The 60,559-nt window shown below is 35.5% G+C and overlaps 3 protein-coding genes across 3 annotated transcripts; 1 reads left to right on the forward strand and 2 right to left on the reverse strand.

Annotated features, from left to right (window-relative positions):
• The first annotated feature begins 8,418 nt into the window (after positions 1-8,418).
• Positions 8,419-17,445, forward strand: LOC100372535 (aminopeptidase N-like). Its single transcript, XM_085497327.1, has 17 exons — positions 8,419-8,780; positions 9,752-10,040; positions 10,396-10,516; positions 10,626-10,780; positions 10,870-10,983; positions 11,075-11,215; positions 11,302-11,433; positions 11,512-11,714; positions 12,070-12,158; positions 12,267-12,400; positions 12,772-12,975; positions 13,123-13,199; positions 13,303-13,413; positions 13,505-13,666; positions 16,009-16,143; positions 16,593-16,665; positions 17,293-17,445. Exons 1-17 carry the CDS (start codon positions 8,551-8,553, stop codon positions 17,443-17,445), a joined length of 2,523 nt encoding a protein of 840 aa, XP_085353453.1. The 5' UTR covers positions 8,419-8,550.
• A 3,447-nt stretch (positions 17,446-20,892) lies between these two features.
• LOC102801370 (putative aminopeptidase-2) lies at positions 20,893-39,299 on the reverse strand. Its single transcript, XM_006820913.3, has 34 exons — positions 38,734-39,299; positions 37,718-38,006; positions 37,434-37,554; positions 36,042-36,199; positions 35,840-35,953; positions 35,610-35,738; positions 35,357-35,488; positions 35,042-35,244; positions 34,547-34,635; positions 34,076-34,209; positions 32,373-32,576; positions 32,139-32,215; positions 31,849-31,959; positions 31,588-31,749; positions 31,349-31,483; positions 31,121-31,193; positions 30,509-30,625; positions 28,214-28,824; positions 26,786-27,074; positions 26,562-26,682; positions 25,629-25,786; positions 25,434-25,547; positions 25,211-25,336; positions 24,979-25,110; positions 24,678-24,880; positions 23,900-23,988; positions 23,380-23,513; positions 22,608-22,811; positions 22,376-22,452; positions 22,109-22,219; positions 21,845-22,006; positions 21,613-21,747; positions 21,266-21,338; positions 20,893-21,094 (listed from the first exon to the last, which is right to left on the reverse strand). Exons 1-34 carry the CDS (start codon positions 39,297-39,299, stop codon positions 20,957-20,959), a joined length of 5,691 nt encoding a protein of 1,896 aa, XP_006820976.2. The 3' UTR covers positions 20,893-20,956.
• A 6,386-nt stretch (positions 39,300-45,685) lies between these two features.
• LOC102801607 (aminopeptidase N-like) lies at positions 45,686-52,852 on the reverse strand. The gene is made up of 17 exons (XM_006820915.3): positions 52,272-52,852; positions 50,741-51,029; positions 50,342-50,462; positions 50,076-50,233; positions 49,870-49,983; positions 49,641-49,775; positions 49,405-49,536; positions 48,955-49,157; positions 48,591-48,679; positions 48,186-48,319; positions 47,893-48,096; positions 47,690-47,766; positions 47,425-47,535; positions 47,137-47,298; positions 46,849-46,983; positions 46,042-46,114; positions 45,686-45,871 (listed from the first exon to the last, which is right to left on the reverse strand). Exons 1-17 carry the CDS (start codon positions 52,850-52,852, stop codon positions 45,728-45,730), a joined length of 2,862 nt encoding a protein of 953 aa, XP_006820978.2. The 3' UTR covers positions 45,686-45,727.
• Between the last annotated feature and the right edge of the window lie 7,707 nt (positions 52,853-60,559).

The raw sequence follows: 60,559 nt of genomic DNA on the forward strand, positions 1-60,559 counted from the left end.
CTTGTTAAAATCAACCAGAAAGACAATACTACAGTTACACAACCATATCATTCAAGACTGTTGAGACTCCGCTTCAATACAAATACTGACAAAATCCTGGCTTTAGTTGGTTCCAGAAATTTATTATATTAATCCACCAGAGCCTAAACAGTTTATGAACAGTACAAATAGTTACCCATGTAATAACTGCACAGCATTATTATGAAAAGTACGATAATCAACACAATATATATATAATATAGGGAAAAAAGTATATTCGCTAGATTTTATTTTCACTGAATCATTTCTTCAGCGAAAATAGCAAAAATCAATTCCAAGCGAAAATTAAGTATTCTATAGTATATTGTATACTGGATCATTATAACATTATGACTTATTTTGATTATAGACATTCCTCAAGTATTTACAGAAGTGTATACATTACTATGTGTAATAGAGCAAATACAGTATTTTATACAGAATCATTAAAGTATGACTTGTTTTGAACATAACCACATACATGTCATGTCATGTCACATGTCATACATGGCGCATACACTATTATATAAATAGTGTGTTTCTAGTAACACTGACACAACATGGAGTAGGTAGGTATTACTTATATATTTTTTATTTCAAATAATGGATTGACCATTAGAAAGTCAAAGGAAGATGACGAAATGTAGAAAAAAATCTACAGGTTAAAAGTTACAGAATCAAAGAAAGTCTAAAACGAACTCTGTTATATTAAGAGTATTTAAGGTAAATAAAATAAGGTACATTTAAATTCACTTTAAAATTAGACCAATAAACACTCACATACACATTAATTGTAAAGAAGTCTAACAAGAACTCTGTTGTATTGAGAGTATTTAAGGTAAATAAAATAGGGTATGTGTAAATTCACTTTAAAATTAGACCCATAAACACTCACATACACATTAATTGTAAAGATTCTCATTATTTGCTCCGCACACAGGAGGCAAATAAATATTTAAAAAAAAATTCTACTCACACTTGAAAGAAAAAAAGCAAATTTGAGTAACACTGAAATAGTCAAACAAATATCAAAATGAGAAACTGTGAGTTCATATTCTTGAGCACGCTTACCCCATTTTCCTATTAATAATGCATAATATACCATAAAAACTATGAGTATGTCTGCAACTAAAGCACTAAATTATAAAAAGTGTGTCATAGTCCATTTCAAATTAGTAATAGAGATTCCCTGGTTCCTGGTGTCCCCTGTGAATGGCAGTAGAATGCAGGTCGTTGAGTCTTCATATGATGCGCTCTTTCAGCATTGGTGGAGAAAGGACACCGATCTTCATCATCAACATTGTGTACAATATAAGCTTGCCCGATCAACGTCTATAGCTCTCAGTTACATCATTTTGATGCATTTAAAGTAAACAATGAACTTATATTATTGTATAGAAAACAAGAGTACCTAGTATTTTTAATGTCCATCTTTGGTGTCAGAATGTTATTTTTTGGCAGACTTGAACACTGTCTACAAAGTTCCATCTTTAAAATTATTATTTTGTGTTCAATAATTGTTTTTTACTTTACCACCACAAAACTGAAAACAAGAAAACAATCTTTTTTAAAAATTTAATTGATAAAAAATTACAAATTTAAAAAAAAACAATTCCCCTGAGTAATAAACTGTGCCTTATGAAGTACTACTAGCAGAGTAAATGGCGTCTTTTATCACAATGGTTAGACAGTTTTACTGGTAGTGTGATAGGTATTTTTGATGGTTAAAAACCTTTCACTTAGGTAACCGGGATTCGGTCGTTTCCACGCTAGGCTGACAAAAGACACACACAAGCTTCATTCATGTTCCAAACGATTCTCTGCCAAGTCCCTGGTTTTCACCCGAGACAGCATTAAATCACTCTTTATTTCTTGTCACTCCTTAACCAATTACAATCAGTATAAGGGACTCCAAGGCCTTGCCTTCAAACAAACAACCAATCACATGAAAGTTTTTCACATCATAATCAATTAATTACTCGTCAAGCTATCTAGAAAAACACTACTATATATTGTCAACACTAACTAATATTTATGGGGTAATAGTCTTGCACTAACATTCCACAAAGATACCACCTTAGTTAGAATCGCAAACAAAATTGGTTTAGGATTACAGCTACTGTATTGTATCTTAAAAACTGCAGGCTCATAAGATGTTTTTGGTTGATTTCGACTAGCTCGCCATCTGGCCTTGTCATTAACCTTTATCAGTATATGTCATGGCAACCACTGTCAAACTGACTGAAATATAAATCATGACAGTAGTATGAATGTTACCGGGTATGCTCATTTTTATTCACTTTGCCGTAGAGTCAAAATCTCTCCAATCCAAGTCAGTGCAACCAGTCTTTATAAAGTTTGCCACTACATCACTTCGGGAACGGAATCTCTTGTTCTGAGGACTGAAATAATAAGGTTGTTATAAATAAATGTTTCAGATATACTAATAATTTTCCATGAACAAAGAAAGCTGTCACTCAAACAGAACATCCTACTGCGTGTGATAAGATTAAATCATTATTACTATATCAAAAGGAAATCGACGGAGATGGGTGATGGTAATAAGAAGGATGACCCTCAGATATGTAAATTAGTGGTCACAAAACTGCAGTAAAATATTGTCTATATCATTACATAGCTTGGAGAATAATGGCATGCACACAAATAGAGCAAAGTGGTACAACGTCAGATGATTTCATGCTTCAAAAACAAAGATGAGCAGTGGGTCTTCAATAAAAATAATATATCCACATAGAGGAAATACTTTCAAATATCACCAGCTCCAAGCATGATCATGTATGATTTAATTTAAACCCACAAATTTAGTAAAATCTCAATGAAATCTCAAATTTTCATAAGTATGAATTTGACCTTCACGTTCCAGCTCTTCATTCTGCCTATCAAAAGACTCTTTGGAAATGGTCAACCAGCAATGTCTGGTGACAACTAGCCCAAACATTTGTGGAGCATCTTTTGATTGGTTGTTTTAATCTGATGAAGTGACATGTAACATGATTTCCCAGGAAATTTAAATTTGATTTAAAGTGAACTTGATTTTGAGAACACTACAGGCTGAATGAAAATATAATAGCATTATTTCTATTATTCTTACATGTACCTGACTATACAACTTTGGCTAAAACTTGGGTACTCAACCTTCAAAATGGAGCATAAATTTTACCCATGAGCACATTTTGTAAGTACTTGTAATATCAAGAAATTATACCCTAAACAATGGTCATGTGATGTATATGAATCAATTGATTTATTGGATGCGATGAATGACAAAATTGAGAAAAAATTTGAGGTATTTTGTATAATTTTTTTTTTTATCTTTCTTTGGAAGTATGCAAGATATTCAAACAACTTATACCCCTAAATGCAAAACATGCCCGGCTAAAGGCTTTCAAGGTTGCGTACCCGACTTTGAGTAAAGTGCAGAAAGTACCAGGATGTGTAACCTACGAGTTATACAGTTATTCTAATTTTTGCATTAGAAGGCATGTGTGTTGTTTCATAACAGACATATTGTTTATGTTGTTGGCATGCATTGAGTGGTAGACCAATGAAGAGAGCAGTGGCTGATGCGACAGTGCGGGCATATAAAATGTTTAAAACACTTTGATAAGAGCTGAACAAAATGTCCACCACATGTGGTGCTTAACTTAGTTACCATTCGCTACACATCTCGTGAGTGATTTCCCACTCTATACTTGCCAACAAAATAAATGCTATAGCAGGGATTTTTGTTTAAAAAGGGAACAGGGGCGCAGCACCCTCATGGCCATGCGCCCCCTTACCCTAGGGAGCAGATCCTCTGGCAACCATACAATTCTGATTGACCAGCGATAACATGTGGCCACCGTCTTTAAGTGTCACCTGTCTGATAGTAATTTTAGCCCCAAGGAAGCCATAGAATGATCCATTTTGATTTAGAATTATTAAAAACTCCACACCGTGGTAGGGAGAACCCTATCTCCCCCACTTGGTGGCGCCGTAGAATTGCAGTGCTCCCTCTTGCAGTTTTTTCCCAAGAAAAACCCCTGCTATAGTGTTCATAGTTGTATCATTGGATGCTGAGATACAGGTGACTTTGACTTACTTGTATATTACGACATCATGTCTACTATTCTGTCTTCGTGTAACACATCTCCTCCATCCCATTGGCAGTCTGGGATCATTCCACATTGAACACCTGTATTGATTTTACAATTTTCAATATTTACAAGAGAAGCAGCACATTGAATAGTATCAATTTCTTTATGATCATTTGTTATATGTTTCGATTTCTTTCTTTTTCTTGCTCAATGTGTCAGCTTTTTTTTAAACCTGGTGTAAAATGTTTCTCTTCAATGCTTTTTTCATATTTCTCTATTTCCTCCACATTATCATCACTATAAGTCTCAAAAAATGCTGCAAACATGCTGTTAGATTTATTATTTATTTTCTCACTTGCCAGGTCAGATTTTCTTCTTCTTCATAATCATAAGATAAGGTGATGCAGTATTCATCCATTTTAATTGTTTTAATCCCGCTTCAATATGATTACCAACATCGAACACAGAAGATGATAACCTTCCAGGATTCAACTGTGGATGAATCCTGTATGCCTATTTCTTAATACGAGACCCATATATCTCGCGTGGCGCGACGACTACTGCCCTTTAATGAATTTAGTTGGCCCTTGTAGGCTTGAATTCCATGAATATTAGCCCATGAATATAGTCCTGTAGGTTGGCCTCCTTCCGCTGATCATTCGGCCCCCTGATCAGCGAACCTATAGGACTGTACTCAGGCCTAGTATTAAGTTAATTAGATCACGTACCTCTACTAATACGTCTCTCAGCAAGAGTGGTCAGCCTCAAGCTGTCAGTCTCTCTTTTGTATTGGCAAGATTTGGTAATCAGGTGAGTACCGTATATAATTTTTTTCTATGTTCTGAAAAACTGTTATATTTACAGTAAAAAAATGTAATGTTTTTCATCACCCACGTCATTAGAGTCACACTTGTTACATACCCTGTCAACTTTATTCATTCCCATGTGGCGGCCTGTTTCAATTGGCAAGAAGTGGACTGAAATACGGAATTTGGTTAGTGCTACTCTGTGTTTTTTTGTTTTTGTTTTTATACCATCCATTTCGAATTTATAATTATTTTTGAATGTTTTATATGTACTTAGTTTATTATGACCAGTTTTGTTCAACTGACTTTCTACGTTTGTTGAGTAGATTTGGTTAAACCTATTTTTTTTAAACAAATTGCAAAAATTGCCTGACTAGTATCTGTGTTTGACATATTTCTAATTTGTAGAAGTTTTTGAACAAACTTATCCCAAGGATCATATTTAAGCCCACTATTTTCTTTAAAGTTTACGCAAGTCCATTAAGGCCATGACAAAAAATATTAAATCTCGAAATTTTGACTTTCAAACTCGAAATTTCGACTTTCAATCTTGAAATTCTGACTTTCAATCTCGAAATTTTGACTTTCAATCTCGGAATTTTGACTTTCAATTCCGAAATTTTGACTTTTAATTTTGACTTTCATAATGCTGAAATTTCTACTTTTAACGACTGAACGTGGCGAATTGCATCATTCAGAGATAACTGCGATCAAATAGAGAATAAAGGTTAGATTTGTTGTTCATTTTATTAAATATTGAACACTCCCAATTAAGTGTGTTCTACATCAGCGTACTCCAATTTTTCTATAAGTCTAAGTGGTCCACAAGTGACAACATATATTTAATTCCGTCATCGCGGCAAAACTCTATTATTTCACGGCAAAACTTTATTATTTGACGGCAAAAAAAAAATTACTTCACAGCAAAACACTATTACTTCACGGCAAAACTTTATTTTTTCATGGTAAAACTTTATTATTTGACGGCAAATCTCCACAATTTGACGTTAAAACTGTAATTAGTTGCGGCAGAGCTCTATTACTTTGCAACGAAACTCTATCACTTGTAGCGGCAAAACTCTCCGCGTCACGGCAAAACTCTCCGCGTCACGGCAAAACTCTCCGCGTCACGGCAAAACTCTCCGCGTCACGGCAAAACTCTCCATTTCCCACGGCGGAAGTTGCCATGATATCCCAAAATTCACACTTCTTGAAGCCACTTTTTAATCAAACGCAAGACTGCTCAATGTCGACAAGGCTTAGTGAACGCTGTCTGCTGTAAATTCGTATCGGTTTGATTGAAAAATTACTTCAAAAAGTGGGAATTATGGGATATCATTGCAACTTACGCTGTGGAAAATAGACGCGGAAAGTTTTGCCTTAAGTTTTGTTGCGAAGTAATCCTAATAGAGCTTTGCCGCAACTAATTAAAGTTTTGCCATGAAATAATGAAGTTTTGCTGTAAAATAATAGAGTTTTACAGTGATGAATTAAATATATGTCACTTGTGGACCCCCGTAGTAAGGGGCTTATAGGGTACGCTGATGTAGAACACACTTAATTGGGAGTGTTCACTATTCAATAAAATGAATAACAAATATAATATGTGATGCAATTCGCCACGTTCAATCGTTCAAAAGTAGAAATTTCGTCATTATGAAAGTCAAGATTAAAAGTCGAAATTTCGAGATTAAAGTCGAAATTTTGAGATTGGAAGTGGAAATTTAGAGATTTAAAGTCAAAATTTCGAGATCTAATATTTTTTGTCATGGCCTTAATCAGCTTCCGTACGTGGGGAGCACGTGTATACAATAGTATTTGAAAACGCTAACTATGTACAAAAAGTAGCGAACACACATAAACACAAACAGAGACCCGACCTTTGACCCTCGTCATACGGACGTCTCAGTACAGGTATAGTACAGCACATGATAACACGACTCTGTCACCGATTCACCGACTCTGTACTTTTGCCGCCAATCACTTTGCTGGTGTGTACTCTTGATTATCGCTCATCATGGTAGCAAAGAGACTCGTAAACACCTGGCAAGGTCGTTATCTACGCTCATCTAAGTAAGACACACACCGTGTGTTTACACACACTATCACTATTGACGAACTTTCACGTCAACTCTAAATAGTTGCATTTTGTTGTAAGGTCATTTGACAAAGTCAGTAGAAATAGATTATTGGAATAATGTTAAGATAACGCATACACCAGTGCTTTAGTTCAGTGGAGGAAAGCAATAATTACTTTATTCTTTAATTATTTTATTTTTATTATTATTTTATTTTATTTGTATTACTATTATTTGTGTATTCATTTGCTTATTTTCATTTGGCAGGCAATTTTTCAATATATAAATTATTTGGACCATGGATGAAATAAAAATGAAATTGTTTTAAAATGGTACGACAGTAGCAGCCCCCATTTTTAAACTGAGCCCAAAACATGACAGAGTCCTGCATTCGGTATTGCTTTGGATCCCGCCGAGTGCTGGACGTAGGGGGGGGGGGGCGCACAGACGGTGTTGATGGGCGGACCTTGTCCCCCGTGGGATAGAGGCCTAAGTCCTTAGCGTAGGTCAATTTTAAGCTCAACGTTTTCCACTGGAACGGTGTTTGAGACCAGAGCCAGCAGAGTCTGGAGTCAAATCTCGTATCTGTATAAATAACGTATGGCATTCGCCGTGAGGTTGCTCTGCTTGACGGAGACAATGGAACTCACCTGATGTGTTCAGTTATTGTATAAATGTGCGAACGGCCCTGAAGTACATAAGAGGGAAGTTGCACGGGCTTATCACAGAGGAACCAATATGTTGGATACGGTGATTTAACCCTGTCGCTTGAACGACATAAATTTATGATGCTAATATTCGAAATATTCGAAACGTGATTTCTATTATGCAGCTACCCCATAAATTAAAATATAATATTTCTCATTAATTATTACTTTTATGTACTAAGATGATCCATACATGACTGGTGTGTATTGTGTAACAACGTCACCGTGACAATAGACACGGATAAACCGTTTCCACGTGGCATTGCTTTTTGAACAGTTTGTGCATCCATAATCACAAAATAACAAAAAAGAGTTAAATTGTAACAGCCTTTCCGATTGACTTTTCGGTTTTCTGATAATAATAACCCAGCCAACCACTCAATGACACGTCACTGCTTTTCTCTCTATAAATATTTCTCGCGACAGTTCATTTGTAATTTCTTACAAAACCAGTTGCATCCCAGTGAAACGTGCATGCATGATGACACCTATTACATTAGGCTATCTTGGCAAAGCGAAGAATAAACACGGGTGTACTATAACACTCAAAACGTTGATTTTTCTGTTTCTAACATATTATATCCAAGAAAGTAACTGCGGCTATGTTAACAGTTTTGATGTCGATGTTAAAATGCAGGGAACACTGGAAGAAGAAGTACATATCGAAGACGAAGATTCTGGTGGTCGTCTGCCAAGGACTCACGAGCCGTATCATTACAGAGTGTGGCTTCAACCGTATTTCACGGAGGCAAAAGACGGACACAAGTTCCTTGACTTAGATGGAAAAGTTGACATTTATTTCAAATGTCTTGAAGATACTGACCGAGTTACTGTTCACCAGCGAATGACGATTCTAAAATACGAACTTTACGACATCAGCGATGCAGTAGAAAAACAGATTCCCATCGCCGGCAACAGTACAATTACCGAATATGATTGGTTTGTCATAAACACGGTTGATCTTCTGGAGTCTGGTACCAGTTACCGTCTCTCTATGGAATATGTGGGCACCGTGAATAATACAGACGACCGAGGGTTTTACTATGGCAATTATGTGGAAGACGGCCAAAATAAGTAAGTGTCTAAAACGATTTCGAATTGCGATTTATTTTAACAATTTTTAGTTTATAATCCATGCCTTATTGATGCAGCATGTACATTGGTAGTATTGATGGAATCGATGGTATGGATGGCTCCTAACATTCCTGAATCGAATGTGGGTGTACTGGCGGCAATCAATGCTTTATGGAGTAAAAAGTACGCGATCACAAATCACGTCACCGGTGTGTTTTTAAATTGACGAAAAGGAAACATGGGATAAACATAATAGCAAATGCGTGACCCTGCAATATCAATTTCTATTCCCGAACTATTTAATAAATCCTATATACTAAGGCCACTCACGTGATATTCTCTATTTTCGAACTTGTATATAACTTGCCCCTGATATTGTCAATTGCTTTGTCTATTACACGCAGCTATTATATTTGATGTGACCAGTTGGCAATGGGAAATTGTTTATAGTTGTCTTCAAAATTTGTGTCGTTTTTGAAAATAAAACTGTATTCAAAGAATAAATAGAAAGTAATTGGTACAGTATTAAACATGTTAAAACGACATTTACAACTTGTAATGTAGTTAGATTTAAACAATATTGTGAAACACGGGGAATCAGTTTGATGAAATCAAAAAAGGAGTTGTTTAGGAATTGACATCTTGTATTTCAATATTCCTAAATACAAATGGGCCGTTTTCTTATAACGTATATCGCACAGGCTGTGCAGTTCCCAAGAATGAGTGATATAAACTATCTTTAAAGAGGTAAACACACATTGCACAGTGATAATTATAAATTGTACCTTAGGTTTAAGGGTCAAAGGGTCAACTCTTAGCCAGTTCAGTTGAGTACGTTGTATTGTCGATCTCGGTGAACAACATTTATTTCATTTGAACGTTTAAACTTACGTCATTGACAAGAAAAAGTAATTATTATGGTTGTAAAGTAATTGAGAAATATTCTGATACCAGTTTTGATTTATTTGCAGAACATTCGTTGCTACCCAGTTTGAATCTGTCAGAGCACGCCGCGCGTTCCCCTGCTTTGATGAACCAGATTTCAAAGCAACATTTGATACCATATTAGTTTACAGACCAGAATACGTAGCACTGTCCAACATGGAAACCGTGAGGAATGACACCTACTATGATCCAAACACCGATGATGTGTGGAACGTCACTTATTTTAATACAACCGTCAAAATGTCCACTTATCTGAATGCCTACACCATTGGCGACTGGGCGTGTATAGAAAGCACTTCACGTACGGGAATAAAGGTAAGCAGTGTATACAGACATTAGGTATGATCCAAGTGCAAAGACCGGTATTGTGACCTGTTGAGATCATGCTCGTGTAAATCGTTACCTCAAATAATATTTGCACAATTAACAAGCTTGAAGAGACCTCTATTTTCAATATTTTACTCCGAAACTACCTCACCTTTTTACGATGAAATTTACAATATATAAATGATGCCATATGTCTGAAAACAATGCAGTTGAAATTCATAAAAAAACTGTTTTAAAGTATTTGAAAATGTACAAGAATAACAACAATGGGTACTATTTTGGTATAAAATGATTTTTGAAACACGATTGAGATGAAACTTGTTCTAATACATATTTATTTTAGTTCCGTATATGGAGTCAGCCGTCTTTGCTTTATCAGGCGGAATACGCACTGGAAGTAGGAATGATACAACTTAGTAACTTTGAAGATCTTTGGGGTATGAGTTATGCCCTGAGGAAAATGGGTAAGCAATTGGATGAAAAAAAAAAAAAACTTGAACAACATAAATAATAATCCTAAAAATATACGGATATGCTCATTTTGACGGATATGCCTGTCTATGTCTCTATAAGATATGTCTGCATTGCCAATATTCGGACCTGGAGCTATGGAAAACTGGGGTTTAATTCTCTACAGAGAAGTGTATTTATTATACAATGAAGAAGAGCATTCACCATCAAGACAGAAAGCAGTAGCACAGGTTATCGGTCATGAAACCATACACCAGGTAATATATACCACTTTTAATCCAATTAAGTTACAATGTATGAAACATGTAATAGTTATCAACTCATTGCTGTATTTCTTTTGTTTCAGTGGTTTGGAAATGTAGTTACAATGGATTGGTGGAGCCATCTTTGGCTTAATGAAGGATTCGCTTCTTATTTCGAATATTATGGAGCAAATTGGGTGGAGCCTGGATTCCAATATGTAAGTTTCTCCGTGATGTTTCAGAAACTTATTATATATTCTGAGAACTTAAGCCAATATTTATAATTGTTCATAATCCCTTGTGTTGCAGTATGAACAATTCTTCCAGGAGGGGGAACAATATAGCACTTTCAACAAGGACCAACAAGGCGACTCACACCCACTGATAATGGACATTTCTACTGATGAGTCGGAAATAACGAGTTTCTTTGACACTATCACCTATAGCAAGGTGAGAATTTACCATTGTCTAGTTTAAATATATCCACTATTGGGAAAATATAATATAACTGAAGTGAAAATTCGTTCTGTCTACAGGGATCATCTATAATTATGCTAATGAGAGGATTTATGGGAGAAGATCTGTTGTTTAAAGGTTTTCGTAATTATCTCAATTGGTTTGCCTACGACAACGCCGTATCTGATGATTTGTGGAGAGTTTTAACAGAGGTAAGTTACCATAGAAATAAAACAGTTACGAAAAGGCAATGAATTGGACATGTGACCAATCTGGTTTTCTGTCTACAGACAATAGAACATGAGATGGGGGAAAACATTACTGAAGTGTTTGGATTCGATATGAAACAAATTATGGACACTTGGACTTTACAAATGGGATTCCCAGTTGTTGATCTAATCCGTACATCCCACAGTAACGTTCAAGCTCATCAGAAACATTTCTTAAAAGATCCCAACGACGTGGTTGAAGACGAAGACTTCGGGAACCTTGGGTAAGTCTGTAACTGAGGTTAATTATGCAACGTGTAACAACCATCTCACATTATACTGATTTATGGACAACTGATGATAGGTTTTCAAAGTGTGCAAATAAATACAAAAGAATACCAAACTAACTGCAGTTGGTACTGTCATTTATTGAATAGTATTCACCATACTCTGATCAGTACGTTTGTCGTAACCTTGCTCATTGCCAGAGGTTTACTAGTACCTTAAAGTTGTATGTTATTAAGCATTCTACAGTTACTAAAAAAGTATATACACTTCGAAATTTCCTGTGTTAGAGTATGAGAATGAGGCACAATTTTGTCCCGCTTAAAATTAATTGTAATAATTGTTTCTCCTTAGATATGTATGGCACATTCCATTAACTTTCACCCACGAAGCTGAACAATTGTTTGAAAATCCGAAAACCACGTGGCTTCATTTGACTTCCGGTAAGCGTCATACAAATGGAGCAATAATAGCTATGGTGCTTTTTACAATGTGGCATTCAATTGTAAATATTGATATAATGATTATGTTATCTTATGTCGTTAATTCAGCTGAGTTTACATTGGATGGAGCAGATGAAATTCATTGGTATATTGCTAATATTAACCAGACTGCTCTGATACGGGTCAACTATGATTTAGAGAATTGGGGAAGACTGGCCCAACAACTGTTAGTTAATCATGAGGTGAAATATAATTTCTTTAACCATTATTTATATCGCATGCTGTTAAATACACATAACACGAGATCACATCTAAATTGTACAGCGAATTCGACCTTTGAAAGATTTCCGAATGTATCTTTTCCCACGTTGGGCGCAAGTTTGTTATCTAAATCAACCGTTGATGGCACTGTTACGAATTACGAAAATTTGCGATCTGATTTGGCACGATCAAGTGCGTGTAATCTATACAGACAGCTGAATGTTTCCAGTACGTTTTACGGTTCCATCAACTGTTTTACCTCTTTTATCATGTGTTAATCTTGTGTTATTTTTTGATAGTAAAAACGTCATAAAATTTTATCATCCGAGATCCGACATTATCTATTTTATAGGCACTTCCCGTGAGAAATCGAGCACACCTCATAAACGATGCCCTAGTACTGGGCCAAGCTCAACAACTAGATCACGTTGTATCCATGGAGATAATTCAGTATTTGTACAACGAGATTGAGTATATACCATGGCAAGCCTATATAGCAGAGCAGTATTACACAAAGTACATGTTATGGAGAACGTCAACATATGGCTTGTTACAGGTCCGTTATTGTTCATACCTTAATTGGCTTTAGTGTAGATAGAGGAAGAATAATATGCTATAAGACGTTATTAACAACAGAACGTGTTGTTATCCGAATCCTTGGCGTAGATATTCTAAGTCACTTATACTTAATATTCAATTTCAGAAATACATACGATATTTGGTTAGTCCAAATTATGCAAATCTGGGGTGGGATTTTGACCCGACAGACGACATTGACTAGTAAGTATGAATTGTTAAAAATCACTTATGTTAACTTTTATGGAATTGACATAAAACTTATATTTGAGCCATAACTCCAATACATTTTTTTGTTTTGTTCAAGTTATCGACGGTTAGACACACTACAGACAGCCTGTGATTACAACCACGTGGATTGCGTTGACAATGCTACACTCCAATATGCCGACTGGATGTCTGAACCTCTGAATAACAAGTCAGTAAATTAAATAACATTTCATTGATTCGAAAAACACTATTATACAATTATATAGTTCTAAAAGCATTTATAAAATCTCACAATATAGGATTGAAGAAGATATGCGCAGTAATGTGTACTGCACCGCCATACGTCATGGGGGAGAAAACGAATGGATATTTGCATACGAACAACAGAAAGTTGACTCTGAAGAAACAACCAATTTACGATCGGCAATGGCTTGTACAAAGTTAGGCTGGCTTCTGACGTGGTGAGTATTTAATTTTAGTAATGTTACCCTACACATTTACTACGACATGATTTTAAAATAAAAAAAATGATTTCACCCATAATTGTAGAAATAATGATGTGAATGAATTCAAATTGTCAGTGTGAATATTACTCATGTATATGATTATATAATAAAGGAAAAGTTCAAAAGACACAACAAGTAAAGATATTGCCAAACAAAAAACTAAAAATAAAACTACAAATGATTATTTCGTCTTGGAAAATATAATGACATTTTATTGATAATTTTTGTATGGTCAACAGTTTAGTATTACCCGTATAAGACTCTCATCAATAAATTGATAACACTGAGCATTTGGTAGACAAATCTAAGAAATGAAATTGAGGTTCTATTCCAGAAGTTAAAAATCAGACCATCATTTCCTCAATTTTTCACAGCAGATGATACGATGTCGTATTTTACTCATAATACTTGAGAATCAGGATGGGGAACTTCCTATATACTATTGAAAAAAATATTATCTAGAGAACGAAAAGTGATATAAAACAACTATAAATTTTCTGCATTTGTGGAGCTCTTTCATCAACTAGGAATGTTGTTTTATTAGTCTAGTCTAGTTTTCTAGACGTCGACTTGACTCAATATTTAAATCTAGGGAAAATCAAAAAACACAAAATAACCGACCGACAACAATAAAAAACAAGCACAAATCAATTAACAGGCACTAAACAACATATTAAAATCAGTAGGAGAAATATAGATATAAACCGTATGGTATATACAGGTGTTCACTTAAAAGAGTGAACTCATTCTTCTTCACATACACCAACCACCATATATCATGCCGAGTCTTAATAAATTGGTTTCTGTAAGAAATCCTAATTCGACTAAAGACAAGTGAATTTGACCATTCTTGCAATAGTGTTATAGTATATAATCACTAGCTTTTTATATTTGCTAAAAAACTTTGTGAGTGATACGGCTAGACCGTGTCTTTTGAAAAAAAAAGTCCGTGCCATAGCGCGTGAGTGTATACCACTTATTAGATAGATGAGAGTGGGATACTGCTGGGATGGCGGGGTAAATTGATGATAGTGAATATAAATTCACCTCCTTTGTCATATAATCTCGTAGAAAACTGGCCTTAAAATCAAGTTCAAGATATAGATCTTAGTATGAACCAGAAGAAGCAGATTTTGTAGTCTCAAGTTCAACTAGATATATAAACGGAATATAAGAAGGATTGTGGATGGAGATGTATTAACATTTTATCCAAATGCTTTAATTCATCATGTTGTATAAAAGTATATAGGGAAGAAAAAGTTTTAAATTAAGTCGCATTTGAACGTAATCTTGATTCAGTTGTTTCAAAAAGTTCATTTTAATTTTCCACTATCCGCGTTTCATTTATATGACGTCTAGAAATAATGACATCACCGTATTTTGGGGCTTAGTCTTTGATAGTAGGCGAAATAGTAGTTAATATTTAGATAACTCTTTGGTTGAACGATTTGATAATCTTGCGATAAATCTAGTTCTCTATGTATTTGTGTCCAATTTATGTCATCAATTTATCCTGAATGACCAGGGATTAGCAGGAATTTCAGTTATTTGTTTAAAAGTAGAAATATTAGCCGGTATACATCGTCCGAATCGCACGGTCCCGTGTCTTCGACCTATAGGCCTCTACACGATACCGTGCGGGATCGCATAGGTAAATTGCGTATCTTAAGCAGTGAGATCTGATTGGGCGCACCTCGAAACAAGGCGCCCAATCAGCTTGGACGTACCAAATTATAAAACAAAATTCCACTTCCTGTTTTGTCGCTATGAAGACATCCTTCCCACACAAAACTGCGTCGATTGCCTGTACCTGATGAGGCTTGAAGGCACCAACACCGAACACTTTCGCAATTTTATCATCACAAGTATCACGATTCATGGGCGCCGCCATTTTGTTTAAAATGAAACGCCAAAGGGGGATTTGTAACACGCAAACTAATTGAACAATGATTAGCCGCAACTGACTACTGGGGGCGCTGTTAAAATACGCATATTTGATAGTCGTTCTGCCAAGGTCTGTTTAGAGGCTTGGCCGAATAAACTTAGCCATTGACTAGCGAAGATGGCCGGTTTATTGAACGTACATGTTACAAACGAAATTATATTATTAACCTATTATGAATTTCTCATTTTGAAAGGTATGTCGTAACTCCCTGGCTCTATGTTTTGAAGTTCATGTATATTTCTCCCGCTCATTGAATCATGTATACAGAGTCATTGAATCTGAATACAATGACATATTTAGTTATATTTAAAAAGTCATACACGTTTTGTTACTCATCATTTACAACATTTAGGTATATGGAGGAGGCCCTAAGAGGAAAAGATTTTGATGCTCGAGTGACTATCAGATACGTACAGGATAACTCAGCCTTAGGCTTTGGCCTAGCATGGGATTTTACAGTTCAAAATTTCGAAGCTTTGAAGGAAATGTAAGTTTTTCAATACATTGAATCATGGATTTATTTATTAGTTTATTTATTTGAGACCCATATTTGTTGGCTCTTACATTCAAAGCAATTATTCTCTTCGCTTTTCAGCAATTATTTCTTCCATTCTAAAAACTTTATCTAATATATAAGACACGTTTTGTTTTAATCGGTGGATCGATGTTCAGTAGAAAGGCATATAAATACACACTGGTGTGGTGTATTGCACAATGTATGTACACTTTTGTTGAATGACGTATTCATTATGTAAACTCCACGCAAATGCATAAATTATGTCATCAAACAATAACATCTTTTCATTTTGAGGTGATTAGATCACATTTTTTTATATGAGAGCTGGATATAGTGTCGACATTAGAGTATGCTAGTGAGTGTAAATTGCAGAGACGATGTCAAGAGTGTGTGATCCATTCTTATATATTTGTTTTTAGATATGGTGATAGTGCATACGACATAGTATGGGCATTCGCTGATAAAATGAACACAAATAAAGATCTGATTGAGGTATGTCATTTAGGGGTCGTGTGCCCTCTATGGCAAAGTATTTTATCGAGCAATATACAAAAATGGTAATGTTAGAGGGCGCACTTAGCGTTAGAATAAAATGACTAGGTGAATTATTAGCTTATTACCTATTGACACTATTGTAACAACACCTTATATGGGATCTATTAAACTCATTCCCATTATTTTCACACACACTGTTTTCACTGTTATTCGTATTTGGGATATTGGCGTATATTGTAACATATTCGTGATATTGTTAGGTCTAACTTTCAACTGACCGTGTTTGTTATTACAAATTCCGCTTTTAGACAAACATAGAGCATAATAGGATTATTCATGTCAGGAATTGCCTTGTTAATAATTTTTTTTCCTGCAAGTAGTTATTTCCTTGTAGACTTACGCAAACCAATTGATTTCCTTATGCGGTATACTGTTAAAACTGCCATGCGGAGTATTTAGCACTGGAAGTAAAGGCAAAGTCGACATTACGCTGTTGTAGCGGTATATTTTGTCTAAGATTGGCAACACAAACATGCGTTACAATTTATGCATGATTTGTTGGAGGTATTTAACATAGTTAGCATTCTATATTCAATTACGTTTCATCATTTCCTTTCCTTGTAGCTCAAAGCGTTTGGGGATCTTTATAGCGATATGCCGATCGAAGCAGCCATGGAATTCAACAGAGCAATTGAACGCGTTGAAACCAATATTCTATGGGTCGACAGGAATATGGACGAAATTCGTTTATTCTTTGAATCCATGCAATACATTTGATAGCAAGAAGGTGTGTCTAAAGTATTATTGGAGTTGTGAAATAAAATACTGATTATGATAAAATTTAATTTGATGCATTATACACACACTTTCAATAAAATACACCTAGTGCTTCTCGACCAACTACAATGCTCATATATCGGACATCATCTACACTATGTCCCCTGCTTCAAGTCGAATCTCCTTGCTCTGGTGAAGTGTTCTAGGAATTGTAGCTAGATTACGTGACATCGATTATGAAACATTGACCACTTTTTACAGTGCTAAGACGAAGCTACAGAGACAAAGGCTGAATTCGAAGCTGATAGCGATCTGACGCTGCCAATCTGAAACACGATATCGGTTATTGACATTTAGTCTGTATGGTTTAACGAGCTGACCATTATGTATCAATATGTAACTCTGCCAAAATTTCAATGTGCAAAATGTATGGGAGTAATGACTAAAAATTCCCAAAGCTTAACGCACACGTGTACTCATTCACGCTTTGTATAATATTTGTTTACCTAACACTTGAAGTTTGTAGTTAACGTAAACGTAAACGATTTTATAATTGATATTAATTATATATGCACATTAGGGAGCCTCCACGGTTACATTTTTATGAATGGTCACCACGGGGGGGGGGGGGGGAAATGTGTTAAAATTTAATGTGTGATTCAGAGATTCTCTAAAAGCACTAACCAGCCTACTATAACACTTAATAAATCACTTAGAAGTTTAGATACAGGCAAATACGGTAATGCATAAGCCGTCACAATGTTTGTCAGAAACAGAAATATACTTTCAAAGTAATTTGATATTACATTTATTAAGCTTGGAAAGTGCGCCACCAACGGACGATATCTCCCTTCCTTACAAGTTGTTCTGATCATCTTTATTAGGCCTGCAAAAACTATTCAAAATTTACAGACACATTCTATATGCAGTTCTCTAAAAAGTTGTCAGATTTCGGATATATGACGTAATTGTGCCGCCATCTTGGATTTTCTAAAACCCGAAAGTGTCACTTTCTGGGGTCTTGGAATGCCAAATTACATAATATCCCCGAAAAAAAACCGGTCGCGTGACATACGGACATTATAGCCAGTGCAATATTGAAAATCTACTACTAACATATAAATGGTCATTTGACCACGTTAAGTAACTGTAACATGTCCAGTATTGTTGCAGATAGACATGCTGCCAATGGTGTGATGAAGGTAGCAGACAAAATAGATGACAAACAAATCAGGTGAACATATATGGCCATGTGACCTTATTAATATGCGCACCTGTAATATCTTAGCCACTATTGCATCATGGGTATGCATTTAGTTATATACATGGTCATGTCACTTCATTAATATGCAGAATGTAATATTTAAAATACTGGTGAAGATAAGGACATACTAACAGTGATACAATATGAAGCCATTGGAAACTAGATTTATAAAAAAAACAGATACCATAATATAACCATATATGGTCATGCGATTTCATTAATATGCATAATTTTAATATCTGAAAACAGTTGTAGAAAGCGACATGCTAACAGTGTTGTAACATTCTAACTGTGACAAGTTAATCATTTTACCTGTGATCAGTTTACTATATACAGTGAGCAGCTCCTGTGTGTAACCAGTTTACAATATACTGTAACCGATTAACCATACTACAACCAGTTAACCACGCCAGTTAATCTTACTGTGACTAGTTCACAACACACTGTGATCAGTTAACCATTGGTATCACATTAAGATTATTCATAAATAGCATATAATGATCGTGAAATCAACCATTTTGTTCTACTCTATGGTACCGATTTTTAATGTTAAATGTGGATTAGTTTTAAGTCGTGGTACGCTCTGTTATTTTTTCTTATGGCAGTCAATTTATTAAAACAAATGAATGTACATAAATATTGTACGATTCAATCAATCAAAATTAGTTGAATATGCATAATCAAAGATTGTGAAATCAATTGATAGTTGAGTGTAAAAACGAATCAATTCTTAGATGATGAATGATCATACATACAATATTATGTTGATAAAATCTACGTTTCGCAGTAATATACATTTCAGTGCATCTTGCGAACACGTGCCAGACATACAACGGTTTTATATCAACTTACTAGATTGATATATCACGCATATTGTCATACTCCCAAGATTGTTACACTACTCAACCCAACCTAGCGTTTATTTCTTTGCTTTTGTAAAATGAAAGACGACAGGAAGCTCGTACTACGCTTGAAACTAAATAATTTGTCTATTGTTGATACCATGAAAAGACTTTTTTATCTAATTAAATAATGGTGAAAATTTCCCGGGATTTAAAAACATGAAAAGGACCAGTAAGATAGAGAACAAAACAAGACGGTTACAACTAGTGTATATTGAACGCGGATTTACAGTGACTAAATCGACATTCTGTATGATAAATCATCCCGATTACAGAAGTATTAATTAATTCAAATAATAGAAGTACTTGACAAGTAATATATGATGTCAAAACTCATCTATTGCAATTATTCGTTATTTTTCGTACACGGTCTTAGTGTCATTTATTTGTTGTGACATTTACATATGGTGTAATTTTTCCACAGATAGATTTGCAAATATTTGCTTTGATACATATCGGGATACAGAACAATAGTTCAATTTTATTTTTTCTCTCAGGTTACACCTGTCTAACAATCTGCTTGTCACAGCTGTTCAATTATGTTAAATTCTGCGGTGTAAGAGGATTTATTATGTGTAATTCTTTTCTTTTAAATTGTCTATAGTTATTTTTTTCTGCAATAAACTTATTTAGTGAAATGTTGAACTATTGGATACTGCGATATAGGGAATATTTGCACTGAATAATTGCTAGCAACTGTAATTGCATACCAAATAGAAATCAAATGAAAGTTTATTTTCATTTGACTTGGATTTACCATACTTTCAGTACATAATGTGGACATTAAACTAAGGGGTGGTATGATACCAGCGTCACTCATGGGAATCCTGACAACGCCTATGGTGGATGTCCGTATGAGCGATATGACACTACCCTAAACAAATATTAATTGTTGATTGTGGTTAGTGTTTGTATACAAACAAATAATTGTCTTTCATGAAACGTTCGTTTTTTAGTTTGTCGCTTACAGTATTGTAATTCATTGGTCACTGTTTTAAAAAACATCATGCATGAGAAAAAAGGGTTTTATGAAAAATGGTGAATCTACTGACAATGATTTTCTCTATGCAAGGAAGATGTGTGATCAAATTTGAACCAAATTATCAACAAAGTATTTATATAATTGTTTATAATAATACAAGTGTTTGTATTGAACACATTGCTTTGAAGTTATGTGGTCACCTCCCATATCATGCATTCCAAGTCTCAAATAACAATAGTACTAACATGAGCACCACAGTTTCACTTCATCTCTCGTTTCATATACTACACCGACCAGTCTTATATATGTATTATTACATTTTATTTTATTTTATTGTGACATACGTTAAATGTATTACATATTTTATAATAATCCCAGGAATGCATCGATGTCGGCCTCATTTCTATTCATCCAGCCTATATTTAGTTCTACTCGTTTAACAGCATCGTTGAAATCGTTGACATCTGGAATATTGTTATATAGATCCCAAAAGGCATTCAACTACAATGAGATGAAATACACATAATATGTAAATAGAGAATGGTAATATTTCATTCATAAAACTTTTCCTACGAACGATTCATATATTATTCCCAAAATGCAGTATACTGCAAATCAAACAAAATAAATATTGGAATAACATATTTCAATATTAAATATCACATATTTTACCTCCAACAGATCTTTGTTAGTGTTCATTATATCTGCAAATGCCCATACTATATTGTACGCGGTGTTGCCATATCTAAAATTGAAAAAAAGTGAATCAATTATTGAATTATAGATGAACACATACATATAACCCTACAAATGGCGACATGTCATATCCACTATAAGCAGATAAACACATTAAATCAATTTCAAATTGAATAGGAATTTGTATACCAATTCACATAGTTCAAAATCAATCAAGAGCTATTTTCTTACTAAGCTCGCCATTTTCGTCGAAGATATTATTATTATAAAGCGGTAATTATATTCGTTACCAATTTATACCATACTATAGAATGTACACTTACAATCCTTCTAACGCTACAAAGTTTTCAACCGTAAAAGTCCATGATATGCTAAATCCCAACGCCGAATTCTCTCGTACATATCCAATTGTAGTTCGTGCATTGAACTCTATACCTGCTAGAGACTCCTCCATGTACCTGTTACAGAGAATAACATCTTATCAACTATTCATTTGAGTCGAGAACTATCAAGGTGCTTTGAAAATGATACTTATCACCACTCTAGACAACTCACCCTAGAAGTAAATAATCTAGCTGTGTACAGGCCATGGCTGAACGTAATCTGCTTCGTTCTTCTAAGTCTGTTTTCTGTCGGTTATAAGCAAAGTTCCACTCGGTTTCTCCACCAGCACGAATGGCTGTACAGTAGACGGTACTGCGCATGTTCACTTCAATTCTAAATTAAAAAATAAATGTATGCATTATTTTCTAGTCGTTAATAACCACAATAGAAAACTGATTTCACCTTAACACGTATTAAAGGAAAGTTTGTACTGACTTGTTGTTGTCTGGGTCAGCCATCCATGCAGAGTACTGATTTGTAGCATTGGCAACGCAGTCTACGTGATTATAATCACATGCTATCCTCAGGGTATCTAAACGTCGATAACTTACAAAGAGGAAGCGAATAGTTTTGTTAATGACTAAGCGATACAACGTTAGACACGAGGGTTGTTAGCTCATCAACATAAACTGGAAATACACACGCGACGGTAAACAACTGGAAATATATACAATTTAGTAAAGTGATCCATTTCGTACTTACTAATCAACGTCTTCCGTGTAGTCAAAATCCCATCCCAGTGAAGCATAGTTTGGGCTCACTAAATCACTAATGTAATTCTGAAAAAAAGTTAGTTCAACTTAAAAGTGTTACACATAATATCTGATAACAGGAAGTTATGCCAGAACATATCACATAAAAATTGTCTGAATAATAAAATCAAACGAAGTCACCAAACTGTCTATGCAGAAGTTTAAAGTGTAATACTACCAACCTGATACATTCCATAAGTAGACGTTCTCCATAACATATACATTGTGTACAATTGCTCATCTTCATATGCATGCCATGGAATATAGTCAGTCTCATAGAACAAATACTGAATGGTCTCCATGGCTACAACGTGATCCAATTGCTGAGCTTGGCCTAGAACGAGGGCGTCATGTATGAGGTGTGCTCGATTTCTCGGTGGGATAGCCTAAGTATATAGAATATGTTATTATATAAAATGTTATAATCTGTACAGCAATTAACAATGGCAATTACCAGCGGTGGACCCAGTTTTATCTGTTACATGACACAGCATGTGGCACTCTATCAATATAATATTATATTTATGTAAATCTAATTAGATCACGTGCTAGTTGCCATGTTGCCCTAATCACCACACCTATGTGGTAATTGCGATGCTATATATTTAATCAGGTCACAGGACAAGACATTCCATAACAATAAGTGAATAACAAAGCCATGTTCCATATTATGTGTAAGTTGGTTGGATATTTCTAATGCATATATTTGTATTTCCATTCAGTGCATAAACATTCAATAATTCCATGTGATGGCCCTGACTATTTTTTAGCAATGTTCTATTTTGTTATTTCCTTTAGAGTTTTCTGTATGTATTCATTTTAAACATAATAATTGCTTAATAACGACCCCAGTGATGTGACGCACATTATTGACATCCTCTGAACGTATAACTAGGTGACACAAGATACTTTGGCACCAACAACCAATATATAAATAATATATTAATAATTTACCTTATAGTCGACTAATAATTGTTGCGCGAGTTTTCCCCAATTGTCTAAATCATAGTTAACCCGTATCAGAGCAGTCTGGTTGATATTAGCAATATACCAATCATTATCTGTGGCGCCATCCAATGTCAGCACCGCTAAATTTTTAGAGGAAATCGTATCATTCATATGTATATTTAGAAATCAAATAAATCGTATATATTAAATATGCTAATTGTTTTGTAGCTATTCAATTTATTTACATTAAGTATCAGCAATCATTCAAGATAATTATCCTCAGAAATGTAATCAGTTGCAATTGCTTTCGTTTATGCTATTTTATAGACGACATATATTAAATGTCCCTGTATTAAGTAAAAGTCGTTTTGTATATTCAGTGATTTCGCCACACAAACAATTTGATGGACATTACGATTTGGATGTGGAGGTAGCAGACTTGCACACTCCAGGCAGTGCGATTCTGACACGCATAACTGTATATCTTAATGACGTCACATCAGTCCCAATACCAGCCCGTACTCACCGGAAGTCAGGTGAAGCCATTCTGTATTTGGATTGTGAAACGATTGTTCCCCTTGATGAGTGAAAGTTAATGGAACATGCCATACATACCTGTGTTGACACAAAATAAAAATAATCAACAATCAACTGAATACATATCATGATTTGTTTGTGCATGAAACTGAGCAACAAATTTGAAGTGGGGTTTTCATAAAGCAACCAAAATATCGTAGCATTAAAGATGCAGCAACAACAATAGAAAACGAATAAATAGTCCCTGGAAAACGTTCCTACATAATTACTACATGATTACTGGGTTTTAATCCCTCACGAACTTATATTTATTCAGGCTATCAGTGTACTCGGTTTGCTTCCAGTTGATATGTTTGGCATAATCAAACAGACAAAAATACAATTACATGTACATTTATATATTTGTGTAGAGATGTGTGCAAGCAATTGATGTTGACTGTAACAAATACTAATTAACATTCAAAAACCGTAACTAATTCTGTCAAAATATTGGTGCAATATTTAAGACATGTCATTTCCAATGTGTTAAGATATTCATATTTGTCTAACTGGTTACAGATTTTTGTTCGAAACTATTGAGCAAATTTGGAAAAAAAGTATGAAGATATTGCAAAAAAAAAAATGACAAACGTCAATCTTGGCGCTCAGGGGGATACAGTAAGAGACGCTATGAGTTCGTTTTGCACTGCATCTTTGATGACGTTTAACACATATGTTGCAGTTGCCCAACATAACACTGGCACTAGACAAAATTCGGCATTTCTTACCCCATATTCCCATATTCTTCATCCTCAACTACATCGTGTGGGTCTAACAAGAAGTGTCCTTGATCGGCTTGTATAGCAGTGGTCGATGTTCGAGTGAGATTCACAACGGGGAATCCCATTTGTAAAGTCCATGGATCCATAAGTTCTTTCATATTATATCCGAAAATATCTTTCATGTTTCCTCCCATATCAAGTTCTACTACCTGACGGCGGAATGAATAAACCGTTTATGGTTTAGTGTTTCGTATGTAATAATTGTCGCATGTAATAAATGACGATTCGAATATCCATGTTTGCTTACCTCCGTTAGGACTGCCCACAAATCATCAGAGAGGGCGTTGTCGTAGGCGAATCGATTTAGGTAAACACGGAAACCTTCAAACAACAGATCAACTCCCAGGAATCCATCCATTATCTTGATTACGGATCCTCCCTATTATATAGATTATGTAGTATTATGGCATATAAGATTACTTATTCCTTCACAGTGCAATTACAATACACAGTGCTAATTGACAACAGCGTTCACTCACCTTGTTATATGTAATAGTATTAAACATACTACCAGTCCCAACGTCCTTTATCACTGGATGAGAATCACCCTGTTGGTCTCTTGCAAATGTGCTATATTGCGGTTCCCTCTGAAAGAATTGCTCGTACTGCCAAACAAACCAAGAATTATTTTGACATGGGGAAGCGTAGTCAAATATAAAGGAAATATCTAACTATGTCAGAATAAGAAATTTCACACCTTACCATTTCGAAGCCAGGTTCCACCCACTGTGTGCCTAAGTATTCAAAATAAGTGGCAAATCCTTCATTCAGCCACAGATGACTCCACCACTCCATTGTGACCCAATTACCAAACCACTAAAACAAAACAATCGATAAATAATTAATATGTACATGGCATTAACTTAAATTTTATATTTACACTGCTGAATTTGTTACCTGGTGAATGAGTTCATGGGCAATTAGTTGTGCCACGCCCTTCCTTTGGGATGGTGTGTGCCCTGCTTCAAGACTGTATAGTAAACCTCCTTCCTGGTAAAAGACCAAACCCCAGTTTTCCATTGCACCAGCTGAAAATACTGGTAATGCAGACATATCTACAAAAACAAATAAGTTACTATACAAATGACTCACTCTAAAACATTTGTCACTTGTCAAATCACAGTGTTTGCCATTATTATTATATATTCAATAAGATAACATTAGATGATGACAGGACATGTCATATATCAATCACAATTCATCCAATGAATCTCAAAGGATACAACATGTTGAACAGTACACAACTACTTGCTGTACGCATTTTATGACTGATTAAATGACATAAATGATCTTAAGACCAGAAGGTGTATGTCGAGTGGCCTGATTAAATGTTATTGTCCCAAAAGTTAACTATTGTTTTAAATTGTAATTATAAATAAAATTAGCATTGTGGTTTTGGAGTCAGGGACAATTCTTCATATTTGTTAAAATGATATTTCGAAAAAAGACATTTTAGTACTTTAATGTACTGTTCATGTTTATTACTATTAAGTATTACATGACACCTTAGATGATAAAATATTACATCAGTAATTATAGTAGTGAGACACAATGCTCTTGAACGAAATCTTTTTTTATTCAATTTTGTATTTCATTTCATAAGCTTAATATTTAGCGTTGTCGATCTACGTGTTTATTCTCGTGATAACGTTTCTGCTGAGGATGAATATCATTTCCTATTTATGTTAATTCGAGCGTTGTACAATTTGCCAAGTTGTGCGAGTAAGGATACCGTGTTTCAAGTTAATGACACATATTATTTGAATACTTTAGATCAGTATAATTCTGTTTCATGTTCATTCGAACGTGTATATTCAACAATTTTCTTACCCATTTTCGTCATAGGATATGGAATATTCCAAAGATCTTCAAAATTGCTAAGTTGTGTCATTCCCACGTTCAATGCGTATTCCGCCTGATAAAGCAATGAGGGCTGGCACCATACACGGAACTGATAAAATAAAATAAAAAAAAAATATATAATAAAAGAAAATAAATATTTCAAAATATTATCTGATGTCATATGCAATGCACAAGATAAAAAATTTTTGTACCTTAATCCCATTACGTGAAGTATTTTCTACACATGCCCAGTCACCAACAGTGTAGGCGTTCAGATAAGTGGACATTTTGACGGTTGTAGCAAAGTAGGTAACACTCCACACTTCATCGGTGTTCGGATCATAGTAGGTGTCATTTAAAATAGATTCTGTGTTAGCCAGTGCCACGTATTCCGGTCTGTACACCAACGCGGTGTCGAATGTTGCCTTATAAGCTGGCTCATCAAAGCAAGGGAATGCTTTTCGGGCGTCGGTTGATTCAAACTGAGTGCCAACAAATTCTCTGTAATAAAATAATTAGTATCTATACCATGATCATGTCCAACATAAAATAAAATGAACTAATTTTATGTTTTATGTTTTAGGAAAATAAGCCGAGTGCATACTGGAATTTATCTTTATCAGACATCAACTGTCGTTATTAATATATATCGGTCAACATAAAGATTTAGCACACTCTGACAGGAGTTGATTTAATTAGAATGGGCACATCATGCATGAATAGATGGCAATTTTAACTGGGCCGAGGTCATACTGGTTATCGCTTTGCTAAGCTCCCTATTATTAAGACAAGTAAAGGGATTCTCACTTTGGTGATTGGCACCCAAATGTATCATTATTATCGTGTGTAGCGGGTTATCTAATAGTATATCATTCGAGCTTGCGAATTATGCAAGCTGTGTTTTTGTCCGCAATATTGCAATACGGGAATTTATAGTATTAAAAATTTTCTACGCTCAAAATTATATATCCTACTTACCAATATAAAAAAACACGACAAAACAAACACAAAACATACTGTAGTCGTTAATAACGTGATTATTGAAGAAGCCATAACTATTTGTATTTCCATAGACTAGTTGATGTAAAAAATATATTTGAAAAGTTAAAACAGATTTGTAACCAGGATACATTGCCAGGATAGACGTGGCAATAGAGTGAGAATACATTTGGTTTTGTAAAAATGAATTGTCGCTGTTAATATCACCATTTCCCTTCAGACAGTACGCTGCGCTGTACTGTCTTCGTGTATACTTTGCAGTTTCCTCGTAATAACTTTATTATTATACTCATCTTTTCATCCAAAGAATACATCATGGGAATGCCGAAATCGAAAACATTTAGAACATATTTAGCGAACTTCTTTGTGTGGGTCCGGTCAAACCCGGGGGAACCATCGTTGTTGTTTATTATTTGAGGACGCTTACGCGCGTAATTCGCGTTTCCTAATATGGTACATGGAAATACACCGTAAAATACTGCAAATTACGGCACGCTGTAACTTATGTCATTACGGGGACAGGTGTATAATAATAGGTATTACGTTAAATATATTGCGAGCGTTCTAATATGTCTTACATAATTCATCGTTTTGAGACGTTTTGATTTTCAGATGTCTGCCAGTGAGTGTTTGATACTTACTTAATAATAGAGTTTTCTACATATGTACCATAGTAGAAACCATTGTTAGGATGATCCAAGGTGGCGACATATTCTATATATAAGCGATAATTGATTCCAGCTTGAAGGGAACCCATCGAGGTTACTGTGTACCAATCCCACTCAGTGTTGCTAGCGTTACCGGCTGTCGGAAGGAGTTTTTCCACTTCACCACTGATGTCATAAAGTTCGTATTTTGAAATCGTCATCTGATTGATGTGAAATGTAATGTTGAAGGTATCCTCTAGACAATAAAAATACATATCGACTTTACCGTCTAGATCTAAGAACTTGTCGCCGTCTTTTGCTTCCGTGAGATACGGTTGAAGCCACACCTTGTAATGGTACGGCTCTAACGTCGTGGGGAGTAGTCCTCCATATACTTCGTCGACAACGGGCATCTGTTCATCAAATAGCCATGGCATCTGGTCGCTGCTACCAAAATTATTAACATAGTCGCACTTGCTTTCTGGGATACAATACACAAGCAGAAGAAGACTCAACGTCACTTGTATTATTTCGTTTCGTGTTGTTCTACCTTTGTCGCGACCGCCGACCATTTTGTCGGGTGACATCATGTAAGCGCGTTGTTGCTGAGATGCCACTGGTAGTGTACGAAATCTGATGCCTTAGATTGAAGCTGCCCATCCTCATGCATTATATAGGGCAGTACTCACGTGCCACCTTGTCACAAACACGCGTTGTTGTCCCACAGTTAGGATGCGTTAGTATATGTGTCAAATGTGTGATAATAATCTGCAGATGCGCTGTATTTTTTAAAATTAATTTTTGATTCCGCCATTTTATATAACACGAATTGCAAGTCTGAGATACGTAAACACGGAATATCATGCATTAGTAGTACCTTATATGAGTGCAGATGTTAATAAGCAATACTAGTATTCAAACACGCCTCTGTATCACTCGATTCTTACAGTTTTCTTTATGTTGTTTTAATTCCTGTGGTGTTATTTATATATGATACATTTTTTACGATCCTTAAGTAATTCAGTCTCCATTTCAAATTTTAAACATTTCTGCATGGGCTTGATAAATGATATTGATATCCTTCTATATATTTTGAAACAAGTGCAAAATTGAACATTTCTAGTGTTACTCAAATACGCTATAGAAATATAGAATTATAGAATTTCTCAATTTGTTTATTCTAGTGTGTTTGATAATTACCTTCACGTATTTCTCAAGTTGAAAGAACTGTACGTATCATCGTGTACGTAATAGCATGGATATTTGTCATATTTACTTCACTTTTGAACAGTTACTTGGAAGTTTCATGAAAATAGAGTCAAATTATTCGTGTTTCCAGGTGCGAGCCAACTATTTTGTTCATATCCTATATCATACCTACATAGACTCAAGTCAATTATGAATGAATAGCTAGGCCGCAGCTATTGGCGCGCCACGTAGCTGTACGCCTCGGCAGTTTGTTACGATTGTTTAAGCTTCGTTCTTCAACTTAAAGAAATTTACAATTGCAAGATGTACTGCATCGTACCTTTGTTTTGATGATATCTTTCAGTGTATATGTTATTACTTCAAAGTTTGGCTTCGTGTGTTGCAGTTTTGTGTCTCGTTGTCACAGTGTAGCGTCGACACAGTGTAGCGTCGTCACAGTCAGTCTCAATACAGGATTTGCAAGAGAGAACTGATTATATTGTGATCGTTCAAACATGTAATCTATGATTCACAAATTACTACAAGCAATAACTGAACGATGCATAGTTTGCTTGATAGCACGGGGTTATGATTGTTATTAAGATTTACAAATTATTGATGAGTTTTGACGAGATGAATAGTAAACAGTAGTTGCTTACAACACCAGTAACTAGGGTAGATCGATGGGTTGGCTTCCACATTCGACCTGCGTTTTTTTAGCACCAGTGAAATACATTTTCCCGCTTCAGATTTAAATTCTCTCTCCCCTTTTGTATATGAACATTTGGGCGCTTTAGATTAAAAAAACCAGATCAATCGCTTTTTCAAATAAAAAATCCAAATATTTGAACCAAATCATGAACGGAGTATTTATAAACAATTCAAGTGTTGGTATTAAACACACTGACTGGAACTAACGTAGTTACCGCATACGAGTAGCAATGATACTATTATGCACATCATAGTTTCACTCGGTTACATTATCTGCCACTCCTCTTTACACAAACAAATACACTACATTGACAAGTGTCATATTTATTCTTACACTTTTATTTTATTATTTTGGTCATATAACATATTTTATAATGATCCCAGGAATGCATCGATGTCTGCCTCATTTCTATTCATCCAGCCTATATTTAGTTCAACTCGTTTAACAGCATCGTTGAAATCGTTGACATCTGGCATATTGCTATATAGATCACCGAAGGCATTTAACTACAATGAGATGAAATATACATAATATGTAAATAGAGAACGGTAATATTCTAATCACGAACAATAAATCAAATATTTCCGAAAATGCAATACACTGTGAATGAAATAAAATGACTGGATTGAATTATAATACCAACTAATATTGCGAGTAAGTCTGTCTAAATAGACGAGTAATAATGTCCAAATGGTGTATTCATTAGAACAATACGCACAAATGAATTTATACTATGATGTTATTACGAGGATACCTCAAAGTATGCACAAATACAGTACAGCGGGAGTATCGACCGACGCGCAGCGGTTGGTGTACTGTCTGAGTGCATAATTTGAGGTATCCTCGTAACAACCTTATTATTTTCTTTTCCTTCAAAGGATACACCATTGGAATGCCGAAATACAAAACGTTTAGAACAGAATTAGCGAATTTCTCTGTGTGCCATATTCAAACAACTCATTTATAGTAAATATTTCAATATTAAATATCACTTATTTTACCTCCAACAGATCTTTGTTAGTGTTCATTATATCTGCAAATGCCCATACTATATTGTACGCGGTGTTGCCGTATCTAAAATTGAAAAAAAACCCACACACATTCAATTAAATTGTAAATGAATACATTATTTAATTACAGATGATAGAAAACTATTAAGCAAATAGACAGCAGTAATTATATTTATACAATATTTAACATCTCATACCATACTATAGAATGCAACTTACAATCCTTCTAACGCTACAAAGTTTTCAACTGTAAAAGTCCACGATATGCTAAATCCCAACGCCGAATTATCTCGTACATATCCAATTGTAGTTCGTGCATTGAACTCTATACCTGCTAGAGACTCCTCCATGTACCTGTTACAGAGAAATCACATCTTATCAAAATATTGTTAATATTACCATGTGTCCAGAGCTTTGGAAATAATACTTATCGTCACTCTATCCAATAGACAACTCACCCCAGAAGTAAATAATCTAGTTGTGTACAGGCCATGGCTGAACGTAATCTGCTTCGTTCTTCTAAGTCTGTTTTCTGTCGGTTGTAAGCAAAGTTCCACTCGGTTTCTCCACCAGCACGAATGGCTGTACAGTAGACGGTACTGCGCATGTTCACTTCAATTCTGAATGAAAAAATGTATGCATTAATTTCTATTCTTTGATAACCACAAACAGAAAACTGATTTCATCTTAACACGTATTAGTGGAAAGTTTGTACTGACTTGTTGTTGTCTGGGTCAGCCATCCATGCAGCGTACTGATTTGTAGCATTGGCAACGCAGTCGACGTGATTATAATCACATGCTATCCTCAGAGTATCTAAACGTCGATAACTTACAAAAAGGAAGCAAATAATTGTATTAATGACTATGCGATACAACGCTAGAAACGGGTGTAGTTCGTCAACAAGACAACGAGACTTGCTCAGAGTAAACTGGACATACACACGCGACAGTAAAGCAACTGAAAATACACACAATTTAGTAATTTAAGTGATCCATTTCGTACTCACTAATCAACGTCCTCCGTGTAGTCAAAATCCCATCCTAGTGAAGCATAGTTTGGACTCACTAGATCACTAATGTAATTCTGGAGTAAAGGAAAAATACTTCAATTGAAAAATGTGACGCATAATATCTGATAACAGGAAGTTATGCCAGAACATCACACAAAATTGTCTGAATAATAATATCCAACGGAATCGTCAAACTGTCGACAAACAAATTTAGAGTGTATTACTACCAACCTGATACATTCCATAAGTAGACGTTCTCCATAACATATACATTGTGTACAATTGCTCATCTTCATATGCATGCCATGGGATATACTCAGTCTCAAGAAACAAATACTGAATGGTCTCCATGGCTACAACGTGATCCAGTTGTTGAGCTTGGCCTAGGACGAGGGCGTCGTGTATGAGGTGTGCTCGATTTCTCGGTGGGATAGCCTAAGTATATAGAATATTTTATTACATCATATGTGGAGCTGTAGACATTAATTAACATTTTCTACCCACAAATCAGAATGATTTATTTTCAAATTTGATTGCCAATTACCCAACTAGCTTGTTATATGGTGGTGGCTTTTGTTCAATGTAACTGTCACACTACAGAGTATGTGTTACTTTATCAATGCAATTGTGTATTTATGTATATCTAAATAGATCACGAGTCAGATGTTGCCGAAAACCACGTCCACGTGGATTCTAGCAATTGCGTTTCAACATAATTGATAATGTCACGTGACAAGACAAGACATTGCATTATATAGATAACTAGTAACCCATATGTTCCGTAGCATTTGTGAGTGGATTTAACATTTCTAATTCATTAGGTCATGTCACATTGTACCACCATCGATATCATTTGCATTAGTATAGCCAAATAACAACCCATAAATAAACAACTAAGAAGTCATTACTAGATATGAAAATGGGTAAATCACAAGAATGGCTTTACTATCGTTTCAGTCATTCTTTGAACGATTATGTTTAACTAAGAATTGCTACACTACAGCAAGTTATTATCAACATTTTCGGCAATTGTCGACTCCACCTGCGATTCGCGAAAAGAGAGTTGATCTGTATTTAGAAGGAATATGTTTTGCTGACATAGCGAAAAGGGTTGGTGTGACAAAATCTACTGCGTATAATATATGCAAAAAATGTTCCATAGCGGATCTAGCAACCGCGTGTGTGTCCAAGTGAAAGTCTAGTTTTATCCGTTTTGATATCATTTTACCGGCTTCAGTAGATAAGCCGGCAGTCGGTCACACGGTTGGTTTTCATTCTGTTTCATCATAGGTGATGAACCACACAGAATGAATAGTTTTGACTTTATTATGCCTCCTGGTGTAGTTGAACGAAGATTGTCGATGACCAACTGTTTGAATCGATAGTTTGTCGGTAAATCCAATTTCTGATTTTCTTCGTCCATAATTTGAACGCGAAGTGCGTTCAGTTGCCGTAAAAATAGTGTCTCGCTAGTGAGGCGGTCGATAAAACTGTTGTAATCAAAGTCATCACTAAAACTCAGCTTGTGATATATATATATATTAATATAATTCTTGTATCCCGATAATAAACAAACTCTACTTTGAATAAGTATTCCGCCATGACTGTCAGTCCGATCAGGTCCGAGTTGAAATGCGTTGTGAGTCCAATGACGGCGACTAGAAGTCTGGGTGCGTCGCAAATGTATCAAAACAAACTTTATTGTATCAAAACAACTTCAACAACATTGGAAGCAAATTCTGTAGATTTACCGCCAATATTGATAATAACTTGCTGTAGTGTAGCAATAGTTAGTTAAACATAATCGTTCAAAGAATGACTGAAACGATAGTAATACCCCCACATACTGAGCAGGTGAACACAACATACTTTGGAACCAAAAATCATTATTGTTCATTGCATGGTTTAGTATATAGAATATATTAATAATTTACCTTATAGTCGACTAATAATTGTTGAGCGAGTTTTCCCCAATTGTCTAAATCATAGTTAACCCGTATCAGAGCAGTCTGGTTGATATTAGCAATATACCAATCTTTATCTGTGGCGCCATCCAATGTCAGCACCGCTAAATTAGAGAAAAAGTCGTATCATCAATATGTATAATTAGAATTAAAATAAATCATATTTATTGAACATGTCAGTTCCTTTGCAGCTATTCAGTATAAACCAAAATATCGGCAATTATCCAAGATAAACCTTAGAAATGGATCGATGCAATGGTTTAGTTTATTTACTTTAAAGACGATATACACCAAATGCCACCGTATTTAACTATAGAAACAATTATGCATGTGGCGCAGAAGATTTTTAAGTTATCTGGCACACTTCATAATGCAAAGCGATTCTGTATTTCTGTATATCTTAGTAACATCTAACTCGTCTTAATGTTATCCTGTACTCACCGGAAGTCAGATGAAGCCAGTCTATATTTGGATTGTGAAACAATTGTTCCCCTTGATGAGTGAATGTTAATGGAACATGCCATACATACCTGCAGTGATACAAAACAATACTAAAAAACAAATTCTACACACTTGTCTTTGCCTGAAACAGAGCAACAAGTTTGAAGTGGGGTAGCGCTAAAGAAAAATGTAAAGCGAATAAATAGTATTTGAAAATTGACCATTATAATCATGCCCTGGTATCTGGGATGTGTTTCCATATATTGGACCCCATATTTATACTGATGCTACATATCCATTTAAATAATTCATGCTTGACAATAAATGTACATCGGTGTACTCGGTTTTCTGGCACTCTCGGTAGGTATGTTCGACATAATAAAATAGGAGACACAAAATTACATGTGAATTATCCTTTCGTGCTGTGGTGATGTGTTATGACGTTTCAATTAAAGTTTGTAAATATAACACTAGATAAAGTTTGTCATTTCTTACCCCAGATTCCCATATTCTTCATCCTCAACTACATCGTGTGGGTCTAACAAGAAGTGTCCCTGATCGGCTTGTATAGCAGTGGTCGATGTTCGAGTGAGATTAACAACGGGGAATCCCATTTGTAAAGTCCATGTATCCATAATTTCCTTCATATTATATCCGAGAATATCTTTCATGCTTCCCCCCATATCAAGATCTACTGCCTGATGGTGGAATAAATGAAGTGACATTCGTAAATCGTTTATAGTTTAGCGTTTCGTAAGTAATAATAAATTGTCAAATAAATTAACGGTTCAAATATTCATGTTTGCTTACCGCCGTTAAGATTGCCCACAAATCATCAGAGAGGGCGTTGTCGTAGGCAAATTGATTGAGATAATTACGGAAACCTTCAAACATCAGATTTACTCCCAAAAATCCATCCATTATCTTGAGTATGCATCCTCCCTATTATATAAATTATGTAGTATCATGTCACATCACGCTTGCTGATACAAATGAATTAAGTCTCATTCCTACATATTTCACAATAACAATTACAATAGACGATAGCGTACACACCACTCACCTTGTTATACGTAATAGTGCTGAACATACTACCACTACTCCCTACGTCTCTTATCACTGGATGAGAATCACCCTGTTGGTCTTTTGCAAATGTGCTATATTGCGGTCCTGCTTGGAAGAATTGTTCGTACTGCCAAACAAAACGACAATAGTTATGAAATGGGGACAGTTGCGTTAAATTTACTGTACATATTCACATAGGTCTGGAACATCAATGTAATTTAACCTCACCATTTCGAAGCCAGGTTCCACCCACTGTGTACCCAAATATTCAAAATAAGTGGCAAATCCTTCATTCAGCCAAAGATGACTCCACCACTCCATTGTAACCCAATTACCAAACCACTGACAAAAAAAACAACACAATCGATAAATAATTATTATATGCATGGCGTTAATTTATATTTTACATACACTCTGTTAAATGTGTTACCTGGTGTATGAGTTCATGGGCAACAACTTGTGCCACGGCCTTTCTTCTCGCTGGAGTGTGCTCTGCTTGAAGACTGTAAAGTAAATATACTTCCTGGTAAAAGACCAAACCCCAGTTTTCCATTGCGCCAGCAGCAAATACTGGTAATGCAGACATATCTACAAAGAACAGAGTTACACAAATGGGTTGATTTAAGCCAATTATCATTTGCCAAATCGTAATTTTTGTTATCATTATATAAAAAAAAAAGAAAATGAAAATTATCAATAACACTTCGTATAATGAATCAAACGAAAGATACAAAATGCTAAACACTAGCTGTGCACGCAATATGATTCATGATATATACTATAAAAGGTTCCTTAATATTTTTGGAAATTTACTACCCATTCAGAGGGGAGAAAGCTGTATTTAGGAAATGGTAACAACAGAAAAAATACGCTTTTATTATTTTTGAAAAAAAAAAGTTTTACAGATTCAGTAAAGTGGTCTCCATTTGAAAATGAATAATTCACTAAACTTAATGTACAAGTCACCACACGAACAGCAGGACTGTTTTCATTTCGTATTCATATAAATTCGGAACATGGAATATAAACACTGTCACTGGGCCCTCGTACGCACAAGTTTATCAGACTAGTGGTTCATCCCAGCGACAGATTCCTATCTTTCTACCGACATTTGGCTAGTATTTAAGCAATCTGTCGAATATGACATGCTGAATAAATGTCTAGTCCAGGAGAAACAGACAGTTCTACTTGAGCGATCTTGTTGGATTAAATAACTGATATGTTAGACAACATGTTTCAAGTATATTTACGTGAATTTCGATAATATTATTACTACTTTATCAGGCAACAAATTTGATATGAGTCGGACATGTCAAACTCAGAATACCAATGGATGAAAATCGGCGTAGTTGACAGCCTGCCTTGTCACTACTACGCGAGTTGTCGTGCTGGAGAAGCCATGACTGGAGACGACAAGACCGATATTAATGTCATACTGACGAATCAGAATACTCGGTTGCTTTTCGTATTTTGATAGATGAATCGTAAGGTTCGTTGTTATCAAACGAATATCGCCGCGTCGATGTGTTAATTGTACGCTTGCAAGTCCTGATCACCCAGTAAATCTTCAGAAATGCAGAGAGTCGGGACTCCGCAATTGTAAAAAAATAATGTATGTAAAGTATTTCTGCATAGTTATTCCTGCTGGTAGTCGTAACTGACTAGCTCTTTCGAATCATGATTTTATCTTTATCCGTGTGCAGAATTTTATTCTACATGCTTGTGACGTCATGAATTATAACTGCGCATGACTATCTGGCCATTGCAATCGCGCAATCACTACACAATATGTTTGTGAATGTGTTATTATTTATTGTCTTACCCATTTTCGTCATAGGATATGGAACATTCCAAAGATCTTCAAAATTGCTAAGTTGTGTCATACCAACATTCAGTGCATATTCTGCCTGATAAAGCAATGAGGGCTGGCACCATACCCGAAACTGATTAAAATAAAATGAAATTAAATGAAGCTACTCCCATATGAGGTCATATTATACAGCATACTATATTAACCATGCCACAGAATCCCCAATATCCCGAACATAACATAATATTATTAGATGGCGTGCGCAATGCCAAGGCAAAGATTTGTCACTTTCCTACCTTTACTCCGTTACGCGAAGTGCTTTCTACACATGCCCAGTCACCCACAGTGTAGGCGTTCAGATAAGTGGACATTTTGACGGTTGTAGCAAAGTAGGTAACACTCCACACTTCATCGGTGTTCGGATCATAGTAGGTGTCGTTTAAAATGGAATCCGTGTTGGACAGTGCCACGTATTCTGGTCTGTACACCAACGCGCTGTCGAATGTTGCCTTATAAGCTGGCTCATCAAAGCAAGGGAAGGCTTTACGGGCATCGATTGATTCAAACTGGGTGCCAACAAATTCCCTTCAAAGAAACGCGAAAACGTCCCCTGAATAGTTAGTATCTATATCATAATCATGTTCATCATAAAATGTATTTTCCTGATACTCAAGACATATAAGTTGAACCCAGTTGATTTTATTTGTGGAAAGCGAACCACATTATGTCATAGTCCACTTTAACAAGAGTTGATTCTATTAGATCGGAACCCTTCAATACGTGAACAGATGGCGTCTGGTAATATTAACTAGGGCGGGGTGATCATGTTTATTATTTTGCTAAAATCCTAAAAGGTGCCCTCATTTTGGTGACTGTCACAGAATGATGCAATGTATTCTTTTATCTCATTATCTTATGTCAATTACAGCTTATCTAATAATTTGCTATTCAAACTTGTGAATTATGCAGCTGTGTATTATAACATGATGTGGTCTCTTTTTTGGGGGTTCTCAATATTTTCACAATATTATATCAAAATCTTAATAAATACAGGAATTTATAGAAATGTTTTAAGTTTTACATTCTTCTGAACAATGCTAAAAAAACTCCGGCTATACAAGCACATAGCATACTGCACTCACTACTAGCGTGGATATGGGAAAAACCATTACCAGCCAGACGCATATTTGTCTAGTCAATATGCAAAATATATTTGAAAAAAAAAGATTTGTAACCTGAATACTTTACTAGAATAGTAATAGTGAGTATATACAAAGACGTTTGTTCAAATATCTGTGTTTTAAATACTTACTTAAGAATAGAATTTTCTACATATGTACCATAGTAGAAACCATTGTTAGGATGATCCAAGGTGGCGACATATTCTACATATAAGCGATAATTGATTCCAGCTTGAAGGGAACCCATCGAGGTTACTGTGTACCAATCCCACTCAGTGTTGCTAGCGTTACCGGCTGTCGGAAGGAGTTTTTCCACTTCACCACTGATGTCATAAAGTTCGTATTTTGAAATCGTCATCTGATTGATGTGAAATGTAATGTTGAAGGTATCCTCTAGACAATAAAAATACATATCGACTTTACCGTCTAGATCTAAGAACTTGTCGCCGTCTTTTGCTTCCGTGAGATACGGTTGAAGCCACACCTTGTAATGGTACGGCTCTAACGTCGTGGGGAGTAGTCCTCCATATACTTCGTCGACAACAGCCATCTGTTCATTAAGGAGCCATGGCATCTTCTCGTTGCTACTAACGTGGTCGCATTTACTTTCTCGGATACATGCTAGCAGAAAAAGAATCAACGTTACTTGCATTATATTACTTCGTGTTTTCTTCATGATGTCGCCACTGACGACCATTGTCGCTGGTAACATCATGTAAGCTCGTTGTTGCTGAGGTGCCACTGGCTGTGTACGAAGTTTTAACTCTTAGTCTGAAGCTACCCATCTTCCTGCATTATATAGGGCAGTACTCACGTGTCACCGTGTCATAAACACGCGTTGTTGTCCCACAGTTAGGAAGCGTTTAGTATATATGTCAAGGGTTTGATAAGTATCTTGAGAAGAAAAATTTCTCTGTTTTCATACCACCTAATGCAAACTCAGTGTTGTGTAATTTCGGAATAGCCCGCATAAATGGTCTTTATATTGTAGAAGTAAAACCTGATTTCAATCTCAATGGCATTTTCTGTTATATCATATGTTAACTAGAAATGGGGTCCATGTGAAATATCACATTTTAGGTCCCCAAACGAAAATGTCGTTCAACGTTTGAGTAAACAGCAGGTATGATGGCAGTAATCAGTTCAAATCAACCTAATTTAACAGCAATGCCTCAAGTATCTAATAGTGTAATGTCTTCAGTTTTTTCATTTATAAGAGCACGTTCGGTTATATTACCTAACACTATTTAGAACATTTACAGTAGCCTTGTTTTTAGCCTTATCGCTGAATAAAAAAAATACCTATATACATATATAATCAATGTTGTCATTTTGATATAGTTCTCAATTACACCCGAAAAACACTAACAATTGAGTACACTGTAAATCTCGGAAGCACTTTCATGTTTTCCATTAAAACACACCGTTTTAATTGAAAACACACTGTTGTAATTAAAAACATGTGTATTATATAATAAAACACTTGTATTTTCTATCAAAACAGTAGTGTTTTAGTATTTTTAGAAAAGTGTTTTAGGGAGTTATTAAAACACTTTTTGATGAAAATTAAGCACATTGTAAACACACAAAAATACACTTTTCCGAAATAAAACACTGAGTGTTTTACGGTGACATAAATGTGTAATTAAAGTGTTTATTGATAGAACATTTAAGGGCTAATGCGTCCACCTTTATGCAAAATTGAGTGAAGAGTCTGGGGACTCGTGAGTAAACACTACGGTATATATGCCAACTAGACAATCACAGAAAGTGACGTAATGATGCGATGGGTCATGACATTACCTCCAGAAAATAATGTCACGCACCAACCTATATGGTCTTACCAACCTAAGTATAACTGGAAATCGAGACACATGGTAAATTAAGTACATCGTGGCCTAACGGATTTTATTAATCCGCATTTGGTGAACGGTAGTTGTAGTTACAATGACATATGAGCATTCTCACATGTTTTTTTTCTCGAGTGTTAATGTATAATACACATTGTGTTCATGCGAGTAAAACACTAAAACACTTTTCTTCCAAATTGTTAAATTGTTTTATCATGGAGCACATGTATTGTTTCAAGGTAAAACACTCTGCATGACTATGCATGTTTTATAAGTGTTTATATATACGACATGTACACAATTTCATCAGTGTAACTAAAACACTTTTCTTACAAATTGTTTTGTCTTGAAACACTTTCTAAAACAAACACACATGTAATGTTTCAAGGTAAAACACCCGACTATGCATGTTTTATGAGTGTTTACATATATGACATGAACAAACGGTCATAAGAGTACCTAACGCACTTTTCTTTGAAACTGTTTTATTTTGAGGCACTTCAGAAAACAAACAAACATGCAATGATTCAACCTAAAACACCCGATTATATACAGGACACTTTTGTATGCCGTCTACGGTATGCATCTATAATAGACACTTATTATCGACTGTATGCAGCATATTTATTGGGAAAAACATTTGACAGCAAGTCATACTGTGCATGTAGCGATACATTTACCGATTTTAGTATTTTACGAGTGTGCATACCATGTACCTGTCACAAGTTTAATAACCGATGGAATTAAACATGCACCGTGATGTTATCAATGTTCGAGTTAGTAAGCTGGATGACGCTGCGCTAAACAGGCAATTATTCCATGTGATCTAATCATTAGATTCAATTCCTTTACAGCTCTTATTGGCGGAACCTCGGTGTTGAATTCCAATATGGTGATTACCACGCACCTGTGCAAATTGTCGCCTAATTTAAACGAGCTCCTTTAGGCCTCTAATAATACATAACCATTCAATTGTTATTTAGAAATGTAAATAATACAATAAATACAATATGAAAACAAATATTGAACAATAAATAAGTTTGCTACTTCTTTGCAAATATTTTGAGATACCTTTCGTAAACGACTGTTGACGTTAATGTATGTTGCCTGTTCAAGTAATGGTAACTTGTGTCGTGCGCACGTCCATTCATGATTGAATGATACTATCGGGAGCATTTGTGGACAGGTGGCATATTCGTTAGAGAAGCAATAACAACTTGAAGTCTTTTTTGATTTTCCGAGGAAAGAAAGGAACCGGACGTTATCCTAAACAAACCTGAAGGTATGATGATATTGTTACTCCGCTACGAAGCGTGTGGAAAGTGTAATTGATAGAGCCAGCGTCGGCAGTTGTGTACTACATTGATATTTGCAGCGGCCTCCATTCATTTCTTTATGTTCGGCATAACTGATTAAACTGAAGTTCATGAATTTACAGGGCCAGACAATTTCATACCACATTACGTCCATGCCAACACCCCCAGATCAATATCTGATTTACCAAATAAAATCATAGAAATGTTGCAGAATTTAACAGGAAATTTCAGTTCAATTCGTTTGTGGTAATATTTTCGCCATCTCATTACATGCGCGTTAGTTTATAACAACAATAATATTTTCATCGTATATCGCATTGTTTGAAACAATAATGATAATTATTCGAACATTACTCACTACATTTTGATAATATTATACTTTTCAGATTTTAAGATAAGCGATCAGAGCGAACAAGATGAAACTGCTAATGTTGGGAATTAATTTTGTCCTGTTAATATGGGTTACTTCTGAGAGGGTTCAAAGATGTTATTGTTCGTTTCAGTTAATTACTCATCTGTTTTGAAGTGTCAATTTTTGCAAATATCTGGTATTGTATCTACAGTTTCACGAAAGGTTTGAATTTTAGTACAAGTAAACACATTTACTCACGCGATTGATAATATCTTTTACAACCACTATACATGTCTGGCTTTCTTAACTCGAACTTACTTTATTAATGTTTATATTTAGAAATACATTCTTACTTGATTATGTGATTTGTTTATCGTTTGTTATGATTACTGTATAATAGTGTAAAGTACCTCATCATGAAACGCATCATTTGATATATTTTGTTTTCAGAAATAATAATTTTAATGATTTTTATCATGTAATCAGTGTAAATACATTTTAAAATGTGTCTCTGTTATTAACACTTGTCAATATCGTGTTTTACTGTTAAAACACTTTTTCAATAAATATTTCTGGTGGAAACTCTTTGTGATAATAAGCTTGAAAATACATGTTCCTGGTGGAAACACTTTACAAATGTGTGACTAGTAAAAGCACTTTTAAAAGTGTTTTGATAATAAGCACGTTTTATACATGTTTCTGATGGAAACATTTTACAAAATGTATGTTTAGTAAATTATTTTTAAAAAGTGTTGTGATAATAAACGCGTTTTATACATGTTCCTGGTGGAAACACTTTAGAAATATGTGACCAGTAAAAACATCTTTATATACATGTTTCTGGTGGAAACACTTTAAAAAACGTCTTTCTAATGTGTTATGGATAAAAACATCCCTGAAATGTTTCACTAAAAGTGTTTTCATAATATACACTTCTCGCAGTTATGCAGATTATAATCACTTTAAGTGTTTTTAATGTGGGGATAAAAATGTGTCATATTTTTATACACATAGATTTACTGTGTAGCCACCATGCTCCCTAGTTAAAAAAAAATTCAATCGAGTAGCTAATATGCTCCCCTAGTTAAACAAATGTTCAAACACATTGAGAGCTGTTCTATAAATATATCATTACAGCACTTTTGTCTACAATCCCATACTGTACATGAGGCACTGCCGATCATTGCACTTACATAAGTTTTACTAGCACTTGAATTATGTGAGAATATAATATGTACCACAGAAACAATGAAATAGAAAGAACAGAATTATTAAAACCCTATAATTTTTCAAATTAGAGAAACAATTATGATAGCAACGTGATCAGTAAAATACCTGGTATGGAATACGTTAATTACATAATCAGTTTTTGTTGTTATATAGGTTAGAAATCATAATTATTGATAGCTTAATAGTCAATACAATATTCCTAACATGCAATATGTTAATTAGCTAATTTCTTTGAAGTGCCAAATCGCGTATGATCTTTATATGAACAATTACAGCAAGTGATTTAACATCCAGGTTGTCAACGCTTCCGCTTTATAATCAATATTCTAACAAGTGTGTTGCTAATTCAAAAGTATATGTTGCGTGCTGCTTACTGTCGCAATATTATGCTGGACTAACAATGGGCAATATAATACTCTGTTTATGCACATGCATGTAGATCTAGTGTACTGTTACACTGACGAGTCACCACACATTGGCGACTTAAACCAATACCCTGTAATTACATAGCAGACTACTCGCAGACGACCCACTGCTGCATATCAGGAAGTTTTGACAATCCAATGCTACCAGTATCTTAATTATGTGTACAAATTATTCATTAGAGACCCTAGCAGGACTTGGGCTCCTACTGTTATTGTTCAGATTTTTCTTCTTCTTCCTCCTCTTCTTCCGCTATTTTATTCTATAGCTTGATCGAGAAACCACTAATCTGCATCTACTCAAATTCCTATGTAAATTAGGGCTATTTTGAACTTGTATACTTAGTAGTCATAAAGCGCGGTGGTGGTCGCACAGCGCGTGTTCGAATTTCATGTAAACAAACAATGTATTTTACACGCGTTGTATACGTCGCTACGAGTCCCATATCGAACAGGACGCGGCGCGACGACCACCGCCCTTTAAACCGAATGTGTCTGATGTCCTAAGTGATCTGAATCTGTTACGGCATATACTACTAAACATCCCATGTGCATAAGATACAAGCCATTTATCGGTTGCACGACTTTTCCGCTTTTTCCAGAGGGAAATGGCGAAAACTTTATTTTTCAGCATATAGGTGTAAAGCACAAAGTTTGAAAATCTGTTTATGGTTGTCAAGTGATTTGGTTGTAATTTTTGATTTTGACATTTTTATATTGAACTCCTTCAGACTCCTAAAATAATTTGGATCAGTTTCTTGGTTTGGTCACCATATTGAATTTTCACAAAAAATTGAGATCATTGATATTTCATAGGTGCTTTAACCAATCAACTTAATATTTGGTATTAGCAGCTATGACCAAATCTTCTCACGAGAAAGATAGTTTTGTTCAGTAACGTGGTGCGTCTGTCATCTTTTTTGGGGAATATGCTAACAAAGTTATTTGTTTCTCAATAATGCTTCAACCAATCAACTCGATATTACGAATAATTACTAGTACGCCTTATTTTCGCAATAACATCTAAAATACGTATTTTGAGACATTGACCTGCGAACCGGCAGCCATTTTGTCAAAGTGGAAACAGAATCCTGCGGCTACTTTTTTGTTCTGGACAGCAATTCTGAGTGCCGGCGTTAGCAACCTTCGTGGACAGAATCCTTGTCATGCTAATGACGTGCCCGGTCCTATACATATATCGTGGCTGTTATTGCGAGAAAGTAATATAATGTGGTATATTCTGTTTATATAGGATGAAAACATCGCATCACGAGTAGAAATATTCATACCCACAAACATCAGAGCGAGACAATGGCATCGTGCTATTGTTACATTTGTTCTCGGAATTTACCGGAACCACCAGAAAAAGATGTTCGTACGAGTGCAGAGACAGATCCGGTTATTCGAAATGAAACATTTTTTTTTCAACTTGATATACTACATACAAATGTCACTTCCATGTGTTCCTCAATGATCAAACAAAGTAACGAAAATCATTTAAGTTAGCAGAGGCACATCGCTCTGGGAAAATAGCGAGCGTTATTACGTGAACACGCAGAGTCATTTTACGGCAATGAATCCTCTGATTGTCAATCTTTAACTATCAAAACATACACAGTTATAACATTCACCAATAATTAATGGGGTGCCAAGATACAACGTGGCCAAGTAAACGCCAAAATAAAACAATAAAACCTTTAGAAAGATATGTGTTCTCTCATTTGCCTAATAGTGATAGACAATACCAATTGTATTCTACAGCAAATGACTGTATACTAATCTTATGTTGTAATACCATTGATCACATAAGAACAGCAGTGTTCACATCGCATACCATTCCCAATAGATCGTTCACAGTTTTGTGATTTCAATGTCTATCTCCCTTATGAATCTCCAAATAAAACACATTCTACTTATTTTATTTTATTCAAAGAAATATTTAATTAATAACATATTTATAACGATTCCAGGAATACACGTATTTGGTCCTCATTTCGTTCCATCCACAAAATATTCGTTTCAACTCGTTTCACGGCTTCATTAAAATCATTTGCTGCTTCGACTGGCATATCGCTATATACATTCCCGAAGGCGTTCAACTACGAGGATACAACATTTACATAATTTATTAATGAAGAATTTATATTCTAATTTGAATATTTCGATTCATGACTTCCGAATTCCGACGTGAGTTACAATACGCAAGCAAGTAAAGACACATAAATAAAACCCAAAGAAAAGAAATATTTCCCAATACACATTACATTACCTCAAGCAGGTCTTTGTTTGTGTTCATTTGATTTGCAAATGTCCAGGCTATATCGAATGCACTGTCCCCATATCTAGAGTTGAAATACCGATCAATACGATTAAATTTGCACATATGTCAATGTCAATATAAAAGATGAAATAATACATTAGTGCTGTATCATTTGCTATAGTATGTTATAATATAAGGTTATTACGAGAATACCTCAAAGTATGCACGAAGACAGTACAGCTGGTCCAGGAGTATCGACCGACGCGCAGCGTACTGTCTGAGTGCATACTTTGTGGTATTTTTGTAATAACCTTATTATTATACATCTTTTCCTTCCAAAGATACACCATGAGTATGTCAAAATTCAAAATGTTTAGAACAGAATCAGCGAACTTTTTTGTGTGGAGTCTGGTCAAATTCTGGTGGCAGCCATGTTTGTTTTAATTATCAGAGGATGCTTACGTGCGTAATCATTCCATATTATTTGGAATGCGCATTTCCTAATATGGTAGGATGAAAATACCCTGTCAAATACCGCAAAATTACGGCACGCTGTAACAGATGTATAATGAGCAATATGACCAATGTAATAATTACTAAACTGAACATATTACGGAATTTTAGGTTGTTCATGTATAATAAAAATACTTAGCTACAAAAAACGCCGTATTAACTAATTTCAAAATCATGACTCAATTCACTGTATATATTTTCAACTATTCTTTGTACAGAGTGCTGATTCTCGGAAAAAATAGTAGAATTCATACTTACAAATACCAACTCAGGAAAAGACAATAATATACAATATACACTTACATTGTATTCAACGCTTCGAAGTTATCAACTGTGAAAGTCCATGCTAGGCTGAATCCTAAGGCAGAGTTATCTCGCACGAATCCAATAGTAATTCGTGCACCGAATTCATCTCCTGTTAGAGCTTCTTCCATGTACCTGTTGCAGTCAGACACACATTATATCAACGCAACGTTATTAGGGTATTACCTACATCTCTCTTGCTGATATTTTCAACACCAGCTGGACTATTGGAAATGATACACCTAGTCACCATAGTGTTACAAACTCAAGGAATACTCAATTACTCACCCTGTTAGCAAGTAGTTTAGTTGTGTACAACCCATGGCTGATCGTAAACGGTTTTGTTCTTCGGGATCTATCCGCTGTCGGTTATACGCAAAGTTCCACTCGTTTTCTCCGCCATGGCGAATGGCTGTACAGTAGACGGTACTGCGCATATTTATTTCTATCCTAAAAATAAATATTTAGATAAGTGCATTTAAATGTTAGGCCATGTGGATTATACATCTGTTGATAAGCACAATTAGTAAAATGCTAACACTTTATTGCATATAGTGGTAGAAAGTTTGTACTGACTTGTTGTTGTCTGGGTCAGCCATCCATGCAGCATACTGATTTGTAGCATTGGCAACACAGTCGGCGTGATTATAATCACATGCTATTCTCAGGGTATCTAAACGTCGAAAACTTAAAGCAAAGTTGTTGAAATTAAATAGTAAATCATAAGAATACAATATACCAAGACAACACAGAATTGTTACGTGCCTACAAATTACAAATGTAAACGACAGTGTCTCTTAATACTTTGGAAGTTTGTGAAAGATGGACTGTTCGTACTTACTAGTCAATGTCTTCCGTGTAGTCAAAATTCCATTCCAATGAAGCATAATTCGGACTCACTAAATCCCTAATGTAATTCTGGGAATGATAGACAGCTAATATGTTACATTCGAAATAATGTCAAAACGCCAAAAGCAACGTCGTAACACGTTTCATAAATTGTGTAAACAAGAGCGAAATTGTAATGCTAGTGCTGCGACCGACCTGTAACAAGCCATACGTAGACGTTCGCCATAACATGTACTTTGTGTAGTATTGCTCATCTTCATAGGCTTGCCATGGCATATACTCAATTTCGTTGTACAAATACTGAATTATCTCCATGGATACAACGTGATCTAGTTGTTGAGCTTGACCTAGGACTAGGGCATCGTTTATAAGGTGTGCTCGATTTCTTACAGGGAGTGCCTAGAATAATAAACAATTTAAATGTAGTGATTATACTAAGTAAGTATATATATCTCGCATACTTTTTAAAACATATTTGTTATCTTTACCTTATAGTCGACTAATAATTGTTGAGTGAGTTTTCCCCAATTGTCTACGTCATAGTTAACCCGTATCAGAGCAGTCTGGTTGATATTAGCAATATACCAATCATTATCAGTGGCGCCATCCAATGTCAGCACCGCTACATTAGGAACAAAAACATCAACAATTAGAGAAAGTCACTTGTATGTTTTCTTGTAATATATTTACAGAATGTCCACACAAATATGCACTTTTCATACACGCCTGCACTTATTCCGATGTGTAGTTGTCTGTCTCAGTTACCTAATGCAAGCTTTCGTTCATGTTTTAAGAAATATCTTTACCGACATTGAAGACTAAAATTCCAAAGTCGCATACATACATGACGCAATACTTTTGAATACGCTACCAAATATAATATCCGTACTCACCGGATGATAAATGGAGCCATTCCATGTTCGGATTGGTAAACAATTGTTCAGTTTTGTGGGTGAATGTTAATGGTACATGCCATACATATCTGTGAAGACACAAAACAACAATCAAACAAACTGAATACGTCACATATATACCAAATTGTATTCACAAAAAAAAACAATCGAGTAGTTCAAACTGAAATGAGCGAAGACAAACGGTCACAATCTCTAGTATTCGTAGTACGCAAAAATATATATAATTATTCGCATACATGTCGCTGGACTGATAAACAATGTCCGAAATATTTTATAAAACAATATCAAGCGCCAAAAACTACAATTCCTCTTCGATTATTAAAAGATTTAGAGCATTTCTTACCCTAAATTTCCATATTCTTCATCTTCTACTACGTCGTTTGGGTCTATTAAGAAGTGTCCCTGATCGGCTTGTATAGCAGTGGTCGATGTTCGAGTGAGATTCACAACGGGGAATCCCATTTGTAAAGTCCAAGGATCCATAAGTTCTTTCATATTATATCCGAAAATATCTTTCATGTTTCCTCCCATGTCCAGTTCTATCGTCTGGTGGTGGATGGAATTAAATAACGTAAAGAAACACACAGTTATATTTTTGTTTTTCATTTGATAATTGCATATTAATTGAAATAATGCATTTGTTAACACCACTTTCCCAATTGCTTACATTGCTTACCTTAGAAAAAAAATCATTTTTTTGGTAGAAACATACATACATTCTTAGAAGTTCAAATGTTTTGCATTCGATACGCCAATTAAACTGGTAATTTTAGGAGTTACTTTAATCGCTTACCTGTGTCAAAGCTGCCCACAAATCGTCAGACACGGCATTGTCGTAGGAAAATTGATTAAGATAATTGCGGAAACCTTCAAACATCAGATCCACTCCAACAAATCCATCCATTAACTTGATTATGCATCCTCCCTATATACATTTAAAGTATCATGTCATATAACTCTCGCTCATTGGTGAGAATATATATTCAATTACTAAAATAAAAATACTGATGATAAAAATAGAATTCTCACCTTCAAATACGTCATAGCGTTGAACATGCTATTTGCATCATTCGGTGCAACATCCATTATAAGCGGATGGGAATCGCCCTGTTGGTCTGACTGGAAAGTGCCATATTGCGCTTCCTTCTGGAAGAATTGCTCAAACTGCAACACAAAACAATAATACGTATGACCTGAGATATCTAATGAGTGTACATATTTGAATACATCTTGAATACATTTGATGACAAACACTTACCATTTCGAAACCCGGCTCCACCCAGTGTGTACCCACGTATTCGAAATATGTAGCAAATCCTTCATTCAGCCATAGATGACTCCACCACTCCATTGTGACCAAATTCCCAAACCACTGAAACGAACACACTCGAAATGTTGGTTTTTATTTATATAAATATTAGATAAATCGCCTCTGTGATGTAATTTACCTATTTTAATCATTACCTGATGTATAAGTTCATGAGCGATAACTTGTGCCACGTCTTTCCTCCGGTCTGGTGTGTGCCCCGCTTCAATGCTGTAGAGTAAATAGTTTTCTCTGTAAAAGACCAGACCCCAGTTTTCCATCGCGCCAGATGAGAATACAGGTAGCGCAGACATATCTACAAATAGCAATAATGTATGGCAAAACATTACAGTACTTGAGAAAAGAATACATGTAGCGTCTACATTATTTATTACGTGTTCACATATGAGTTTATGTTTCTTACCCATTTTTGCCATTGGATATGGAATATTCCAAAGATCTTCAAAATTACTAAGCTGTACCATTCCAACGTTCAATGCGTATTCCGCCTGATAAAGCAACGAGGGCTGGCACCATATTCGGAGCTGATAAAATAAATACCACATAAAATGGATGTGACAACGTAACAATCACAATATGGAAATATTTACATCAATTCATACATTATATGACCATATAATATAGTCACTTTGCGCCATTACGCGCATACATCAAAGCTCTTGACAAATCACAAAGTAGCATAGAATACTACATGGCATATACATGGCTTCACATGATGTACATGAGACGGAAGATCACTCACGGTATTACCTGCTACCGGTTATAACTTCCTAAATTAAAGTGAGGCAATTATATTACTTACATCTATTCCATTACGTGTAGTACTTTGCACACATGCCCAGTCACCCACAGTGTAGGCGTTCAGATAAGTGGACATTTTGACGGTTGTACCAAAGTAGGTAACACTCCACACTTCATCGGTGTTCGGATCATAGTAGGTGTCGTTTAAAATGGAATACGTATTGGACAGTGCCACGTATTCCGGTCTGTACACTAACGCGGTGTCGAACGTTGCCTTATAAGCTGGCTCATCAAAACAAGGGAAGGCTCTACGGGCGGCGATTGCTTCAAATTGACTAGCAACAAACGTCCTACAAATAAATATATAAACAAAAAATCGGAATAAATACTAGCCAGGTAAAGCTAACCATTCCCATAGTATTTGAGATCTTCAAATGTGTACAGTATTTACATTCTGAATTGATACAATGCGTGCGTTTTCGAGTCTGTTATAACGTGAACCAACGAATGCTTGTATAGTTTTTAGGGGTAATATGTCCGAATTACTGTAACTCTCGATCTCGGTTTAACTTGCCAGTTCGTATTTCTGAGTAATCGTATACACGTGACTTGGATTCTTGATGAAGATCCGCAAATTTATGCAAATTCTTATTTTAATTATTTTTTAACCTACTTATAGTTGTCTACCATTAACGCAGATAATGAGATCAATGTGATACGCGCATGCGTCAATCACATTTAAATAGTGAGTTCTGGAACGTTTTTACCTTTCAATGTTTAATGCCGCAGCGCTACAATGTGTTACCAAAGATAATTGATATCATGTCTTGCATATTGTTATGGTAATTATCTAAGATGTAAATATTTCTTTCCGTCAGTGCGCATGTCGCTGACTGATGTTCCCTCTTCTCTCTAATCGACATGCCCTAAATAAACAATGACGCGTGTTCAAAAATGTGTCCTTATTTGTATGACCCAACTCACACAATGATGAAATTGATTCGATTATTGCATTCTCGATCGCTTATCTAATGTACTTTGGAACCGGACAACCCGTTAGATATAACACCATGGCGTCGTTGTACTATGCAAATCATTATACAATGTGTTTATACTTCATATCATATCGACTTCATATCTAGAAATTTCGCAATTTCATCACGCGCTTACGTTAATATGCTACAATTGGCCGGCACCAAGTTAAAGAAATCCTTAGAAAGTGACCCGGCGTCTTTTTAATTCCATAAGTACAAATTGTACATGGGGAATGCCTTTTGGCTAGCCAGGGTGTAGATAAGACTGATTATAGACACACGAATTTACATCACTGTCGGTGTCACTAATAACAAACATCTCCTGAACTGTTATTAGTGAAAGGTTATTGTATTGAAGAAAACTTCTAAAGAATTTAATAAAGAAAATATACAAAAATGCTATGATTGATTACGATATGTTTGATTATTTTATTAGATAGCTAATTTTACTATATGTCTTGATTCGTTAAGATTATTATTTTTAAAGATAAAAATACTTCAATGAAGAGGATTGCTTATTAATAAGCATATTTATAAATATTGGAGTAAGGCACTTACTTGACGATCGCGTCTTCTGTATATGTACCCATGTAGAAACCAAAGTTGTCGAGATGATTCACAGTACCCACATATTCCATATATAAGCGATAATTGACCCCAGCTTGCAAGGAACCCATTGAGGTTATGATGTACCAATCCCACCCAGTGATCGTAGTGTTGCTTTCTGTTTGAAGGAGTTTATCCACCTCGCCACTAATGTCATAAAGTTCGTATTTTAAAATTGTCATGTACTCGTGATGAACTGTAATATTGCGAGTATCCTCAATACAGTTAAAATAAATATCAACTTTACCGTCTAGATCGAGAAATTTTGATCCGTCTTTCGACTCCGTGAAATATGGCTGAAGCCACACTTTGTAGTGGTATGGTTCCAATGTCGTTGGAAGCAACCCACCCGATTCTTCATTGGTAACATGTATATCTTCGTCAACGGCAGGCAACTGTTGCAGGGGCCTCGACATCTCGACGTTTTCACCAGTACTCCCTATAATGCAACATGCTAGCACAATAGGAATCAACGTTGCACATATTCTAGTGCGGCTGCTTTTCTTTTCCGCTTTACCACGATCGCCTCCCATTGTTACAGGTAACATTATGTGTGCTCGTCGTCGCGAAGTGACGCTACTTGCGTAAGTGGTTCGAAGACTTGTGGTAAACCGGCTCAATCCTTGTTTTATAACAGGAAATCACGTGTATACACCGTGTTAAAAACATATGTCGCTTTCCCATGCTTTTTTGTGTTTGCACGTTTAGAATATTGCAATAATAGTAATGGTGAGTCTTAAACGTACAGTGTTAAAATATAGAGAACCAAAGTACCTCGTTGTAACTCGTACTGTTATAATAAGTACTAACCTGGAAAATGTGTGTATTAAGTTTGTTTGTAATAGACCCTGCTTAGTTGGAGAACAGAACTGACAATTTTTGGTTGGAAAGAATAAAAAATCCCTGAAAATTATTGTATTTATCATAATTCGTCGAACGTTCGCTAAAAATGAAAGATATACTTCAAAACACGTTAATATACGAATAAGAACAGATGATGGGCAGATGTAACTTCTAAACCATAGTGTTCTTATGGTTATCTGTACTTGGTTCGTAATACATCAGGTTTCATTAGTATTTTTTATACTTTTCAATGTTCATTTCAACAGCTAGTTGAATACATGGTGTGAATGTATCAGGACACATATTCAAAAAACTGAGTGAAAATTTGAATATATATTAAAATACGTAAAGTTATAATATAGTCGCTTCTCATTCTTTTGATTTCGAATTTGATTTTGAAGGGACGTCAACAATCACATCTAATTTTAATATTTAACTAAAAAAATAATGCAATCGTTTTAATAGCTTTTCAGATATACAATTTGCAAACCTTTCACATGATATTAGTCACTTTGGATCAATATTAAACACATTGTTTTGTATTAGCACATAAATATAGATTTGCTTTCATTCTCATTACATTCTGGACATTGTGGAAATCAAGTAGTTTATATTTACTATAAAATAATTGTCATATATGCCTTGTGACCAGCGCGTGTTTGAAGTACATGGTGTCCATGTCGTACGGGGCGTTGCGCGACGACCACGGCCCTTTAAATACACCCGTCTTAAACACGTTTAATAAAAACACATCTTTCTTTTGACTTATTATTTGTACATTTGAGAACAAATGATTTGTGTCGCGACTAACATTACATTATAACATTTTCTTCTTTATTTTCTTATGATTATTGGAATCCATTTTTATTAATCAGTTATAGTTGGTTAACTTTCAGACATTTGTTTATACATGCATGGCGTGCACAACACATTGATTTCATGCCCTTAAATACAGGCTGTAAAATAACTTGCACGTTGTAGCTTGCACCCTTTACTTAATTATATTTAAACATATTATGCTATTTAATGCATCCCGTTAATAATATACGTGTTTTGAAGCGGTTAAGTATATTTCACACCCGAATACAATGTAATTAAAATCACTACGTTATCGTTTTAACGTAATAATGAAAATAACATCATCCACACCACGGACGCCATAATACAACAACGAATGATTGCAACGCTGGTAAGTCCAACAATAAATTTAACATACGTTTGACAATAAATGAAATAAACGGTCGTAACATCAATCTTAAAGCGGATTATTTTGCCTTGTCCATACGACATGTATTATGATTGTATATGCTCGATTATAATACAGCAAAATGCGGACAATTGCATCATCGTAAGGTCACCTTCATCTTGTGACATCCTTTATTTAATCCTAATCTAATCGTGTAGTCAGACCAGCTGTGGGGCGTCTGTTATCTTCCGGGACCATGCATAATGCACGTGCGTGTACAGTTAATTTGCAGGAATAAAAACATGTTAGAAAGAATTTTATTAGACTGTATGTTTTCCTGCTAATAACTACATGCCACCATGATAGGTAAGTCGGCACCAATGTACATGTATGTGCGTGAAAATATGGTAATTCCTTACATTATAATTAGAATAAATAAATGAATATACATATATAATCGCCATTTCAAAAATAGGATTTTAAAATTATCAACGAAAATCAAAATTTTCAATTTGAGGCTGTTAATTTTATTGACACGCTAGGGGGGTACTGTTACGAGCCCAACGAAATTAATAATAGATCAATGGCAAGTGGAATCGACAATGTATTCAGTCAGTTATCTTCCCACGCTTCGTGTACATGATGATCTCGTGCACATGGGTGACCTGCAATGTACACTATGGACTAGTAACATTTTCCAGTGTCCGTAACGAAAGTTTGTTGTCTATCTAGAAAATGAAAGACAGAATAAGTTTGGAGACGAGTGAGTTATTTTAGGGTACGTTTTATATTTTGAGGCAGCGTGAGAAGATTTTTGCATAATTAGACATCAAAAGTAACGAACACAATGTCGCGTTCCCGCGTGGCGATTCAACCATTCATTAATCCCTGGGGGTCACTCTATATTAAAACCTTACACCATGTGCTTTCTTGCTAAAAAATAATAGGCCCTAGGGCTGGCAGCACATTACCAAACCATACTCCCTATTGCGGGCGCACTGTAAATTTAGTATCCCCTAGAGCAGACATATTGAAGAAAAAAATACCCCCGGGCCCTATTGCAGACATATATTGCGAGCATCCTCTGCCGTTTTTTTTTTCACTCAAGTGGGATGTGATCAACTCAAACAAGCTATGGCCTAGGACGTTGTGTGGAAGTGGTTGTTGCAAGAGGGGGCCTACAGGGGGCGCAGCAACCCTGTGAGTTTATTCCCGAGGGCATATTGCGGGCATTAGAATTTTAAAGGGGGCCTATTTGCCTCTTACGCGGACCCGCTTTAGAAGGTGAAAAACACCCCTTTCCCCGCTAAATTTGGAACGCACATGGGATAGTCACGGCATATAAAGTGACCCCCCGGGGGGGCATTAATCAACCGGTAGTTTGGAAGTCACGTGACTATATTCCAATCACACAATTGGTTGAAACTTTGTCATTATTATTCACACGTGTTATCCCCTTCAGTGCTTGAAAGTGTTGAGTAATATAATATTTTGGAGTTGGTGTTGGAACGTGCAATGTTTTAGTCCCGTAATTTTGTTCACAGACTGCCTCATTTGCAATGCAACCCACTTCAAAGTTATTAGATTGTGTATACCACGAAGATTACAGAATCGTCGCATGATTCTTTCAGAAATCCCGCCATGCTCGGATAATGAAAGGCCAACCGACAGTTTATCTCGCCGTAAAAAGTCCCTTGTTTGACAAGAACACTGATATACTCAGTGTCAACCATTTGTTTCGATCTTAAAGGGGAGCAGAGGTGTGGCTTTTGACACTCTGTACATAAAATTTGAGATCTATGAATGAATTCTGTCGATAAAAACAACTTATATGTGCTGCGAAATGTCCTAAATATCGGGTATAAAACGGGCTGTGAAGCAGACGACAAACGCCTACTTTGCCTGGCGTCATTTCGCCTCAAGAGGGCCAGTCAGATGATGTCATCAGTGAACACTGATAACTGAACCCATTCATGCTAGTACGTCAATCCCCATAGAAATGCTACTATGAAAGACCTTGTTAACTGACAACCTAAAAGTTGAAACATGGAGAGGTGTTGTGTTATGAATGCGATAACGATTCATGTTATGTTTCTCGAAATCCCAAATAAAAATTCACGTTGCTGGTTGCGAGAAATCGGCGGAAGAACTAACCTGAAAGTGAAGACACGTACAGCGTTTTGGCTATAGTAAACAATGAGTGAATACATATTGTACGAGTTAAAACTAAATGAGAAATATGCTAATATCACTTGAACCACAGTACTCATTTTGCCCAACTTCCCATTTTTTAAACGATCGCTTAATTTCCGACCTCACTGTATTTTCCAACCGGAAAACGACCACATTTTTACCGTGTTTTTTTTTTCTCTCGCTCCGTCGCTTATTGAAAACACCGACCGCTCGCCCAAACACTGGTCACCGGCACAGGAGTAGTCAAAATGTTTGGGGATATACAACGAGTGTTAACTATTATAAATTCTGAACGTCTCTTCAAATCTATACCACTCTGTATCATTCGCGAACAACTTCATCTGTGGGTCTGTCCAATACTAGAGCCGGTACAATATTGTAAACAAATGCCATGATATCTCAGTCATATCGCTATTGTATACACTATCTTTTTTATTCTGGTTTGCACAAACGTTGAATAGCCGTCAAAAATTCAAATATATTTAGTTTTTAACTATCTATAATTATATGCACGCAATTTGACCCCTTTGATCTAGATTTGATTGGGATGGAATATTTTATTTTAAACAATATTCTGATGTTACTTACTGCTCCAAAAATGTTTCAACACAATTGCGGTATGACTGTCCGATTTACAAGTACATTGGGTAATATATTAATAACCATTCTCACCAATCGCTAGCTTAGGAGAGAGTAGGAAATCAAACAGCCGCAGGTCGCCCGCCTTTTATGCATGGATTTCATGACGCCGTCTGACCGCGGTCGGGTACGAGAAGCTCGCACAGCAATTCACATATATTGTCAAGACAATGAATGAACAGAAAGGACTGGGACATTAAAAAGATTATATTGCCACAAAGTTAAATAAATCTGGCTGCATGAAAATTTTGGAAACTAGTTATAATATTTTGCAAAAGACTGAGTGATCAACGACATCATTTTGGGACGCAATTGAACTTTAAGTACTTCATTGCGTAACTAACTGCGCGGCGATGCTGACTTCAAGTCACGCACTGAACAGGCGCGTTACCTTAGCAATCTTTTTCTTTCATGCTCCGCGCGTCGATCTTGTAAAATTGTTATTAGTTCTGACGGTGCTGTACGCAAACTTGGATATTTTGAGGTCGTTTACTTAGTGCGCTGCTTTTCTAATTACGCAAATTTGTTTACAATGTTGTACCGGCTCTAAGAATTTCAACATTGTAATATATCGCTTTCATAATAATTACGCAAAGTCAGTTATTTAATATTGGACACAGGTGAAGTTTCGTCCGCGAACGATACAATGTGGTATAGATTTGAAGAGTAGTTCGGAATTTAATAATAGTTAGTACCCGTTGTATCCCCAAACTGTATCACCCAAAACCACTATTTCGATCACTCCTGTGCCAGTGACCAGTGTTTGGGCGATCGGTCGGTGTTTTCAATAGGTCGGTGAGAGAAAAATTACGATAAAAATGCGGTCGTTTTCCGGTCGGAAAATACAGTGCGGTCGGAAATTAAGCGATAAGCGGTCGATTAAAAGTGGGAAGTTGGGTGAAATTATTACTGTAGTTCAAGTGATATTAGCGTATTTCTAATTTAGTTTTTAACTCAAACAATATTTATTTACTCACTGTTTACTATAGCTAGAGCGCTGTACATGTCTTTATTTTCAGGTTAGATCTTCTGCCGAATTCTCGCAACCAACAACTTGATTTTTTATCTGGTATTTCGAGAAACATAACATGAATTGTTATGGCATTCATACGCACAACATTTCGCCATGTTTCAACGTTTAAGTAGTCAGTTAACAAGATTTTTCATAGTAGCATTTCTATGGGATTGACGTACTAGCATGAATGGCTTCAGTTATCAGTGTTCACTGATGACATCATCTGACTGGCCCTCTAGAGGTGAAATGACGCCAGGAAAAGCGGACGTTTGTCGTCTGCTTCACAGCCCGTTTTATACCCGATATTTAGGGCATTTCGCAGCACACACAAGTTGTTTTTATCGACAGAATTCATTCATAGATCTCAAATTTCATGGAGAGAGTGTCAAAATACACACATCTGCTCCCCTTTAATCGGAGTCGGCGGCAAAATGCATAAAGGGGGGGGGGGATCTGCTCATCATCCATCCCCTACAAAAATCTAGACACTCTGAAACGCTATTTTCTGCAAATTTTGCTGATTTTTTTTGTCGCCGCCACTGCATTAGCTCTCGAATATGACGTCATATACGAGTTGAGTACGTGTTAATCTATATGAATATTACTGTGAAAAGTGGGCGTCAAAACAGAACTAACTGGCAACACTGTCGTTGTGGCGTTGTTGGGCTTGCTATCGACTGAACATGTGCAAATAACCGAAAAGGCCCCCTATCGATTCAATGAGATGAAACGTCCCAAATTGAAAATGAGATTTTGATTTTCGTCATTCATATCAAAATCCTGTTTTGGAAACCAAATGTCGCCGCCACAGGAATAACTCAGAGAATCACAGCTAAACTTTAAATTGTGATTTAAATTTACATACCGCAAATTCATAAATTAAAATTACGTCAAAAACTACTAACATTCATACTACCAAATACATTATTTAAAAAATCACGTGGTGAACATTCAATCAGAGACATAATAATTGTGATAATTTCTTTCATCTTGAGCCCAACGAAGATTTCCAATGACACCAGTTTTCAAATTGTTTATAATTGTGTATGTAGACCAGGTTCTTGTATTCTCCTGAATGCTAACAAGTAAATGTTTATGTAATTTAACACATCAATCTCATATACGCCTAAGAGAATATATATAATTTAAAAAAATATTCCCATATTCCCGTCTTATCCAATTTTTACTTTCGGCTTTTCCCCGATGCATAAATAAACTGACCCGCTACCCCATTCATCCATATGCATCCATATGACTCTTCTACCAGTCCGTTTTTTATCCTAGCTCCTCTTCACAGTTCTCAAACATTATTCTTATCTCAAAATTGTATTCATTTACCCAACCTTCTGCAGGCTTTCTTGGATTAGGAAAACCAGAGATAAATGTAGTTACAAGGTAAATCTGTCCGAGCAACCTATTTTTTTTTCATAATTTCAACCCGAGTAATCAATTCTGTCCTCAATGTAATAAAATAAATAATCATGATGTAGAAAGTACGCACATATAACGAGGATAAAAAAATATACCAATCAACTGAAAATGTCTCTTCGTTAGCACCGTGAATCGAACTGCATTGCCCAAAACAAGTTTGACTAACGCTCCTACATTCTTCTGGGATACTCGTGTAACTGGTGTTACAGTATTTGAAGTTGCGGAATCCACAGATCTTGCAAAAATACGGTTATAGTTTAGTGTACTCATATATGTAAACAATATCTACGCGAACAATCCGAACAAGGATAAATAGAATCTAACCATGTTTAAACTAACGGTACAAGATATCTGCTGGAAATAGGGAGGTATGGGCTCGTCTTATTCTAATTAGTGAGTCAGTTGCACATAAATACAAAAAAAAACACCGTTTGATACGTGTATCTATTGGTAGGCGTCGTTGTACCCTGAGCAATGAACAAGTCTATATAATATGTCTGACGTTGAGGTTTATTGGCGTTTTTCTCGATAGGTCACCTCTATTTTAGGAACATGTCCAAGGAATAATAAGTAATATTTTCTTCTCACAAAGGTGTTGTACATTATTGGTGCAGTCAATATACATATTTATCAACCCGCGGGGAGCAAATATATATATATCGACCTTGGCCGAGGTCACTATTAGAGCATACATCTTACCGAAGATACATGCACAGATTCCACATGATCGCAACAAGCTGACGCTATCATGTAATGTAGTGTGCTTGTCACTGTGCTGACACCCCTAGAATTATAAATTCATTATCTATGGATATGTATGTCCATTTGGAACGATAATAATTCAGTTTTATTTGTAAGTCACAATAATGCAGACTTATTATTAAGCAAAGTTTGTCAAACATATTTGTATTATTCTTGTAATCATCTCACTAG

This window comes from Saccoglossus kowalevskii, chromosome 3, assembly GCF_978046115.1.
Source record: "Saccoglossus kowalevskii chromosome 3, keSacKowa6.1, whole genome shotgun sequence".
In the NCBI taxonomy this organism is placed as follows: Eukaryota; Metazoa; Hemichordata; class Enteropneusta; family Harrimaniidae; genus Saccoglossus; species Saccoglossus kowalevskii.

Bases quoted from the DNA above. Each gene is read 5' to 3' on its own strand.
- LOC100372535 (XM_085497327.1), top strand. From the start codon at position 8,551: ATGACGATTCTAAAATACGAACTTTACGACATCAGCGATGCAGTAGAA. The intron at 8,781-9,751 runs GTAAGTGTCTAA...ATTTATTTGCAG, and splicing joins GTGGAAGACGGCCAAAATAA to AACATTCGTTGCTACCCAGT. The intron at 11,715-12,069 runs GTAAGTCTGTAA...GTTTCTCCTTAG, and splicing joins GAAGACTTCGGGAACCTTGG to ATATGTATGGCACATTCCAT.
- LOC102801370 (XM_006820913.3), bottom strand. From the start codon at position 39,299: ATGGTCGTCAGTGGCGACATCATGAAGAAAACACGAAGTAATATAATG. The intron at 32,577-34,075 runs GTAAATTATTAA...CTATATACTTAG, and splicing joins AATTATTAGTCGACTATAAG to GCTATCCCACCGAGAAATCG. The intron at 22,453-22,607 runs GTTGGTAGTATT...ACTTTTTTTCAG, and splicing joins CTACTTATGGAATGTATCAG to AATTACATTAGTGATTTAGT.
- LOC102801607 (XM_006820915.3), bottom strand. From the start codon at position 52,852: ATGGGAGGCGATCGTGGTAAAGCGGAAAAGAAAAGCAGCCGCACTAGA. The intron at 51,030-52,271 runs GTAAGTGCCTTA...ATTTATTTGTAG, and splicing joins ACAGAAGACGCGATCGTCAA to GACGTTTGTTGCTAGTCAAT. The intron at 49,984-50,075 runs GTAATGATTAAA...TGTTCGTTTCAG, and splicing joins CTCATGAACTTATACATCAG to TGGTTTGGGAATTTGGTCAC.